Source organism: Hordeum vulgare, chromosome 3H (assembly GCF_904849725.1).
Source record: "Hordeum vulgare subsp. vulgare chromosome 3H, MorexV3_pseudomolecules_assembly, whole genome shotgun sequence".
NCBI classification, from domain to species: domain Eukaryota; kingdom Viridiplantae; phylum Streptophyta; class Magnoliopsida; order Poales; family Poaceae; genus Hordeum; species Hordeum vulgare.
The window spans coordinates 54,639,962-54,712,050 of NC_058520.1; the positions used below are offsets into that span (position 1 = coordinate 54,639,962).

At 44.0% G+C, this 72,089-nt stretch overlaps 1 protein-coding gene across 1 annotated transcript; it reads left to right on the forward strand.

Moving 5' to 3' along the window:
- Window positions 1-22,520: 22,520 nt before the first annotated feature.
- On the forward strand, window positions 22,521-26,367 carry LOC123442945 (probable galactinol--sucrose galactosyltransferase 2). Its single transcript, XM_045119139.1, has 8 exons — window positions 22,521-22,938; window positions 23,015-23,220; window positions 23,587-23,846; window positions 23,943-24,033; window positions 24,128-24,176; window positions 24,283-25,158; window positions 25,244-25,446; window positions 25,545-26,367. The coding sequence occupies exons 2-8, from the start codon at window positions 23,030-23,032 to the stop codon at window positions 26,146-26,148; spliced, it is 2,274 nt and encodes a 757-aa protein (XP_044975074.1). The 5' UTR covers window positions 22,521-22,938; window positions 23,015-23,029; the 3' UTR covers window positions 26,149-26,367.
- The last annotated feature ends 45,722 nt before the right edge of the window (window positions 26,368-72,089 follow it).

Consider the following 72,089-nt stretch of genomic DNA (forward strand, 5'->3'; position numbering starts at 1 on the left):
ATATAGAGAGTCCCAGGTTTTGTCACTTCCATATGCTAGTGGGATTCTTCAGTATAGAACTTGGCTTGTATATTCCGATCACGGGCTTCCTCAAATGCCCGAGGTCTTCATGAGAAAGCAAGTTGGATGCACACCCACTTAGCTTCAGTTGAGCTTTCATACACTTATAGCTCTAGTGCATTTGTTGCATGGCAAATCCTACTCCTTGCATTGATATCTATCAATTGGCATCTCTGTAGCCAGTTGGTACACCTAGTTGATGTGAGACTTTCTTCCTCACTTTCAGCCCTTTGAAACCTACCACCATATTATATTCCACCCTTATGCTATATCCATGGTTCACACTCATATATTGAGTAAGTAATAAAAAGTTGAAGCATGTTAAAGAGTACGATCCAATTTCCTGGATTGACACTGGTGTGCTTAACATTTGTATTTATGTGGTGAATACATAGCCATGCTATACTTATATGATAAAACTAATAGGGGGTGAACATTCTTTAAGGATCATCTATTTAGAAACTTGATGATTATGTTGCTTATGGTTATGAATATTGCTATGTTGATATTTATTAAGTCATCGTTTCTGAATGATCAAACCTGCAATAGATTACATGTTGGTTAGCATGTCGCATAATTTTTTTTGTTTCTATCATTTACCTACTCGAGGACAAGCAGGAATTAAGCTTGGGGATGCTGATACATCTCCAATGTATCTATAATTTTTATTGTTCCCTGTTATAATATTATCATTCTAGGATGATTTTTGGGTGTTTATATACCAATTAATATTATTTTTGAGCACTAACCTATTAACCCAGTGCCCAATGTGAGTTGTTGTTTTGTGCATGTTTTTGGCTTTTCAAGTTTACAGTACCAAACGAAGTCCAATTGCCCCGAAACTTTTTTATGTTTTGTTAGACCAAAATAAGACCTAGAAGCTTCAGAAGGAGATCCCAGGCCACACGAGGGAGTCACCACACAACAGGTCGCGTCCAAGGGGTGGTTGCGCCTTGATGTGTGGTGGGTCCCCCTGCACCTCCTGATGTGCCTCTTCATTCTATAAATCCTCAGTTACCCCCAAAACCCCGAGGAGCCACCTGAAACACCTTTTCCGCTGCCACAAGTCTCGGTTCTAACGTGTGACCATTTGGAGCCCTTTTCCGGTGTCATGTTGAAGGGGGGATGGATCATGGAGGACCCCTACATCAACTTTGCTACTCCCATGGTGATGTGTGAGTAGTTTACCACAGACCTACGGGTACATAGCTAGTACCTAGATGGATATCTCCCTCTCTCTAGATATTCAATACGATGATCATCGCATCTTCGCTTTGATCTATCTGATGTAATCCTTTTGTGCAGTGCGTTTGTTGGGATCTAATGAATTGTGGGTTTATGTTTAGATTATTCATGATAAAGATATGAGTCTTCTCTTAATTCTAACTATGATTCTTATTTGCATGATTAGCATAGCTTCATAAATTTCTCTGATCTATTGAAATAGTTTGTCCAACTAGATTAATATTTCTTCACTAAGAGGATTGCGTTGTAGTGGGTTCAATCTGATGGATTTCTATATCCCAGTGACATAGTAGGGGACAATATATGTCTTTGTATTGTTTCCACTAAGTATAAAACGATGGGGTTAGTTCATATTAAATGAGTTCTCTTTGTCTACATCATGTCATTATCCTCCAAGCATTACTTTGTTTTACTTAATACTCTAGTTGCATGATGGATAGCGGTTGATGGGTGGAGTAATAGTAATAGGTGTAGGCAGGAGTTGGCCTATTTTCTTATGGACATGATGCCTATATACGCATAATCATTGACTTGAATATCAGATAACTATGGCCTTTTCTATCAATTTCCCAATAGTAATTTGTTTACCTACCGTATGCCTACTACATGAGATTTGCCATTAGGGAAAATTACGGCCCCGGGGTCTATTCGCTTATAAGTTTACAAACGCTACAATACCTCACTCCCTTTATTTACTTTGCACTTTACAACTTTCATCTACACATTTTACTTGCTTGCAAATAACGAGTCCGACGGGATTGACAACCCTCTTACCCGCGTTGGGTGCAAGTATTTGCTTCTTTTGTGTGCAGTCGCTGAAGACGGGGGGTAGTTGTTACTCCTATAGGTTCGATAAACCATGGTTCTCTACTTAGGGAAATACTTACCTATATTGTGTTGCATCACCCGTTCCTCTTGCACGGAAAACCAAACACAGATCACAAGCATCACGTACTTGATAGGAAATTGATGATACTTCGTGGAAACGGCGCCAGAAATCCTTCCTGATACTTGCCATCTACGTTGTGTTTTTTCGAAGAGGAGGGGATGATGCAACACAACATAGATCAATATTTCCCTTAGTGAGAACCAAGGTTATAGAACCAATAGGAGAACCACACAATTTTTCGTCTTGAGCACCTACACATGAAAGAGCACACACTTGCACCCGCGGGGAAGAGGGTTGTCAATCCCCTTGAACTCGTTGCTTGCAAGAAATAAGTAGTGGTAGATATATTAAATATAAAAATTAAATACAAACAATAAAAGCAGCAAGGTATTTTTATTTTTGTAAATATATTTGTGAATAGACCCGGGGCCATAGTTTTCGCTAGAGGCTTCTCTCTCTAGAAAGCATACGGTGGGTAACAAATTACTATTGGGCAATTGATAGAAAAGTGCATGGTTATGCACTATCTATTTATGGCATTGATCATTACATATAGACATCACGTTCATAAGCAAGTAGATCAACTCCTTCTTGCATCTAATACTATTACTCCACCCATGGACCGCTATATAGCATGCATCTAGAGTATTAAGTTAAACAGAGTAATGCTTGGAGAACAATAACATTATGTAGACAAAGAAAATCCAATTAATATGAATCAACCCCATCATTTTATCCTTAGTGGCAGCAATACAAATATGTGTCTTGTCCCCTACTTTGTCACTTTGATGTAGAGCACCACAAGATTAAACCCACTACAACACACCCATCTCGCTAAAGATAGATCAATCTAGTTGGCCAAACCAAATCAATAGATTAGAGAGAATTACGAATCTATCACAATCATGCATATAAGAATTCAGAGAAGACTCAAATATATTTCGTAAATAATTTGAACATAAACCCACAATTCATCGGATCCCACCAGAGGCACAACACAAAGTGATTACATAAGACAAATCACCACAAGAATCGAGTGATCATGGCAACGAAGAACATATAGAGAGAGATATCCATCTAGGTATTAACTATGGACCCTTAGGTCTGAGGTGAACTACTCACACATCACCATGGGAGCAACAAGGTTGATGTAGAGGCCCTCCATGATCGATCCCCCCTCCGTCAGGGCACCTGAACAGGGCTCTAGATGAGCACACAGTGTAAAAAAGACTTGCGGCGGTGGAAAAAGTGTTTTGAGAGGCTCCTTAGGGTTTTGGGGATAATTGAGAATTTATAGGGCAGAGGGGGTATCGGAGGCCAAGGGAGGTGGCCCCAAGCCATGAGGGTGCGACCACCCCCTGAGCGTGCCATGTTGACTTGGCGCCACCACGTGGGCCTCCGTCCTCCTTCCAAAGCTTCGAGGTCCTTGTTTTGTCTAGAAAAAATCGCCGAAAATTTTCGGGGTATTTGGACTTCGTTTGGTACAGTATTCCTGAAAAGTCAAAAACATGCAGAAAACAGCTAGTGGCACTTGGAACTCGGTTAATACGTTAGTGCTCAAAAATAATATAAAACAACAAGTAAATGCCTAAAAAGCATCCTAGAATGATAATATAATAGCATGGAAGAATAAAAAATTATAGATACGTTGAAGACGTATCAAATGACCCTACATTATCGAGGAGGCTTATCGCTCCGGAGCCATCAAGATCAACAACACCGAGAGCACTAATACCAAGGTGGTTAATGGGCAAATAATTAAATATGAAATTTTAGGTACCCCCACCAACGAGGAAACCAATATTATCCAAATGATGACACCGAAAGAGCACATAAATGAGACCTTCCAGAACCTTGAAAAGGTATAGGTATGTGGTACGGTAAGTAAATCGTCTTCAAAATTTATTTAAAGGCAAGTTCGTTTTGTAATATTTAAAAATTTAGAAAAATAATAAACCGCCAGAAAAGTGCACGAGGAGGCCACAAGCTTGGGGGTGGACCCTTCGAACTTGTGGGTCCCTCGTGGACTTTCCCGACTCTCTTTTCTTCTCGAAGACTTGTCCTGCACGGGAAAAATCCATTCTCCAATAGCCGCTGCCACCAACGGAGAAGAAGGTCAAGCCACCAACCAATCCATAGATCGGCGGGAGACAAACGTCTCTCACGTGACGGCCCCAGCAGCACCGACATGGGAAAGGAGGGGCGATGGAATTATTCGTTCTAGCCGGCGGCGCTTCCATCACCACACTGGTGCTAGCTGCAACTAAACCTACCGTATCAACACACCGGAGACAAAGGAACATGATCCTCACAGTAGCAGGAGGAAGCAAGGATCAACATCCTTGTTGGCGGGAGGAGGGGAGTCTCGACGACTCCCCCTTTGACCAACTTCATCAAAATTGATATAGTGATGGCATGTTTTCATCTGTACACTAGGTTTTCCTTGGTCTGCACTTTTCAATAAAGCACTATACAGATCCCTACATCATATGACATTTTTAGTCAAATTTGTAAGTATAAGACAACATCTGTCCCAACGCAACGATAAATTGTATGACATTCATGTTTTTAATTATAATAATAATAAATGTCTAAGTACATGCTTTTGTAGCAACTCATGGATATTCAACTGCTAGTGATAGTATGATATTGAGAAAGAGAAACCCCAATGGGTTAACGAGATGAGCTAAGCACATTTAAAAGTTTGTTTGGAACCGTTTCACTCAAAATTTATCTTCGCTCTAAAAAAACACAAGCCAAACAGGGTAGCTTCATGGTATGCGGCTCCATTTAGGACAGTAAAACTGAACCAAATCCCTGCCCTCTCACGACATCATCATTTTCGGCCGTCTATTCTTGTGATCGGGTACTTTTGGCCGTCGGATCGCCTGTCCTAAAGGGCTGCTTCTCCACAGGTTTTTTCTAAGCTCTCTGGTTAACCGGGCCTTTTCATCCAGCCCAACCAGTTAGAAAGCCCGGGATCAATCTGTCGAGAGACCACCGATCGGTCGCTCTCCGTCCAAAAGAAAAAAATCACTCGACGGCGTGAGGGGTGAAGAGGATCCCCATTCCTCACTGTGAGAAAGAGGGTCATCGCGGGAGAGATGGGATCTGGAAAGCCGATGCAGATCGGACCTGCTAGAGAGAGAGAGTAGGGGATGCACGAGGGGGATAGGGGATCGTCTCGCTCCTCTACCCACTCGATTTCGATGGCGTCCGGTGCAGCGGAACCTGTACGGCGGCGATGATGGGGGATCCGGCACCACGGGATCTGTGTGGAGGCGATTATTACGGAAGCAGAAAGGGCGATGATTGGACCACCATCCTTGCCCTGTGCCTGTAGCAAGGCACCATGGAAACACTCAATCAGGCAAGAACAAAGGTGTGCCTCGTTTTCGCGTCCTCTGCTCCGGCCCTGCTGGTTCACCATTCGCGCTCACAACCAACCTTTCGTCCAGGCTCTCAGGTCGGGCGCTGACGGGGCACACGTGGAGTTGTCGCGGCAGGCGACAGGATGGTCGCCAAGGGGGTGGACGACGTGTTGGGGTTCCTGAAGCCGTTCGTGATGTTTGCCGTGGTGAGGAACAGGGATGTCGTATTCACAATGTATTTGATTGCTCGGCGAGAGCTTGCTCCATTTCGGCCGCATGAATGGGTAGCGGTGAGTATGTATTTTGTTCTTATTCCCTCATCTATGTTAGTACTCAGTTTTCTGGAATGTAATTATTGGCAATGTTGCGAGGAATCTAGGAGACATACAAACCATCTCAGTCATTATGCATTCTGTTTGGGTTCGAGCAATCCCGAAGAGGATGGTTTAATGATAATGTTTAGTCGGATCAGTTTACGCAACTCATTGTATCTTGTACTTGTCAATGCCTTAAATGGGAAATTAACTTACTCTTTGCGTGTTGTTCCCTGCATTTCTTTTTCTCCAGGAAGGGCGGCTCTGACTTAGGCCTGATCGATGCTTATATGATATTACGGAGGAAGTTAGCACATCTGAGAAGGTACATTCTTCCGCCTATTTAATTTGTGTAATTAATTGTATTCCTGCCTTATTGATATTTGAAAAGATGCAGTCATGCACCTGATTTTGTGTTGCACATATTATTGCAATGCAACCACCAGAAACATTTGTCCACCGATTGACATGTCGACCCAGTACTTGCGAACTATGAGCATCACACAATATCGCATCACTTAATATCGCATCGTATTCATCATGCAACCCAAATGAGAGCCACAAAATAACATGCAAATGGATATTGCAACCGGTGTCCACTCTTCATGACAATGCTTTTGCCTGTGGTGACAATGCGGTCCAAGATGCGAGCTGTGTGGGAAACTACCCAGATTCGACTGTGAGGACGACGGCGATAAACAGAGCTGCCTGCGTAGGAAAGACGAATGAAAATTGGCACCACCAGCGCTGACATAGTTGTCCATCTATCGGCCGTCTGCCATGGGAGTAGCAGGCAGAACAGTTACGAGCACATTCTCAACTTGCATTTGAAAATTAGATATGTTGCTTTGCTTCTCCTAGCCTACTGCTGCGATAATTTTTCTTGCTTGCTTCATCTTGTTATTTTTCTGTTTGCTGTTGGATCTTAGTCTAGATTGCGTTGGTTGGATTTCACCCGGTTTTGCTCATATGATTTAGCTCGTGGATTTGGGGCTAGGATTTAGATAACGAAAATTACAAATCTTGGACGGATTTACGGATCCATGAAAAAGATGGCATGGCAATATATTTAATTGAAGATGAGGATTCCTGACAACAAAAGATTGAAATTAATTTTGACTAAAGTACTACCAATGCACGGTCTTTGTTCTTGGAGATTTAACTTCGTATGTTGGACTATATGGTGGCATCTACAATATGATTTGTTAATCACTGATAGCAGGGATGTTTCTTCTGATGAAATACATTTTTGTTGGCTTTGATTGAATGGTTAATTTTGAGAGGCTATGGCTGCAAAATATGTCTACTAACTCCATATCGCACAATTGATTATGGTACATAGTTGGAACATAAAATTGTGCTACCATTTGCAATCTCAAGATTAGGTCTGCATAACTATCCACATACAGACAAATCTCCATAACTTGATACTACAATAATGATATGCCAAATTATTAGCATTGTGATTTGGAATAAAAACAGTTTAGGGATCATTTTCTTCTTCTTACATTAGTATTTGGAATAAACACTCCCTTCGTTCTTAATATCTTTAGATGAACGGTTGTTCAAACTGTATGGACCTTACATTTCTAGAGTTACTTTTCCTTACATTATACTTTATGTTTTCTTGGGATTCTTGACAAATGAATCATCCCACTTCATATGCTTTTCTTGTTTGGAACCTATTACAGTAGTCTGGCATGAGGATAGATCATTTGATGCATCTTATCTGCATGTGTACAGATTTATCATAATATTACCCTTTATGTTGCATCCTTAGTTTAGCCCAGTATTGCCCTCACATACGTTGATATGTGAGCTTAAGAAGCTGTGATTTTTGTATATGCACTGAACTAACGGAAGTTACCACTGATTCTATAGCTTTACCTGGGAAGAACTAAGAATAATGTACACTCATATTTCTATATTTTTAAATAGTTAAGTTTATTATGTACATGATCAAGTGCAACAACACGGCTCACTAAATAGTACTCCCTCCGTCCATAATATAAGATGCTATTACATCCAATATACTTGCAGTGTCTTTGGTTGTTTTTATTTATATTAAATTTTTATTTATATTCATCTGAACAGAAAGACCATGGTTTGGTTCTATATATATGTAGTACTTCCACTAATTTTTTTTCCTATACAAATATAGTGGACACAAGCATTGAGAGTATCAAATGCGGCAATTGAAGAGCTAATCCATCCACTCAGAGTGTTGTGAAACTTTCAACATGCCCGTTGGTTAATCTATTTGCTGCTTAGTAGCGTCAAATACTCCATCCTCTAATTGTATTGCTGATGTCATTTACATATATGTAACTGAGAGAAAATATGACTTTGTACTATTATTATTTTGACATGTGTTGCTGAATTTTTTTTGTTAAGATTAGCACACCAGTCAGTATCAAGGAATGCCATTTGATTTCACATTCTTTCTACGATCACCTTCTGGCACATTGGTGGTCATAAAATGTTGGGTTGTGAATTTATGATCCAATTTATGAGATACTACAGAAATCTTGGTAGACATGAAACTAGGAGAATGGATGATATAAGGTGGAAATTATAGAATATGAAAATTATTTAAAATGATAAATATTTGGTTCGTGTACATGATGGTTCAGAAGTTCTTCCATTGAAAATGGTAATCCAGTTCTTGCATCTCCATATATTTGTAAAAGTAACTACCATTTTATTGGAAAAATAGATGGACGCAGCAACGCGCGTCAATCATGATCTAGTAAAAGTTAAAATCTAGGATACAACTTTCAATTTTATGAAGCTCTTCACGGATGCTTAAAAAAACTCTAAAAGTTGGAGTCGGAGGAAAATTACCCACCATTACCACCGGTAAATGAATATCCCTTCGTTTTTCTCCTCTCATCCAATCAAGTAGATACTTTTTTTGATTAATTTGTTTGAAACTGAAGCTAGATGAAAGCTAAATATTTTCGTCACTGGTGCTACAACTTGTGTATGAAACTGCTTTAAAAACGAAGAGCAAACGGACGTGAAGTTTCTCAGCCCGAGCTCAAATGAGCTTGGATGGACAGTAAAATCAAAACTAATTCAAACAAGTTTAGAAAATTCTAAAAAGTTTGAGATAAACATCTACAAAAGTTCTAAGTTCCTGCAAAATTTTATCAAAAAATAACATTTGCGTGAGGCGTGGCAAAAACCAAAATTGATACTCTGAAAATGCTACTTTCAAAAGCATTTTGGAGTATCGATTTTGTTTTTTCCCACGGCTTTCACAAATGTGATTTCATAATGAAATTTTGCAGGCAGTTAGAACTTTGTCAATGTTTGTCATCATAAAATTTCAGATTTTTAAAAATTTATTTTGATTTTTTTTTTTGAATTTTACTGTTCATCCAAGCTCTCGGGCTGAGATGCACGTTTTCCGAATAAACGTGACTTTAACAGTTTAACATCAACCTAAAAAGGCTCCCCTAGTCGACGACATGCTGCGCCATCGCGCCCCGTCCTTGCAGGCTTCTGGCACGAATACGCTAGAGGACGACGGCCTGGGATGTGCAGATCACCAGATCATTCGGGGTTTCTCGAAGCGTCCTCTCCTTTCCTGTAGCTCCACGTTCTTGGTCTCGTAAAAAAAGAATCTGCAAAAAGAGATGTAGCCGCGCGACGGGATGAAATCCGTACATGCAATGCAGACAAAAGCAAAATGTGGGGGTTGATATTTTGACGGCGACTGATTTGCGAAGATCAAATCATAATTCACGGCCGTGGCATGGCACACCGCACACCTGGCCTCCACGACAATCAACCGGGACACGTCGCTTGGCCTATTTGCATCTGCCAAACCTCACTTGTGTTAGCGAACGTGTGAGTACGAGATGAGTAATACTCCTTTCATTTTCATATACAAGACCACAGATTCATATTATATGTATTAAAGTAAAAGTTAATGAAAAATGCTTGCAGCCGGAGCGCTGGCCGAATCGTTCGGCCGGTCGCTCGCTGCAACCATGTAAAGATTTGATATAAACGTTTGTCATTTTGCTACATTTTGTTCATTCAAAAAGCTACATCCACGTTTGGTTGCAACTCGAGTTCGTTCAATTTTTGCTACAACCAGCGTTTGATTTTTGCTACAACCGGCATCTTTTTTTCTGCAACTGTTCATTAAAAAGTTGTGTACACGTTCACGTAAATATTTGCTACAACCGGCATTTGACTTTTGCTACCACGCATCATCAGCTTCGTTTTTTAGTACGATCACGGAGATATTTTTTTGCTACAATTATTTTTTCGTTGCAACCGTTGACGAAAATTACTGCATCGAAAAAAATTTACTGCATGAATAGATCTAACGGTACGTCCCGCAGATCTGACGATCGCGCTACGACCGGCGCAAGCGTTCGTGCTGGCGCTCCGACGCGTAGTACTACCCAATGTTAATCACTTCTAAGTCAATGTTTTAAAATAATTTATCTCCTTATTTACCGTATAAATTAATACGTATCTTTCTCTTTCATGTATCTCAAGTCAATGATCTCAGAGGGTCCTTGGATCCAAGAGACTAAAACTAGTCTGACTAAAACTAGTCTGACTAAAACTAGTCTGACTAAAACTAGTCTTTTAAGAGGCTAAAGTTCCAAGCACCGCTGACTAAAGAGAGGCTAAAACTAGTCTTGAGGCTAAAATCTTTTAGTCAGGGGTACCCCTACTAAAATGTACATTAGTCCTCTCTCTCCTCATTTAATTCCTCATGCAAGTTCTGAATTGAAGGGTTTGGAGGATAATAAATGTTCATTAACTTGATTTTAGTCTCTTTAGAGCATCTCCAATAGTATGTTGGTTAGCTTGTTGGTAAAATATGCCATGTCATCAACCAACACCTTAACATACAACTACTCCAATGGGTAGTATCTAGTTTGCTCAATAAGATGTAAGGTAATAAATAAGGTGCTCTCTCATTCTACATTGGAGCTTGTGCAAAGGTGTTGGTTAATTTACATACAACATTCCTCTCTTTCCTCATTTATTGCTTGACACATCATCAAAAATCTTATGTGTCAAAATTACCAACAACTATCTTACAACCATTGAAGATGCCCTTAGTACTTGAATCCAATCATGGATGAGGCTAGCAAGTTTTAGTCTTATTACTTTTAGTCATGGGACTAAAACGTATTCAAGCACCCTCTCACTCTCGCATGCATGTAAAAAATAATTAATATGCTTATTCATTAGTATTACAAGGCAAACATCATTAATATTGAATCGATTAATGTTACTACTGACCTTATGTGTAAATTATAATTTTAATAATGTTCTTATATGTAAAAATGAAGGGAGTAAGTTGTATAACAACCGGCTGTTTTACCAGAACCAATATAGTTTTTTCTAATTAAATAAATAAATATTCGGAATCGTTCAAACGAAAATGTTCCAAATTCACACGTCGGAAAGAATGGATTCACGTGCGAAAACAGCTGCCGTGTTCAAATCAAATCCCAGTTACAGCGCCGGCCGCGTGCTCCTTCCACAAGCCAGGTGCATCGCATCATCGACCCGCCTGGTCACACTCATGGGAAATGACTCGTTCGGTCGATCCCTACGTCGTCTTGCCCAACTTGATCTGTCACCAAAACAGCAACTTGAGGACGGGGATCTGTTTCGAAGCTACGGCAATCCGCAAAGGCGCGACTCGATCGGTCGGACGTTTCCGCCCGGTCCGTCCGATCCGACACTGACCAGCCTCAGCCACGCAACATCCAGAGAGAGGGAGAGACGTGTCACGTACGTATCTCCTCTCGTATACTTGTAGTAGTACCTCATCAGCGGGACACGCTAGCTAGCCACCTACTAGTAGTAGTACTTGTTGGTTCTGACTTCTGAGAAGCAGTGAATCAGTCACAGGTGTTACCTGTTGCGTCCGTTGAAGGGTCACAACGCTAAAGGCTCACATACTCACATGCATGACGGCCGCATCGGTCGTGTGGCTAGAAAGCAACGACTGGTATTTCCGGCGCAGTCACGGGAAGATCACAGCCGCACGTGCCGTAAATAATGCGAATCCAGCAGACTCGAACAAGCGAAAATAGAAAAGACAGGCTGAGAGTCTGAGACAGTAGTAGACTATAGTAGATAGACAATTAATCATGCAGTGACAATCAATCAGCACACAATCATGGCCGCCTAGCTAGAGGAAAGTCCGACCGAGTGTAATTATTAGCTGCCACATCGAGCCGACGTGTTACCCCGTTGCTTGTCCTCTCCGCACATGTACGTACCGCCCATCATCACCCTTTTATTCGTCGCCTCACTGATCTTACGCACTCCAGTAATTGATCAATCAGTAGTGCGGTAGACTATTCATAATGAAAAATACTCCTCCTTCCGTTCCTAAATATAAGTCTTTTAAGCAATTTTACTAAGGGTCTACATACGAAGCAAAATGATTGAATCTACACTCTAAATTATGTCTATATACATCCATATGCAGTCTACTAGTGAAACATCTAGAAAGACTTATATTTAGAAACGGAGGGAGTAACATACAGTAGTAATATACATCTCTTATTAATTTAAATTATTATTTTCATAATAGATATTAACATTTTTTTAAAGGAGGATGTTTCCCTGGTCTGTGCATGTGGATAGCTAGTCATTTTATTAATTATTCATCAAGACCTTTTAAAATAATACATTAGTAAGTTTGAAGTCATCATCTTGATAACACATGTCGCTACTTCTATCCTTTTGATGAAGGGATACCGAATGTCCGGATCAAATACCAAACACACATCGCAACAAAGCTTAACATCTAAAGACGGATGCCCCATACAAGCCACAACGTCGGGACTGGGTGACACATCGGTCCGGTACACTCCTAGTGAGCATCAACATACATGCTACAAGGGTCGTCACCGTCGTCTTCCGTCAATCCATCCTCAAAGCATCTACCGACGCATCGACCTTGCCATGCCTCTCTGTTATCGACTCCACCATGACGCTAGACAACGTCATCCTCCTGCTCGAGCTCATCGCCACACACCGGACGCCAAGCCTCCACTGCTCCACGCCGTCGAGATCCACCGCCATCAATATGTAGGATGAAGCACCGCTCCACCAAAGATATCATCCACTTATTCCTCGAGCCCCAGTACACCTCCAAGAATGACACCCCAAGGGGGAAACGACACAAGAGTGTTGTCGTCATCCGATCTGCTGATCTAGGATTCCCCCTAAAGGTATTGGGTGGAGCTGGGAGCTTCACCTCGATGTTCCCTTCATGAAGGAAACGACGATAAGGGCATCGTCATCATCGGCTCCGGCCACCGGCCGAAGACCAGGTTTTCACCCGGATCCATCACAAAGAAATCCACGCGAAAACCTATGCATCGTCCCGACCGCTTTCAAAACCCCAGATCTAGCCTCTTAGATCTGGCGACCATCCATGACAGCACTGCCATCGTAGGAGCCCTGGCGCACCGGTCACTGCTTGAGTGTGCCACCACTGGTGCCTGGGAGAAGGGCTCCTACCCCACCTCGCCAAACTGCCAGAGCCGCCGAGATAGATCCCGTGCGCTCATCACCGTCTCTGATCTGAACCAATCTGTAGCAAAAAAACCACTAGATCGTCGGCACAGATCCGCCTTGGACAGGGGCTTCACCACGCCATGTCGTCACGGTAAGCCCGAGTTTCACATGCCGCCACCTTCCACGGTCGCCGCCTCGGGATCGAGGTCGAACATCGCCGCTGCTACCGTCCACCATGACCAATGTCGCCTTGACCACACGAACTCGCCGAGCGTCCATCACCACCCGATCTTCCACGACGCCCTGCAGCTCTGTCGCCTCCGCCCAACACCATGTTGCCATCTTGCACCGTCGCCGGAGGCGATCCATCGCGCCACGACTACGCGGATCGGGAAGAAGCGCCCCGGCGCCATGGGGTGATCACCTCACCCGATTCGACGTGGGAAGGAAGAGATCCTCCTCCACCGTCGCCGATCGTCCGGGGCTTTTCCCGACGGCTTCCTCCAGCGGCGACGGAGAGAAGGATAGGGATGGAGGCTCCCGACGGTGCGGTTTAGGGTTTCCACCTGAGCCGCCCTAGTGGGGGCCTCTCTCTCCTTTAGATGTCTCCAGATCAAGAGTCACCGTTCCAATGGGTACTAATATAGGGGTAGTAACATTGAGCCTTTCATATATTAACTTATAAACTTATCTTGTCTTGATGTATGTGATGTCACTCATAGTAAACTACAAATAACTAGCTATGTTATTCAATTCCTCTCTTTTTTTTATTAATTAGCTACCATAACATATTTTTCGTTTATGTGGCATCTATGTTTTCTTCGAGGCAGGCCCGCCTCTAAGCTAGGGCACACGGTCCGCCTCTAAACATCCTTCGAACAGCCGCGGTGTGTTGAATGCTTGCTGCCTCTATAATGGAGAACATCCCCAATTACAAAATACATTATTTTACCTTCCATATGGCGTGTAGAAGCTAGAAAAAGGCATCTTACATTGAGCATGGGCTATTCTTTATTGGTTAGAAAAAGTTAAGAGGCAACCTGTAAGTTTAGAGACGACGCTAGAAATTTTAGGTTAAACACAGTGCATGCAATGTATAGAGGCAACCTTTAAAAGCTTAGGGACGGCCTTAGAGCATCTATAGACAAGACTTGCAATTTCGGATCCTCCTATGCGAGTTGACGCGTCCGGTGAGTGACCGGGCGTGTCTTCTATTTGTCCCTCTACGCAACCACACTTTTTTTCCTCATATGTTCGGTCACTTGCATGTAAGTGATGGAGAAGAAGAGAGAGAAAGAAAATAATGAATAAAGAAAAGAAAAAGGTGGTCCGAAATGCAGTCGCGTCCTATGTGACGGACTGACCGGGCGCGTCCGGGCGCCTCTACGAGCCCTTGTATCCTTCCCATATCTGAGATGGATATGAGGGTTCGCGGACAGACCCGACATATAGGGACGATATAAGGGGTCCGGTTGGTTAATTTTTTTCCTTCTCTCTCATGTCCGCTCACTGACCGGATGCGTCCGCGGACATATGAGGGATCATTTGAGGGGTCTAGCTCTAGATGCTCTTAGAGGAAGCATATACTCACATTGTGGGTGCTCTCAAGTAGAGAAGTCGACCCGTATATTTGTTGTATCTGTCTCAACATGGTTCAAGGAGCAGGGCGGAGCAGGTCGAAATCGACTGGTGACGGCTTATCGAGCAGTCTAAGAGCAACTCTTGCAAACCCCTTATAAGGTTAGTCCTTATAAGGGGTTTACAGTTTGCGTGAGATGTCATATATGGGTTCAAAACCTGTGCGGCAGAACAGAAACCTTAATTGAAATGTAAATTTTGAAAAACTTGTTTCGCGTGAGAAATAAACGAGTCGGATGATCATTCATACATGCGGAAGTTTTATACATGCATAGCTTATGGGATGCCTACCCTACCCTACCCTAAGATGACCAAAATGGAGCTCATCGGAGCCCAACGGGTGCGGTAGGTGACCAAAACGGGCTACATCGGAGCCCAGCAACGGTGCTCAATCCTCGTCGAAGGTGAGGTCGATGTACATCTCCTCCTGCGCTATGGCCCCGCGGCGCCACTCCTCCTCCTCGTTGAACACGTGTGCCTTCACGAGCACCTACTTGTAGAGCATGGCATCGGTTTCGTCCACCCGTCGACGGCACTGCGCCTCCTCTTCCTTCTTCGATGCACAACGTGCGGAAATGGCAGACTCGATGGGATCCACCTCCGTCTGGGGGGGGGGAGTCCTCCGGCCCGACGATGTCATCGCCTTGCTGCTCTGGCTCCGCGTCCGCCTCCGACTCACTCTTGACTGTGTGGAGAGGAGGGAAAGGGGGAGCTCGTTCGGCTCACTCTTGACCACGTGGAGCACGCCGGGGGGGAGGGGAGCTCGTCCGACTCACTTTTCATCCGGGTGAGCGAAGAACGGGAGCTCAACGCCCGACGAAGTTGCCCACGACGGCGGAGCTGCCAACGTCAGAAAAGAATCGCGCCCACACGCGGTCCTATTTCACCGTCTTGCAACGGAGGAGCGACGGCGGCGACTCAAGCACGCGGTTGGTTTCGGCGGGAATGGTGAATCAAAACGGCGGGGGATAGGGTTTCGACCTGTATCAACCTCGCGGACCCAAATATATACTGCGCGGAGGGGTGCGTTTGCAGGCCGCTATAAAAAGTTTATGGGCGGACCGAGTATACGGGGTCTGATCTGACAAAAAACCGGGTCAAAGTCGTGTACTCGTCGGAATTTGATGAGTCGCGAGATTTTATGGGTCTGATAGAGTTGCTCTAAGAGTATCTACTGCGCTAATTCAGCTCCTCAAATGCCCACGGACGCGTCGGGCGTTTTCACGTCTTAAATTTCTCTCTCTACTTGTGTGTGTCTCATATCTGGCATCCTATATTCATGCTACATATGCAACGTAATGAGCTATTCTACGTGATCAAACCATAGACAAAGAAATCAGCATCAAACACATAACCAAATGCACATAATGAGCTATTCTACGTGATCAAACCATGGACAAAGAAATCAGCATCAAACAGATAACCAAATGCACATAAACAAACTGTACATCATCCAAAAGATCATCGGAGTTCGTTGCGAGACAAGTTCTTAACTTCAACAAGTAAAAACTATAATAAACGTAGAAGGAGGAGCGTCTTCACTACTCTCGTGTTGGGCCTTTGTCCTTTCGATCGTTGCTGCAGTTGTAGGCATCCGCGGCTGTTGTAGGATCTTGGTCGTCGTTGGAGGAGGCAGAGTTGTGTTTGTCGCCTTCGTCCGATGAGAAATCGGAGAGGACGATCAACCCTTCATCCCGCGGACAACCCTGTCTTGCCGCCGCTTCAACTTGGTGACTCGAATCGCCTCCCTCGCTTCATGCTCCGACTACTCAATAGGAAGCGAGAGCACCTTTGTGTTCTTTCGCCATAGGCGACGAGCTTCTGTCACCACCGTCGAAAACGAACGGTGGTACATCCAAACGAGGAGTCGCTCGTCCTTGTCGGGCTCCGTCGGCTACGTGCGGGGACGACGCACAGAATGCTCTGTCGCGTCCCTCTCCCTTGCCAGCTGCCTCTCGTGGTGGGCGGCACATGCACTAGCACCCAGTGCTGCCCGCACGGAGCAGCGTCCGACGGGGGAACGGGACGACGCGGGGTGGAATGGACTATGATGTCGTGGCGAAGCTGCGAGCGGGACGGGAGGGGCCATCTCCGACGTTCGCGTTGCACCAGCACGGGAGCGTCGAGGATGTAGATCTGGAGCTGCCCCCAATCTCTACCCTGGACCGCTCCAAGGCAATCCGAAGGGAAAACCCCTCGTAATAGTTGAGGTCGGAGCTGGAGTGGCTGTCGGATCTCGACATCTTGCCCGATTCAATAGGAATCAAAGAGGAAAGATGAACGAACATAGCAAGAGAGGAGAGCGAGAGTGAGCTAGGGCGCGTCCGGACGTGCCCTCGCCGTTCCATATCAACCCTACGTTTTGATTGGATATGAGGGCGCGTTGAACAGCCTAGGTGTTTGAGACGGGTTGAGGCATCCAAATGAATCATTTTTTCGTGTGAGACGGATTTGAGATGTTCGTTATAGATGCTCTAACTTTTAAAAAAAATGAAACGATCAATGAAAAATATTATACAGCGACAATTTCACAATTATTTGGATCAGATGGTGTATGTTCTTTTCTGACGATGTCCCGTCCGTCAGAAATATAAGAATGCTCATTTTACATTTCTACCGATCAGATTGATCGATCGTCCATGGCCTCCACGGACTGCCTATATGCGCACATAAAAACACAACAGCATTCAATCAGTCAGCACCGGCGCCTACGAGCCTCGGGAACGCAATAGCAGACTATTGTTGTGTGCCTGTGTCTCCTCCAACGTAAAGAATCCGTTGTTTGATCCATGGAATGTGGGCATTCATCTCGTAGTCACTTGCGCAACCAAACAATGTCCCGATTGGAATACCTGTGCATAGTACAAAAAACTGGTCTTGCGGACAGGACAGCCGGTTAAACCGTAGCCTGCGCAGCCGCCGCCTACCTAGGCCAATCTAGGTTTGTCCGGCCGTCACATCTCGTCATCGGCTTCCTCCTCCTCCGTCGGCTCCGTCGGTGAAGGACTACGAAGAGGCCTTGATCTGTCGGCGGGATATTTAGATTTTCTATGGTTCCGGGGTTCTTTTGTAGGTCTCGTTGCCCGTCTCTTCCACCCTTTCTGCGACAGTGGTGTTAATGCTTAGTAAGAGCATGTGTTTGGTAAATCCCGACCCTCAAATATCTGTGGATGTGTCGGGGCGTGTCCGCTGGTATTCATCGGATACGTCTTAAATTATGTCTATCATATCTGTATTTTTTATATTGAACATCCTATATCCATACAACCTATGTAACGTGAAGATAAACTGCATAGATCGTTAAACGAACTATGAAGCAGAGATAGATATGCAAATTTTGATCATTAAAAGATCACAGATGGATCTTCAAAAGCTACACAAAGGTTACATAATCCACATATTTCAGACATGTTCTAACTAGAGACACAAAAAAACAAGAAATTAACTAGAAGACGACGGAGATTCACCACATCCTCGTCGGCCTTTTCCCCTTGTAGTCGATGTCGTAGCTGTATGCGTCGATGGAGGATCGTACGAATCGTCGGACGACGCACCGTGCTCGCCGTCGGAGGAGGAGAGGATGATGAGCCCTTTGAGCCGTCGGAAGGCCTGATCTTGTTGCCGCTTGAGCTTCGCCAGCCGAGCCGCCTCTCTCGCTTTCTCCATGGTGTCACGCTTAGACTGTTCGATGACAAGCCGGAGCGCTTTGGCGTTCTTCTGACGGAGTCGTCGAGCGTCCGTATCCGTCGTCATAAGAGACCGGCGTTAGACCCAAGCGAGGAGCCGCTCGTCCTTGTCGGGCTTTGCCGGATATCCGCGACGCCGGCTATAGATGCTCTAATGGCTCCTTTGGCTTCTTCTATGGCTCTAACGACACATGAGACGCTATAACCCTAGATGAGATCGTATGGACAGGTAAGTCTCCGATGCCCATCGTTTCGGGGCCTTCTAGCAGTAGTGGTGACGATGTCACTTCACAATAAGTTCTTTTTCATCTTCTTCTTCGGCTTCGGCGGTGCGTGCAACATTGAATCTAGTGATAGGATTGGGTGGATAGGTTTGTGATACGTCTTCAACGTGTCAATAATTTAAGAAGTATTCATGTCAATATTTTACAATTTTCATATAATTTTGACAATGTTTTATATTATTTTTTGGGCTAACTTACTTATCCACTACCTAGTGTCGCTTCTTTTTTGTGTGTGTTTTGCGGAAAATCCTTATCAAACAGACTCCAAACGCAATAAAAATTTACGGAGATATTTTTTAGAATATATGTGAATATTGAGAAAAAGAATCAACGCCGCACGATGCCCGAGATTCTCACAAGCCAACAGGATGCGACCAGGGGGTGGGCATGCCCTAATGGCTTGTGGCCTGCCCTTAAGTCGGTTGAGGCTCTCCTTCCGCCACAAGAAAGATATTTTCGCGATAAAATTCACCTCAAAATTTCCGACCGATCGGAGTTATGGATCTCCGGGTATTTAAGAAACGATGAATGGTCAGAAAACAACAACGAAAATAGGAGTGAGAGAGAGAGAGAGAGACCCAATCTTGGAGTGTCTCTCGCCCCTTCGGGAGCCATAGCGGCCAAGGACGAGAGGGAGAACCTCTCCCTAGACGGGGAGAGGCCATGGAGGAGGAAGCCTAAGGGGAGAGACTCTCCCCCCTCTCTTCGGGTGGCACCAGCGTGCTGTCGAGGGAGCCATCGCCGTAGTGGCCGTCTTCATCAACACCGCCGTATTCATCACCTTCCTCATCTCTTTTCAGCAGTCTATTATCCCACACCCCACTATAATCCCCTCTTTGAACATGGTGTTTCATGCCATAAATTATTAATCAGTGGTGTGTTGCCATTCTATGATGTTTGAGTATATCTATGTTGTCTTTTGGATTGATTAATGATCTTGATTGATTTGAGTGTATGTTTTATTTTGGTGTTGTCTTAAGGTGCGTTCTGTGAGGCGCACATTTGAATGATTCACGCTGGATGGTGTTGCAATATGTCATGATTCGTTTATACTAGGTGGCTAGAGTGACAGAAGCTTACACCCAAGTAAGGAGGTTGTTCACGTATGGGAGTAAAGAGGACTTGATGTTTAATGCCATGGTTGGGTTTACCTTAGTAATTTATAGTAGTTGCGGATGCTTGTTAGAGATCCAATCATAAGTTCATATGATCCAAGTAAGGAAAGTATGTTACCTCATGCCTCCCCCTAATATAAAATTGCAAGAATTATTATCGATCTTGTTATCAATTGCCTAGGATAATTCCGCACACCTTACCATCATTACTCCACACTCCTATTTGTTCTCCAATATGTTCTTACTTTAGTTAGTGCATCAACTATTTTCATATTTTAGTTCTCCAATATCATGCAAAACTATTCTCTTTATACCCACAACGCAGTTTTATTTCTCGTTACTAGATAGAAGTAAACGTTTGGTGTATGTAGAGTTGTATCGGTGGCAGATATGACTTAAGAGAATATTAATATTACCTTTAGCTCCTTGTGGGTTCGACACTCTATACTTACCACTTCCATCTTTGGAAAGTGCTACGATGATTCCTTGCACTTGGGGATTATCAGTTTGCCATTCCCTCGGTGGTCCACGCAATCATGTGGAGAGAGTTGATTGCATTTTTGTCAAGCCAATGGTGATTTACCTCCAGCAGCCCTAATTTTGGTATTCCACTGACTCGGACGGGCGTATAGGTGTGATCAACTCAACATCATCTTCTTTCGGACGGTGGATCCTTCAGGGTCGATGTCGTAAGCGCTTCCAAGCAAAGATCATTGATTTGTTGGTGTCGTACATGGATACAAGTTCATTGTTTTGGTGATGGTGCAGAACTCCGAGGACAACAATGTTGATGCATCATCGGCATGTGCGGGGTGGAGAGGATGGGGGGCTTTCTTGAGGAGTGGATTGTATTTCCTATTCCTTTCGTGTATTTCTTGTAATGTTGATGTTTGGTTAATACAGAGCCGCGACTCATTCGCAACAAAATGTAGCGATTGCTTTTTTCAAAATGGTAAAACGAGTAAAGACCTCCTTTTTTAAGAAACAAAAAAACATCATTGTAGCAGGTGAGAACCTCTTTTAGGGTTTACCACATGAATTTTATTTTTTGGTAATTTTTTACTAACCTTTTCATGATATTTACCAAAACATCACAATGATAATTATTATTGCCTCCATCTGAAATTATTTCTCGCAAAAATGGATAAGAGTGGATGTTCTAGAACTAAAATATATCTACATACATCTATTCCTCCAACAAGTATTTTTGAACGGAGGGAGTATATACCATGGGACCATCATATAGTTTATTTATTCATGAAAATATGTCATACACATAGCTACACTGAAATGTAAGGAGAACGTCCAAAAATTAATATATAAATCTTACATTCTTAAGGTGTTAGTTTTAATTCTTTAACATACAAAGTGTCCATCTTATGTCCCACTAGGGGTATTTAAATCTTCTCCCCTACTAAGCCATGCAAAATCTGCCACATAAGCGTTCTCAACATGCAAAGTGTCCACCTCAATGGTCCACTAAGCAGTGCATTTAAGTCTTTTCTTTCACTAAGTCATGCAAAATCTGCCACATAAGCGAGTCATGCATTTAACTTGTAAATTGTAATTAATTTTGCATTAGTCTATGCATGTAATGCTGCAACATCATATATTTATGTTAGTCATCCTTCACATTTTTGTTCAAATGACATTTTTAACTGTAGCTCGTAAGTTTCTATTCTAGTTTTAGGCACTTTCTTTTATTGATTTTTAAGTTCATGCTTTTTTTTCATTACACATTTTTTAACAAAATTATAACTACTCATGTCCATTTTTTCCTCAATAAATAAAACACCCATGTGGACAAGTTCAAGGAATTTTAAACACACATTATGTTACTTTTGTTCCAAAACTATTTGCATCACTAAACTAGTCAAGTAATTAATAAATCTCATATATTTATATTTTCATACTCATATTGTTAATTACAATTTTTATATTTAACATAAGTAAGTATCATCTAAACATATTGCAAACGATTATCACAATAACTCGCGAGAAATTGTCTAGTATGTTAATATATGTGTCCCCACCAAAATGCACAGACGATGAAAAAAAGTTAAAGATAAACATAAACAGTCTCTCGTTTTCTGCTGAGGAAAAACATAAACATTTGTGGTGACCTTTTGTGCTCGCCGTGGGGCGTCCTCCGCCGTCGCATGATTGCACCAATCTTGGGTGAAAATTTTGGAACACGAAAAATGAAATGCTCGAGCAGCGCAAAAAATATATGGACGTCGGGAGCCAATAGAGGGATAATGTTCCGAGGCCAAGAGTTTTTCTAGACGAAATCCCAGACCAAGGCTGCATGTTGTCATTTGTCCCGCTCGGCCGGCAACAGGGAATACACAAGCAACAATCCAGGCGTAGCATAGTTTACCCAAGTGGTACTGTATTAACTTTCTTCCAAGAAAGGAATACATCGAACTGGGACGCATCAGATCCTCCACAGCAGCATAGCAGCTGGACACCATACCGTGCAGTCTTCCACACAAAGAAACCGAGTCGAAGAAACATGTGAATTCTCCAGCGATTGATCGGCTTCTTCCCGAATGAAAATGGGCCGCGTGTGTCGTGTCACCGGCCACGTCTCGCCCTCCCCACGACTATATAAACCCTTCCTCTCCCCATCGCCTCCCTCCCTCCCTTCATCCCCCTCTCCGGCGAGGGCACCGCACCATCTTATATCATTAGATTAGTACTGGTTCCAGTTACCGGCACGCAAAGCACTCTCTATCGATCACTCTATCATATACTACCATCGTCCGTTATCTATCAATCGCTCGCTACTTGCTAGCTCCGGCCGTATCGAAGCTAGGTACGCGTCCTCCGATTCATCTGAATTTTGTTCTGGTCCTTCGCCTGGATGCGCTAAGGCCGTTCTCGTGTTGCAGAAGGGGTGGTCGGAGATGACGGTGACGCCGCAGATCACGGTGGGCGACGGGAGGCTGGCGGTGCGCGGCCGGACGGTGCTGTCCGGCGTGCCGGACAACGTCACCGCGGCGCACGCTGCCGGGGCCGGGCTTGTCGACGGGGCCTTCGTCGGCGCCACGGCCGCCGAGGCCAAGAGCCACCACGTCTTCACCTTCGGGACTCTCCGGTACGTCGTGAGCTCTGTTTTTGAGGAAAAGAGATAGCGGTGGATAAATGTTGGGAAGGTGGATCAACACCTGGGCAAAGTCTAGAATGCACCATGGATTTCTGAGTTTTTTTCTCCTCTTCTCTTTTTTCCTATTGGTATCAGATTTTAGGAAGTTGGTTTCTGAATTGTTTCTCAATTTTCATCAGTATGAGTAGTAAATTATTTCTTTAAAAAGATCGCACTCCAGTTTTTTAGGAATTTTGTTACTAGTTTTTTTTTAAACTCACATTTGTGAAGGAGAGTACTGTAGTCGTTTACCCTGAAAAAAGGCATAACTTTTCGACTCGGCTTAATTACATTTCACCGGAATTGCTGTTGATGCAGAGATTGCCGATTCATGTGTCTGTTCCGGTTCAAGCTGTGGTGGATGACGCAGCGGATGGGCACCTCCGGCCGCGACGTCCCGCTGGAGACCCAGTTCATCCTCATCGAGGTCCCTGCCGCCGCCGGCAACGACGACGGCGACTCCTCGGACGGCGACAGCGAGCCCGTGTACCTGGTGATGCTGCCGCTGCTGGAGGGGCAGTTCCGCACGGTGCTCCAGGGCAACGACCAAGACGAGCTCCAGATCTGCATCGAGAGCGGTAATAAACGAGCTCTTTTTTACCAGATTAATGTGTGGTTGTGTTTTGCACTTGGATCAGTGCTGAATTCAGTTGTGTGCGCGCGTGTGAGAGCAGGGGACAAGGCGGTTGAGACGGAGCAGGGCATGAACAATGTGTACGTCCACGCCGGCACCAACCCCTTCGACACCATCACCCAGGCCGTCAAGTAAATCCACCTTCTCCTCTTCTTCTTCTTCTTCCATCTCTTGCTCGACCAAATTCGAAATCTCGACGCTGAATGTTGCTTGTGTGGAATGCAGGGCTGTCGAGAAGCACACGCAGACGTTTCACCACAGGGAGAAGAAAACGGTCGGTAGTAGTAGTACAATTTCTTTCTATCATGTTCGATGCGATTTTGGTTAGTACAAGTCTGATTGGTTCGTGTGCCGGTGAATTGGCGTATGTATTTATGCAGGTGCCGTCGTTTGTGGACTGGTTTGGGTGGTGCACGTGGGACGCCTTCTACACGGACGTGACGGCCGACGGCGTCAAGCAGGGGCTCCGCAGCCTGGCCGAGGGCGGCGCGCCGCCGCGGTTCCTCATCATCGACGACGGCTGGCAGCAGATCGGTAGCGAGAACAAGGATGACCCCGGCGTCGCCGTCCAGGAAGGCGCGCAGTTCGCGAGCCGGCTCACCGGCATCAGGGAGAACACCAAGTTCCAGAGCGAGCATAACCAGGAGGAGACCCCGGGGCTGAAGCGGCTGGTGGACGAGACCAAGAAGGAGCACGGCGTCAAGAGCGTCTACGTCTGGCACGCCATGGCCGGCTACTGGGGCGGCGTCAAGCCGTCGGCGGCCGGGATGGAGCACTACGAGCCGGCGCTGGCGTACCCGGTGCAGTCGCCGGGCGTCACGGGCAACCAGCCGGACATCGTCATGGACTCGCTCTCCGTGCTCGGCCTCGGCCTCGTGCACCCGCGCAGGGTCCACCGCTTCTACGACGAGCTCCACGCCTACCTGGCCGCCTGCGGCGTCGACGGCGTCAAGGTGGACGTGCAGAACATCGTGGAGACCCTCGGCGCCGGGCACGGCGGCCGCGTCGCGCTCACCCGCGCCTACCACCGCGCGCTCGAGGCCTCCGTCGCGCGCAACTTCCCGGACAACGGCTGCATCTCGTGCATGTGCCACAACACCGACATGCTCTACAGCGCCAAGCAGACCGCCGTCGTGCGCGCCTCCGACGACTTCTACCCGCGCGACCCGGCGTCGCACACCGTCCACATCTCCTCCGTCGCCTACAACACGCTCTTCCTCGGCGAGTTCATGCAGCCCGACTGGGACATGTTCCATGTAATTCTTCCTTTCATTCTTTCTCACGTTAATGTCAATTGTTTCTACTGTGTGTGTTCTGACTTCTGACTCTGCATTGACGCAGAGCCTGCACCCGGCGGCGGAGTACCACGGCGCGGCGAGGGCCATCGGCGGCTGCCCGATCTATGTCAGCGACAAGCCGGGGAACCACAACTTCGACCTTCTCAGGAAGCTCGTGCTCCCCGACGGCTCCGTGCTCCGCGCGCAGCTCCCCGGCAGGCCCACGCGCGACTGCCTCTTCTCCGACCCGGCGCGCGACGGTGCCAGGTGCAGTGCTCACAATCATCACGTGAATGAAACTCTCCCAGATTCTTTCTTTCCAAGTGCTGACATGAGATCCCCTGCTCTGCTCTTCTTTCTCTCAGCTTGCTCAAGATATGGAACATGAACAAGTGCGCCGGCGTGGTGGGCGTGTTCAACTGCCAGGGCGCCGGGTGGTGCCGCGTCGCCAAGAAGACGAGGATCCACGACGAGGCGCCCGGCACGCTCACCGGCTCGGTGCGCGCCGAGGACGTGGAGGCCATCGCCCAGGCCGCCGGCACCGGCGACTGGGGCGGCGAGGCCGTGGTGTACGCGCACCGGGCGGGGGAGCTCGTGCGGCTGCCCCGGGGCGCCACGCTGCCGGTGACGCTCAAGAGGCTGGAGTACGAGCTGTTCCACGTCTGCCCCGTCCGCGCCGTGGCGCCGGGCGTCTCGTTCGCGCCCATCGGGCTGCTCCACATGTTCAACGCCGGCGGCGCCGTCGAGGAATGCACCGTCGAGACGGGCGAGGACGGCAATGCCGTCGTGGGGCTCAGGGTGCGCGGCTGCGGCCGGTTCGGCGCCTACTGCTCGCGGAGGCCGGCGAAATGCTCCGTCGACTCGGCTGACGTGGAGTTCACCTACGACTCCGACACCGGGCTCGTCACCGCCGACGTGCCGGTCCCGGAGAAGGAGATGTACCGGTGTGCGCTCGAGATCCGGGTCTAGGCTGCCATGCTTGTGTTCACGATCACGGGGATGGTTGGGGCGGTCTCAGCCGTTGGATTATTTCCATTGTTCGTGCTTATTGGTTGAGAGAGATTGATTGAGAGATGAGCGATTGTCATGTAGAGAGATTGTGCTTTGCTCTATCACTGTCGCGTATGCAATAATGTTATCACTGTATTGTTGTCGATGAATGCAATAAAAGATGGTGCTCCTTGTAAATCAGTGGCATCGATGATCCTCATTAATTCTAATTATGTCAAAATACAACTATACCAACTATACCATCGATGGTGCTCCTTTTATCATCTGTATAGTTGTATGTCTACATGCACGTTGGTTTTTCAGTTAAATGATTTGCAGGCAGTGACGGCGTCAGGATCAGGCAAAGACCCAGGCAGCCTTGGTGCACCAAAAATGCTACATCTACGGCTTCATTATAAAGATTTTACGGACCTTTCAACCAACTAAACTCTTTTCGGGGTGGGACCCTCCCTCACTGTAGCTATAGTGATCGCTACAGTGAACAAAGGAAAGAAGCCTGTCTCCGCCGCTGTCTGCAGGTCAGACAAAACGCAAGGTCGATGATAAAATTGCAATTAAACAGAAAGTTACACTGAGATTGTGTCAAATCGTCGTGCCTAGTTTTCACATTTTGCATCTCCATTTTCCACCGTCCACTCAGATGATAAATGATTGTGCAAGCTGGGATAAGTCTTTGGCTTCAAGTGCAATCCCATCGATCCATAGTTTTTGCCGTGAGCGATCCTTGACCAATTAAAAAAAAGAAAGATGCGCATGAAAGATATACTATGTCCGTTTCAAAATAAATGATTTAAAAATAAATAAGTTTTATACTAACTCTAGTACAAAGTAAAGTCATTTATTTTAAAACGGAGAAAGTATCTGACAAGCCTTGTTTTTAGTTTCACCTTTCATCGAAAAAGTCTCACACCTCATTTTACAGATTAATCATGTAATCAACAACCATACAATATAATATAGCACATACAACTTGCTGCCACACACCACACACTAAAGACAAGATACAACGATATAGAAGAAAAACTACATCACTTCAAACAACACCAAACAACACCACTTCAAACAACACCAAACAACGACAAGTGTCGTGTTAGGAAGTCGGAGTCCTCCCCATGACATACATCATGAAGAGATGATGTCGTGCCCGACGGCCCGAAGACTCCAAGACGACACCTTCAACAGAGGAACACCAACGAAGTGTCGCTGTCGCCCGATCCAAGGATCGATGTCTTCATCCAAAGCCACTCAAAGGACGAAGAAAAGTCGAAGCATTCAAAATGAATACTCTTGGGGACATCCATAATATGTAGACCTATAAAGGGCTTATTATCCATTAAGTGAGGGGCCACAAAGCATATATAAAAACCTAAGAACATCCAGCTTACTTGGACAAAGCTTCAAGGCCTAGGTCTTTCGCACGCCATGCAAAACCTCATCCGCACGGACACATCAAGACCACTCGGACATGAATATACCTAACTCGGACGAAGCAAGACACACAGTAATTTTCCTGATTCTATTTATTGTCTTTTATTTCTGTTTTATTATGTTCTTATTTTTACGTGCATTAAACAAAATTTTATTGTTTAATACAAATGTTCGTAGTATACTAAGAAAATGTTTATGGTATATGATAAAAAGGTTCATCATACATTATAAAATGCTCATTGTGTATTGAGATTTTGTTCAACACAGACTACAAATGTTCACTGTTATTTTTCTTCAGCGTATATTACACAAAATGTCCAATGTGTATTCAAAAATTGTTCAATGTACAGTACACAAATGTTGAATCCGTATTCGAAAAAAATTCAACGTACATTACAAAATGTTCAATGCATATTTGAAAATTGTATAACCTAGATGAAAAAAATGTTCAATGTGTATTTGAATTTTCTTCAGCGTATATATTCAGATGTCCAAAATATTTGAAAATAAAAACCGAGCAAACGAACATGGCGCTACAGTAAACCGAATGGTACACTAAGTCCTCTTCTAGCATTACGTTTTTTTAAATACTGAAGATCAGCCGACCGAGTTGGATGGACCTTGTGCGAAGCTAGTGCTTCTTGACGCACACGGGCGTCTCACACGAACTCTCATTGAAGCAATCTGAGCAAAAACAAGTGATCTCAAATCCAATATTCAATCCGACATAACAAGATATCAAAGGAAAAGATTTAATTCATCACAACAAGGTAGTAAGGAAATAACATCATATGATCCAACTATATTAACAAAGCATGTGATACATTAAGATCATGACATCTCAAGAACACGAAAGAGAGGTCAAGCACATAGTTTTTGGTACATACCCTCAGTCTCGAGCGTGAACTACTACCCCCTCATCATGGCCACACCCGAGATGATGAAGATGACCACCGGAGATGATTTCCCCCTCCGATAGGGTATCGAAAAGTCTCGGGATGATTTTTTTCTTTGATACAAAGAGTTGCAGCGATGGAGCGGAGAGTCTCTATTTATTTATGAAGGTTTTGGTATATATAGGATTTTTTAGTGTTGGAATCATGCCAGCCAGAGCCATGTGGGCCCCACAAGCTATCAGGACGCGCCTAGAGGGGGTGGGAACGCCATGTTGGTTTATGGCCCACAAGTGGCTCCCCTCCGGTGGTTCTTCGCTTAGGTATTTCTTATTTTCTGCAGAATAAATTAAAAAAAAATTGGACGATTCCGAGAGCTTTTATTTCCTACACAAAAACAACACCATGATAATTCTACTGAAAACAACGTCAGTTCGGGTTAGTGTTGGAAATATGCCCTAGAGGCAATAATAAAATGGATATTATCATATTTCCCTCTTCATGATAATCGTTTATTATTCATGCTATAATTGTATTGATTGGAAACTCAGATACATGTGTGGATAGATAAACAACACCATGTCCCCAGTAAGCCTCTACTAGACTAGCTGGTTGATTAAAGATGGTTAAGGTTTTATAGCCATAGACATGAGTTGTCATTTGATAACGGGATCACATCATTAGGAGAATGACGTGATGGAGAAGACCCAACCGTAAGCATAGCATGTGATCATATCATTAAGTTTATTGCTATTGTTTTTTGAATGTCAAGTATGTGTTCCTAAGACCATGAAATCATGTAACTCCCTCACACTGGAGGAATGCCTTGTGTATATCAAACGTTACAACGTAACTGGGTGATTATAAATATGCTCTACGGGTATCTCCGAGGGTGTCTGTTGAGTTGGCATGGATCGAGACTCGGATTTGTCACTCCGTATGACGGAGAGGTATCTATGGGCCCACTCGATAATACTGTATCACAAGTAGCTTGCGAGCAATGTGACTAAGGAGTTAGAAACGGGATCTTGTATTATAGAATGAGTAAAGAGACTTGTCGGTAACGAGATTGAACTAGGTATGGTGATACCGACGATCGAATCTCGGGCAAGTAACATACCGTTGGACAAAGGGAACTGCATACGGGATAAAGATCTTCGTAGAATATGTAGGCACCAAAATGGGCATCCAGGTCCCGCTATTGGTTATTGACCTTAGAGGTGTATCAGTCATGTTTGCATAGTTCTCGAAGCCACAGGGTCCGCATGCTTAACTTTTGATGACGAGATAGTATTGTTAAGTTGCATATGTTAGGAGTCCTGGATGAGATCCCAGACATGAAGGGGAGATTCAGAATGGTCTGGGGGGGTAAAGATTGATATATGGGAAGTTGGTATTCAGGTTCCGGAAAAGTTTCACGGCTTACCGGAATTGTCGAAATTGCCCGTACGGCCCCATGGGCTATGAGAGGAGGCGCACGAGCCCTTGGTGGGCTGGCCACCCCTCCCACCTAAGGCCCATGTGGACAAGGTGTGGGATGGCCCAAGGGTGGCCGTCGTCCCCTCTCCTTGGGGACCAGGCAACCCCTTGGCCGTTGCCCCTAACCCTAGGGGAAGCCCTCGTGCGGCCACCTCTCCACCCTCCCCATATATATACGAGAGGAGAGGGAGGCAGCCAACACACAAGTTCTTGGCGATGCCCTCCCTTTATCTCTCTAGTATTTCTTATCCTCCGTCGCATCGTGGCAGTGCTTGGTGAAGCCCTCCCAAGATCGCACCACCACCACTGTCACCACACCGTCGTGCTGCCAGAGAACTCAGCTACTACTCCACCTACGCTCACCGGATCGAGGCAGTGGATGCGTCATGGAGCCGTACGTGTGCTGAACACGGAGGTGCCGCCTATTCGGCGCTACATCAGGACAGATCATGATTCGATCGCGAAGACGTTCAACTACATCAATCGCGTTTATAAACGCTTCCACTTAGCAATGTACAAGGGTATGTAGATGCACTCCCCCTCTCGTAGCTATAAATCTCCATAGATAGATCTTGGGTGCGTGTAGGAAGTTTTTTTGTTTCCCATGCAACGTTTGCCAAAAGTTAATTCTAAATAAATCATATAAAGTGCATCAAAACCATATAAAAGTATTGTAAACATAGGCAAATATGACATGGATACTTCATAAATAATTGATAAGTGAAGATGTATTAGCATCCCCAAGCTTAATTCCTACTCGTCCTCGTGTAGGTAAATGTTAAAAGAAGTAATTTATGAAGTGTGAATGCTAGCATAGTGAATAACTTTGATCATTGACAATTTCAGTCACTTTTCTAGCATCATAACCAACAACTTTTCCCCATAAAAATCATCATGATAGAGTAGCAATCAATTCACATGTCATGGTCCATACGATGCATTCTCTTGAAACTTAACAACATACGTTCTTAGGCATCAAACAATTTTAATGCATCATCAAGTCCAACTAAGAGCTCCACTTACTCAATTATCATATAGTCTTCTATGATTGCTAATACTCAAAGCATATTTTTAGAACAAACATCATCCATCGAACATAGATAAGGATAGGAGCTTAATGTTTCACCTCCCACCGTACTTACCATGAAGATAATTGCAAACAATAATGAATCATGATCAAATATATTTGACTCGATATATGTGTTTGGATCTTTCCTCACCACATGGTGCTTGCCAACTAATAGATTGAGGTTAGAATAAGAAGTTGACTCAACATGAAAAGTAAATAACATGAAAGTAAATAGATTGTCCCTTCGCAGAGGGAAGCGGCGATTTGCATATGTGCCAAAGCTCATTGTTAAAAAATAGAGAGATGAAAATATTTTGGGTGGTCTGCCTTTCCTGTCAACATTACAACAAGGGATTTCAATATCTTCCATGATAATCACATTATTGGCGGTTCCCAATCAAAATAGAAATTTGACTCTCCCTCAACCATTCAAACACTTTCCATGGCTAGCCGTATCCACAAGTGCCCTCTAAACAGTCAAGTTTCTAGGGGAAGTTCTTGTTTATTTATTTTTGTAATATGCAGGACTAGGAATCCCTTTTACCAGCCTCTCTCATGCAATGACAAGTGAATAAACACTCATCATGAGAATAACCCACTTAGCATGGAACATATTGACCGGCTCGATGGCTCCATGAGCGGTACGTGCACACAAAACAGATGTTTATTTGAAGGTTTTAGAGGTGGCACATGCAAATTTACTTGGAATGGCAATGAAATATCATTTATAGGTAGGTATATTGGACTCTCATGGAAGAAACTTGGCTTAAGGATTTGGATGCACAATTAGTGTCGCTACTTAGTATGAAATTTTGTCTAGCAAAAGGTTCTAAACAAGCACCACATGTTGGAGGATCCATAATAATATAACTTATATGCAAGTATACCCAAACATAACCATTATGTTGTCTTCATTGTCCAACATCAACTACTTGATAAAGTTTGAAAATAATTAATGGGTATTCACAATCATAAAATATGTCCTAGATAATATATTTTTATGTGAAAGTTGTCTTTCTTATATTATTTATTCATGAATTGCTTGTATGACCAATATTGTGATTCTCAAACTTCAAGAGATTTTACTTTCTCAACCAAATGTTAAACTACTATAAAGCATAAATAACATTGATAATTTCATATTTATTGTATTTCATTCATTCACAATTTACTCTTAGGAAATAAGTGTAGCACAAGAGTAAACATCAAACTACTCTTAAAAGATATAAGTGAAGATCAATGAGTAGTCAAACAATTAAGTAGCTATGTGAGGGCTCTTTCCCCATAAAGATTTTGAGATCTGAGATTTATTTAAAATAAAAATTAAAACTAAAATACATTCCAAGAATAGCACATATCGTGTGGACAAATAAAAATTTAGGCTCAACATAAGCTAACCTATATTTGTTAACGGGTGGAATGCGTAGCATCCCCAAGCTTAGATGCTTGAGACTTCTTGTAATATTGCCTTGGGGTTCCTTGGACATCCCCAAGCTTGATATTTCGTGTCTCGTTCAATCCTCTCATATCCCGGTGCTACTGCAACAAAAGACCTTCCAACGGCGTCATAAACAAGCGTGCTGACGGGAGACTATTATTGTCTTGATACTCCTCAGCAACGGCACCAGGAATCCTTCTGCTACGGCTACGCCTTTAGGGACTTCCTTGGCAAATATGCAAAGGATTCCCCGTGGCCTTGGAGCCTTCCGTTGGTGTTCCCTCGAAGCGGAAAGGGTGATGTAGCACAGCGGCGGTAAGTATTTCCCTCAGTTTTGAGAACCAAGGTATCGAACCAGTGAAGGAATATCAAAAGTACCTGCACAAACACAAAGAGCTTGCACCCAACACTATGAAGGGGTTGTCAATCCCTTATAGATTGTCTGCCAAGTGAGAACTGAAAGCAACAAAGTAACAAAGCAAAGTAAAAGAAAAAGTGGAAACGATAGGTGTGAATAGACCTCGGGGCCGTAGTGTTCACTAGTGGCTTCTCTCATAAAAGCAAGTAGACGGTGGGTGAACGAATTACTGTCGAGCAATTGATAGAACCGCGCAAAGTTGTGACGTTATCTATGGCAATGATTATATCTATAGGCATCACGTCCAAAACAAGTAGACCGATACTTTCTGCATCTACTACTATTACTCCACACGTCGACCGCTATCCAGCATGCATCTAGTGTATTAAGTTCATGAGAACAGAGTAACGCCTTAAGCAAGATGACATGATGTAGATGGACAATCTCATATCTACGATAAAAGCCCATCTTGTTACCCTTGATGGCAACAACACGATGCGTGCCTTGCTGCCCCTTCTGTCGCTGGGAAAGGTCACCACACGGTATGAACCCAAAACCAAGCACTTATCCCATTGCAAGAATCATAGATCTAGTTGGCCAAACAAAACCCAAGACTCGGAGAGACTTGCAAGGATATCAAATCATGCATATAATAAATCAGCAAAGACTCAAATATATATCATAGATAATCTGATCACAAATCCACAATTCACCGGATCTTGACAAACACACCGCCAAAGAGGATTACATCGGATAGATCTCCATGAAGATCATGGAGAACTTTGTATTGAAGATCCAAGAGAGAGAAGAAGCCATTTAGCTACTAACTACGGACCCGTAGGTCTGAAGTGAACTACTCACGAGTCATTGGAGGGGCGATGATGTTGATGAAGAAGCCCTCCAAGTCCAAAGTCCCCTCCGGCAGGGCACCGGGAAGGGTCTCCAGATAAGATCTCGTGGAAACGGAAGCTTGCGGCGGCGGAAAAGTGTTTTTGTGGATGCCCAGACTTTTTCTGGATTTTTAGGGAATTTATAGGCCAAAGACCTAGGACAGGGGAGCGCCAGGGGGGCCACAAGCTTGGTTGCCGCGGCCTCCCCCCTGGCCGCGACAACAGGGCTTGTGGGCCCCCTGTGGGCCCACTTGCTTGGCCCTCAAGCCTCCCGATCTTCTTCCGTTCTGGAAAAAAATATTTCGGGGATTTTATTCCGTTTGGACTCCGTTCCAAAATCAGATCTGAAAAGAGTCAAAAACACAGAAACAACAGGAACTGGCGCTTCGCACAGAATTAATAAGTTAGTCCCAAAAAAATATATAAAAGGTAAACAAAACATCCAAAGTTGACAAGATAACAACGTGAAACCATAAAAAATTATAGATACGTTTGAGACGTATCACCCGGTTTCACCTAAGTCTGAGAAACTTCATCCACACATAACTTGAAAAGAACTCATGAGTTCGGTAAGTACATACAACAATAAATCAATACTTTATGTTCTGCCAAGACAAGTTGCATAATAATTTTCAAACATTAAGTATTGTATACTATCATTTTCACAATTTTTATCTACTAATATAAGCCATGAAATCTCTAGGATAAGTAGATAACAAAACTATGACATCAATCTGTCTAAACAAGACAATGTGTAGAAATTAATTTAAAAAGTATACTCTATATCTTGAAAAATTATGAAAATTTACGACATGATAAAAATTTGTATGAAAGTATTTTGTAAAAATTTCGTAGACTTTCCATATTCCAGTAAAATCTGATAATTCAAATACTACATCAAAAGTTTCTGTTTTTGTACATCACACATCACACATGCAATTCAAGCACTCTAAAGGCAATTCATGGAAAATTTTATTGATAAACAAGATTATAAATAATATCTAACAGAGAACAACAAAATAAAATGTTGCTCCAAGCAAAATACATATTATGTGATAAATAAATATATATCTCGAAGTAAGATATATCGAAAGTGTTGAAGACGAAATAGGGGATGCCTTCCGGGGCATCCCTGATACGTCTCTATTGTATCTATAATTTCTTATTATTTCATGCCAATACTCTACAACTTTAATATACTTTTGGCAACATTTTATATTATTTTTGGGACTAACTTACTTATCCAGTGCCTAGTGCTAGTTCTTGTTTTTTGTGTGTTTTTGTTTCGAAGAAATTCCATATCAAAGGAAGTCCAAATACGATAATAATTTATGAAGATTATTTTGGAATATATGTGAATTTTAGGAAGAATCAACGCAATACGATGCCCAAGGGGACCAGCATGCAACAGGGTGCAGTGAGGGGGTGTTGGTCGTGCCGTGTTAGCTTGTGGTCACCCCTTAAGTCGGTTGGCGCCCTACTTTCGCCGCAAGAAAGGTAATTTCTCAATAAAAATCTCCTAAAAATTTCAGACTTATCAGAGTTACGGATCTCCAGGTATTTAAGAAACATTGAAGGGCCAGAAAACAGGAGTGAAAATAGGAGAGATACAAAGAGAGAGATCCAATCTCGAAGGGGCTCTTGCCCTCGGGTAGCCATGGCGACCATGTACCAGAGGGGAAACTGTCCTCCCACCTATGGGGAGACCAAGGAAGAAGGAGAGGGGCTCTCTCCCCCTCTCTCCCAGTGGCACCGGAGCGCCGCCAGGGCAACCATCGTGACGGTGATCTACACCAACAACTTCGGTGCCGTCATCACCACCACCATCAACTTCCGTCGTCTATTTACAGTAGACCACTCTTTCCCATCCCTATGTACCCCGTACTTTAACATGGTGCTTTATGCTTCATATTATTATCCAACGATTTGTTGCTATTCTATGATGTTTGAGTAGATTCCTTTTGTCCTATAGGTTGATTGATGATCTTTATTGGTTTGAGTTGTGTGGTTTATTTTGGTGCTATCCTAAGGTGGTTTCCATGCTAAGCACACGTGAGGTAACCCCGCTAGAGGGTGGTGCAATATTCTTATGATTCACTTATAGTGGGTGGCTAGAGTTACAGAAGCTTACACCCGAGTAAGGGGGTTGTTTGCGTATGGCACTAAAGGGGACTTGATGTTTAATGCTATGGTTGGATTTTCCCTTAATGATCTTTAGTAGTTGCGGATGCTTTCAAGAATTCCAATCATAAGTGCTTATGATCCAAGTATTGAAAGTATGTTAGCTTATGCCTCTCCCTCATATAAAACTGCAATAATGATTACCGAGCTTGTTATCAATTGCCTAGGACAATCTTGCAAATCCTACCACCACTTTTCCACACTTTATATATTTAATTTATTGTTATTTTTATTAAAAGAGCACCTAAATTTTATTTCCATGTTCTTTATTACCTTTCAAACCTATCCATTGCACCTACTAAGTACTCTTAGTTTACTTCCCGCAAAGTAGTTTCATTCTTGTTCCACGTAAAGTAAGCGTTAGCGTGCGTAGAGTTGTATCGGTGGTTGATAGAACTTGAGAGAATATTAATTCTATATTTAGATCCTCGTTGGGTTCGACACTCTTACTTATTAAAAAGGCTACAAATGAACCCCTACACTTGTGGGTTATCAAGACCTTTTTTTGGCTTAGTTGCCGGGGAGCAATAGCGTAGCGGTTGATATTCTCGTGTGTGCTTGTTTTCTTTATCACTAAGCATTTTATTTTCTGTTCTAAGTTATTATATATCTTTAGTTATGGATATGGAACACGAAACACCAAAAAAACAGTTGTGATTGCTACTCATGGAGATGGGGAACCTCCTAAAACTTCTGATGTTGGTTATGTGAAAAACATTAAATACTGTTTTGATAATCCCGAGAAATCCCCATTCAACTTGATAATGGGAGACACGCTGGATCAACGTTATTACTTTAGGGACTACCGCTTGTCTTAAAAAGGGAAACACTTATGGGATCAAATTAAAATGGTGTGTTGGTATGCTTGGAATTTATGCGTAAGATTTGATTATACTTGTTATTCTAAGATTAAGGGTCTACACCTTTCCTTTCAATGTGAATTTAATGATAATGAAACCTTGGCTTATTGTGCTGGTGGTATATATGATTACTATGATGTGTAACAAATGGTAGAATGTTTTGCTTTTAAGGGTGCTTATGAAATTGAAACGTTCTTTGAAAAGTATGATAACTATTATGATGTTGTTTACTTTAGCCATACCTAAATATTGATATGAGAATTATGAATAAAATGCCGATATTAATGGATTTGTTGAGAGAATGTCTGCTTCCTTGGAAGAGACTAATATTTTGCAGGAATCTATGGAAGAAGAAAGTGCTGAAACTGTGAGCTCGTCAGATGAAAAAGATGAGGCGGAGAGCAAAGAACAAAGGGAGGAAGAGAGTATTAGCTACGAGTGCCCACCTTCTAATGGGAGTAACTCTTCAAATCAAACATTGTTTAATTTCCCTTCGCACATATCGACGTATAAATGATATGATGATTGCTATGATACCTTGGATTCATTTGAAATATCCCTTTTTGATGAATTTGATGCTTGCTATGCTTGTGGTCATGATGCCAATATGAATTATAATGCTTATGAAGATGAACTTGCTATAGTTCCTTATGTTAAGAATAATTGAATTCTCCAAACTACACCATATCGGAGAAGTTTTCACTTATTAAGGATTATATTTGTCGTGGGAATGATCCTAACAATAATATGAGGGTATGAATGAGGGGCGGAGTCTATCTAGGGCATAGTGGATACACTCGGATGTACAAGTTCGAGCCCCACTCGGGAGCTGTAACAACCCTACGCCTCGAGCCCTGAGGATGATGTTTGCTTATGGGATGTGTGATAGTCCATGATGCTAAACCCTTGGTCAGGAGCTCGGGGGTGGCTTACGTAGAGTGCTCCATGATTGGATGGGCCTGATTACAAGGGTGAATTAATCCTAATAACTACAAAAGTTAGTAGAAACGGCAGCTCTAACTCCGTTGTTACTGGTAATGCACGTCTTCACTATACTTCATGTGATAGTTTAAGTCTGTAGTCATTGTAGCCCCTTCGTTTCCCATGCCTTGTTGTAGTGCGAGTGTCGGGGCACATCCGGCTCACACGAGACGATCCGAGTGACCTCGTGCGGGCCGAGTGAAGGTACGCTTGCCCGATAGAGGTCATGACTGCATCGGTGGATTTTGGGTCGCTGATGTCCACGTAGAGTCTTCGGAAGGCCTCGGGATGCAGGCCCGTAGGACTACCCCTAAAGTACAACCCCGTCAGTCGCCCCCGAATTAGTTGATGCTTTACTAGCCAAGTGGAAGGCACTCTTTTGTGACCTCGACGTCTCAGGGACGCTGAGGTTGTAGCTCGAGGCTACATCACTCAGGCTCTCAGTAAACCACTGCGGATTCAAGAGCGAAAGATTCTGAGTGCTGGAGCATGCTTGCACACTCCCAATCATTAATAATTGAATACCTTTCGGAAGATAAATTCAATGATTCGGATGATCGCGAGCCCTGAGCTCCGATTGTCCAATCGGCAAGGTAGGATGGGTCCTACTCACGCTATGGTACGTGCGATCTGGTCGCCTTCTTGTGTTGTCCGAATGCTTGTGGACCCATGGAAGGACGAGCTGCACGGTATTTGGATTCCCTCATTATGCGCCGTGGATATGAAATCCATTCGGGCTATGAGGGAGGCAGTTTCTCCATGATTTTTGAATTGACGGAGCGCCTAGAGGTAGCGAAATCAGCGGCGATGTTGGTAGTGAAGGTAGTGGAGATATGACTCGATTCCTGCACCTGAAACATCATTATTGTTCTACATGGGTGATGTCATTGGGATCGTGCAGATCTTCCTCGTGTCGACGAAGTGCTCAATGGGGTATCTTTCTGTAGCATATAAATTGGCCGAGGCAGCGAGGGGAGGGCACCACGCCACCAGATCTGAGTCATTATCATCCCCTCTCTTGAACCTTGCGGTTGCAGCTGAGAGCTCCTCACCACCTCCGACATCCTCCGAAATGATCCGCTCCACTGCACAGCATGGCGAAAGGCGCGACAGTGAAAGCCGAGAGGGCCAAGAAGGGTTCACACAGATCTTCTTCAAGTGCCGGGACGCTCTCACCGGGCTGGATTTAGGGCAATTGGATGTCGTCCCGAGTCTCCAAAGAGCTCATGCTGGACATGGAGAGTGAAGGCCAGGTGATTCTGGGTAGCTGGCGGCTTCCGGATGAAGGTGAGCTCAAGCCCGCATCGAGAGGTGATGAGCGGGTGCTCCTGGTCACCCATGTGGAAAGAGTTTTCCCCTTGCCCCCGCATCCATTCTTCCGTGCTTTCCTTGACTCTGTTGGCGCGCAACTTCATCATCTCCCCTAATGTCGTCTCGTACTTAGCCATTTTCATATCCTTGTGCGAGAACTTCCTCGGGTGCTATTCGCACTTGGGATTATTAAAGGATTAGTTCACATGCCTAGTGATGACAATGAAAAAGCTTTCTCAATCGGGGGGAAAGAACCATGTAGTGCAACTCTGCGGGGGTTTAGGAATACAACTCGGGGGCAAAGTAGTTTTTGTGAGATGTCCTTCCCCGACTCAGTGAAGGGTGATACGTCTCCATTGTATCTACTTTTCCAAACTCTTTTGCCCTTGTTTTGGACTCTATTTTGCATGATTTGAATGGAACTAACCTGGACTGACGCTGTTTTCAGCAGAATTGCCTTGGTGTTGTTTTTGTGCAGAAATGAAAGTTCTCAGAACGTCCTGAAAATTTACGGAGAATATTTTTGGAAAATATTAAAAAATACCCGCGCAAAGATCCACCGGAGGGGATGGGCCAGTGGGCCACAAGCCCTGTAGCCGCCACCCTGATACGTCTCCATCGTATCTACTTTTCCAAACTCTTTTGCCCTTGTTTTCGACTCTAATTTGCATGATTTGAATGGAACTAACCTGGACTGACGCTGGTTTCAGCAGAATTGCCTTGGTGTTATTTTTGTGCAGAAATTAAAGTTCTCAAACTTCCTGAAAATTTACAGGGAGCAGTTTTGGAAAATATCAAAAATATCTGCGCCAAGCTCCACCTCAGGGGGTGGGCGAGTGGGCCACAAGCCCCTGCTCCGCCACCACCCCCTGGTGGCGATGGGAAGGCTTGTGGGGCCCACACGGGCCTGCCGCCCCCAACTCCAGCTCAATAAGTTGCCTTTCGTCCTAGAAAAAATAAAAAGAGAAGTTTTCGTTGCGTTTTCGATAAGGAGGCGCCGCCACCACCTGTTCTTCATCTGGAGGGCAGATCTGGAGTCCGTCTTGGGCTCCGAAGAGGGGAAATCGTCGCCATCGTCATCATCAACCTTCTTCCCTCTCCAATTCCATGAAGCTCTTCGTCGTTCGTGAGTAATCTATTCGTAGGCTCGCTGGGCGGTGGTGAGTAGGATGAGATCTATCATGTAATCGAGTTAGTTTTGATGGGGATTGATCCCTAGTATCCACTATGTTCTGAGATTGATGTTGCTACTACTTTGCCATGCTTAATGCTTGTCACTAGGGCCCGAGTGCCATGATTTCAGATCTGAAATTATTATGTTGTCACCAATATATGTGTGTTTTAGATATAATCTTGCAAGTTGTAGTTACCTACTATGTGTTATGATCCGGCAACCCCGGAGTGACAATAACCCGAACCACTCCCGGTGAAGACCATAGTTTGAGGAGTTCATGTATTCACCAAGTGCTAATGCGTTGGTCCGGTTCTTTATTAAAAGGAGAACCTTAATATCCCGTAGTTTCCTTTTGGACCCCGCTGCCACGGGAGGGATGGACAATATATGTCATGCAAGTTCTTTTCCCTCAGCACGTATGAAGACACACAGAATGCATGCCTACATCACATTGACGAACGGGAGCTAGCCATATATCTCTCCGTGTTATAGCTATTGCATGATGAATATCATCCAAACAAATCACCGACCCATTGCCTACGAGTTTGTCCTACTGCTGTTACTTGTCTTGCTCTGCTGCTGCTGCTACTGTTGCTACTACTGTTACTTGTCTTGCTCTGCTGCTGCTGCTGCTACTGTTGCTACTACTATTACTTGTTTTGCTCTGCTGCTACTACTGTTGCTATTACCGTCGCTTGCTACTGTTGCTACTTGCTACTGCTGTCACTACTGCTATTCCTTGCCACTACTATTGCTCGTTACCCTGCTGCTACCTGCTACACTGTTGGTTCACCGGCCGTTGATGGGAACTGACAACTTCCGTCAACGCGCCAACGGAGGAGCCATTGATACAATCGTTAGGAATAGTGTGCCGTCAACAGGTCATTTCTGACACCATTCTTATCATATTAATTTGCTGTTACTACTGTGCTTGTAGATACAAATCTTTCAGGTGTGGTTGAATCTGACAAATTCAGGTGCTAATACTCGAGAGTATTCTCTCACCTCCCGACTGGCTTATCAACAAATTGGGTCGAATACTCTACCCTCGAAAACTGCTGCGAACCCACGCGCTGGTGGGCTGTCAACAACATTCTTCTAGTTTCATTACTCGGGAGTGCTATCAGCATTCTTCTGGTGCCGTTGCAGGATAATGTTTGTTGTCATAAGCATTCTTCTAGCTAACGCTAGAGATTGCAGATCAACATTTTTCTGGCGCCGTTGCCGGGGAGGTATTGCTATATTCTCTGATTTACTTGGGATTTATATCTGCTGATCACTATGAAGAATCTGAAGGATCCGAAGACCAAAGTCTTTCCCTCAACTACGAGGGGAGGTAAGGAATTGCCATCTAGCTCTGCACTTGATTCACCTTCAGTTATGAGTAAGTTTGCGACATCACCTCCTGCTAGAAATCTTGATATGTCGCCTGTGCTTGATGATGCTTATGATGCTACTGCTAGAGATGCTATGCTTGATACTATGCCTCATACTATGCTTGATGATACTATGCCTGATACTGCTAGAGATGCTATGCCTGATGATACTATGCCTGATACTACTAGAGATGCTATGCTTGATACTGCTTTGCCTGATGATGCTAGAGATGCTATTTTGCCTGATGATGCTATGCTTGATACTGCTAGAGATACTCCTTTGCCTGATGTCCCACTAGGAGTGTTCCTTGATGCTCATATTGCTAGAGTTACTGCCAATGCTCGTGATGCTTCTAAAACTACTGATACTATTGAGATAGAACCTGCTTTTGCTCCTGTTAGATCTAGCTCTCCTAGATATGAATTGCCTGATATACCTGAGGGTTACGTTATGGAGGGAGAGATAGCTGAGGATTTTCTTGCATGTAAGGATGCCTATGACACTAAGAAATTACTTCTCAAGTGGAAGGAAAAATCTTGGGAAGCTAGGATGAAAAATGACCCGAAGTTTGCCACTTCGCCTATCTTTGTCACCGATAAGGATTATGAATTCTCTGTCGACCATGAGATAATCTCTCTAGTCGAATCTGATCCTTTTCACGGTTATGAGTCTGAGACAGTCATAGCCCATCTTGCCAAACTATCCGAAATAGCCAACCTTTTCACTAATGAGGAGAAGATCCGCCACTACTATATCCTTAAGTTGTTTCCTTTCTCTCTAAAGGATGACGCGTAGTCCCCAGGAGATGGTCTATTACTTCTGTGAGAACTATTTCCCTGCCCATAAGAAGCAAGCTGCCTTGCAGGAAATATACAACTTTGCTCAAATCCAAGAAGAGAGTCTTCCGCAAGCTTGGGGGAGGCTCGTCCAGCTACATAATGCTTTGCCTGATCACCCTCTTAATAAAAATGAGATACTTGATATCCTCTATAACGGACTTACCGATGCCTATAGAGACCACCTAGATAGTTGTGTCGGTTGTGTTTTTAGGGAACGAACTGTAGAACAAGCTAAGACCCTACTGAATAACCTACAAGAAATCTATGCACGAGAAAGGCATTAGGTCTGAAGATGTCAAAAATGTACCACCTATCGAAGAGATACACGGTCTCGATAACCTGATACAGGTAGTAGAAGTGAATTCTCTGTGTAGGTTTGATGAGAGTGATATTCCTTTTGATAAACCTGTTAGCCTATGCTTTGACAAACCTGTCAACTTTGTTGCCAAACAACAGAGTTTCAATGATTATGTTAGCACACATTTGGAACAAAGTACTCGTATGCTTAGCCATTTAAGTGCTTGTGTAGACAGAAATGCCAATGATCTGAAGCTTCTGAGTAAACATGCCTCTATGATTACTACTCAGGTAGAACAAGTACTTAAAGCTCAGAATGATCTGCTCCATGAATTAAATGATAACTCTGTCAGAGTTATTACTAGAGGAGGCAAAATGACTCAGGAACCTTTGTATCCTGAAGGTCATCCTAAGAGAATTGATCAAGATTCTCAAGGAATCAGTGTTGATACACCAGTCATCCTAAGGAGAAGAAGAAGGATGATAAAAACCTGCACGCCAGTTCACCAAATACTGTCACACCTGAAGAATCTAATGATATATCCGCGTCTGATGCAGAAACACAATCTGGTGATGAACATGAACCTGGTGACAACATGGACAATGATGTTCATAATAATGCTCAACCTAGCCATGATGAGGATGTGGAGATTGAACCTACGGTTAATCCTGATAATCCACAACCTAAGAGATACGACAAGAATGACTTCACTGCTAGGAAGCATTGTAAAGAAAGGGAGCCATGGGTTCAGAGACCTATGCCCTTCCCTCCTAAGCCATCCAAGAAAAAGGATGATGAGGATTTTGAGCGCTTCGTTGAGATGATAAGACCCGTCTTTCTGCAGATGCGGTTAACTGATATGCTCAAGATGTCTCCGTATGCCAAGTACATTAAAGATATCGTGACTAATAAACAGAAGATACCAGATCTTGAGATCTCCACCATGCTTGCCAATTACACTTTCAAAGGTGGAACTCCTAAGAAACTTGGTGATCCCGGAGTGCCCACTATACCTTGCTCCATTAAAGGAAACTACATAAGAACTGCCTTATGTGACCTTGGAGCCAGTGTTAGTGTTATGCCACTCTCTCTTTATCGTAGACTTTAGTTGGATAAGTTGACACCCACTGAAATTTCTCTGCAAATGTCCGACAAATCAACTGCTTTCCCTATCGGCATTTGCGAGGATGTGCGTGTGGTGGTTGCTAATACCACTATCTTAACAGACTTTGTTATCTCGGATATTCCCGAGGACGATGCCATGGCTATCATCCTCGGAAGAACCTTTTTAAACACTGTAGGGGCTGTTATAGATTGCAACAAAGGCGATGTCACTTTCCATGTCAACGGTAATGAGCACACAATGCACTTTCCGAAGAAACGATATCCAGTACATTGCATCAATGCTATCGAAAAGACTTCGTCGATTCTCATTGGGGGCTTTGAATGCCCTATTCCTCATGTCAAGATGAAGTATGATTTGCTTGTTGGGGAGATACATATCCCCATTGAGGTTACTTAGTGGCTATTCGAAAATTCTCCATTCTCTCTTGCGATTCGAGAAGGTTTTTTCATAAGGACTTGATCAATCCCATTGACGGATTTCTTTCAATGACCAGGAGACGGATGAATCAAAGAGTCACATACCTCTGTTTTGAGTTTTCCTTTTCTGTTGCTTAGAAGAAAAATGATGGAATTAGTTTAGTTTTTCCTGTTTTCTGTTTTAGCGTCCCGGAGAAAAATACCTTGAAAATAAAAGTTCTCCGATGGTGCTGTAAATTTAGTATGATTTTTTCTGGAATTTTTTAAAATTTCTGGGCCTGAGAGCTGGCCTGGGGGCCTGACGAGTGGGCCACAAGCCCTTGCTCCGCTGACGTCAGCTGTGCTTCCGTGGCAATGGCTCCAAAAAAGTGCTGAACCTGCAATCTCTAGTGTTAGCTAGACAAATGCTTATAACAACTAACCTTCTCCTGCAACGGCACCAGAAGAATGCTGATAGCACTCCTCGGCAATGAAACTGGAAGAATGTTGTTGATGGACCACCATCGCGTGGGTTCGCAGGAGTTTTCGAGGGTACAATATTCAACCCAATTTGTTGGTTTGCACGAGGGAGGTGAGAGTATACTCTCAAGTATAAGCAGCTGAATTTGTCAGATTCAACCACACCTCAAAGATTAGTATCTGCAAGCACAGTAGTAACAACAAAGTAGCGAGTAACGGCAGTGGAACGAGCAATAGCAGTGGCAAGGAACAGCAGTAGTGACAGCAGTAGCAAGTAGCAACAGTAGCAAGCGACAATAGTAGCAACAGTAGTGGCAGCAGCAGAGCAAGACAAGTAACATCAGTAGCAACAGTAGTAGCAGTAGAGCAAGACAAGTAACAACAGTAGTAACAGTAGTAGCAAACTCGTAGGCAATGGGTCGGTGATTTGTTTGGATGATATTCATCATGCAACAGCTATAACACGGAGAGATATGTGGCTAGCTCCGTTCGTCAATGTGATGTAGGCATGCATTCCGTGTGTCGTCATACGTGCTTAGGGAAAAGAACTTGCATGACATCTATTGTCCATCCCTCCCGTGGCAGCGGGGTCCAAAAGGAAACTACGGGATATTAAGGTTCTCCTTTTAATAAAGAACCAAACCAATGCATTAGCACTTGGTGAACACATGAACTCCTCAAACTATGATCATCACCGGGAGTGGTTCCGGTTATTGTCACTCCGGGGTTGCCGGATCATAACACATAGTAGGTAACTACAACTTGCAAGATCGGATCTAAAACACACATATATTGGTGGCAACAAAATAATTTCAGATCTGAAATCATGGCACTTGGGCCCTAGTGACAAGCATTAAGCATGGCAAAGTAGTAGCAACATCAATCTCAGAACATAGTGGATACTAGGGATCAATCCCCATCAAAACTAACTCGATTACATGATAGATCTCATCCTACTCATCACCGCCCAGCGAGCCTACGAATAGATTACTCACGAACGACGAAGAGCTTCATGGAATTGGAGAGGGAAGAAGGTTGATGATGATGATGGCGATGATTTCCCCTCTCCTGAGCCCAAGACGGACTCCAGATCTGCCCTCCAGATGAAGAACAGGAGGTGGCGGCGCCTCCGTATCGAAAACACGACGAAAACTTCTCTTTTTATTTTTTCTCGGATGAAAGACAACTTATAGAGCTGGAGTTGGGGCGGCAGGTGCCTGTGGGCCCCACAAGCCTGCCCACCGGCACCAGGGGGTGGTGGCGAAGCAGGGGCTTGTGGCCCACTGGCCCACCCCCTCTGGTGGAACTTGGCGCAGGTATTTTTGATATTTTCCAAAACTACTGCCCGTAAATTTTCAGGACGTTTGGAGAACTTTGATTTCTGCACAAAAATAACACCAAGGCAATTCTACTGAAAACAGTGTCAGTCCAGGTTAGTTCCATTCAAATCATGCAAGTTATAGTCCAAAACAAGGGCAAAAGAGTTTGGAAAAGTAGATGCGTTGGAGACGTATCAACTCCCCCAAGCTTAAAACCTTGCTTGTCCTCAAGCAACTCAGTTGACAAACTGAGAGAGAAAGAAAAACTTTGACAAACTCTGTTTGATCTTGTTGTTGCAACTATGTATAACTCATAACCAGAATTTCAGCAAGATCACAAGTTAACCGCATAAGCAAATGACACAAAGGTCTCACGGTAAACTAATATCAATGGCATAATCAGCTAACGAGCAAATAATAATGAGTTTCAAATACCAACACTTCAATCAAAGCAATCATGAAGCAATATGAATAGGTGGTATCTCGCTAGCTCTTTCTGAGACCGCAAAACATAAATGCAGAGCACTTTCAAAGATCAAGGGCTGACTAAACATTTTAATTCATAGCAACAAAGATACAGTCATAGTCATACTCAATATCAATCAAAAGCATAGCATCAAAATGACACACGTGCTCTCTAATTGGTGCTTACATAAGAGGAGGATGACTCGACAAGAAAATAAATAGACATGCCCTTCGCAGAGGGAAGCATTGATTTGCAGAGGTGCCAGAGCTCAAGCTTTTGAAAACAGAGATAATAATTTTGGGTGGCATGCTTTCATTGTCAATGCAATGACCAAGAGTTCTCAATATCTTCCATGCTACTCATGCTATAGGCGGTTCCCAAACAGAAAAGTAAAGTTTTAACTCCCCCACCACCAATCAATCACACTCCACGGCTAGCCGAATCCTCGGGTACCGTCCATACTAACATCAATCCGGGGGGAGTCTTGTTTTACAATTATGTTTTCGATTTAAGCATGGAACTGGGCATCCCAAATACCGACCCCTTTCTCGTGAAGGACTGTGAATAAACACATGTCGAGGATAACACTCCTAGCATGGAAGATACCAATAGCCCTCTGTCACCACATGAGCGGTCCAGGCATGCATAATAGATTTATTTCTTGAAGGTTTAGAGAATGGCACATGCAAATTTACTTGGAACGGCATGTAGATACCGCAAATAGGTAGGTATGGAGGACTCTCATGGAAAAACTTTTGGGTTCATGGAAGTGGATGCACAAGCAGCATTCCCGCTTAGTACAAGCGAAGGCTAGGAAAAGACTGGTGAGCGACCAACTAGAGAGCGACAACAGTAATCAAAATGCAACGAGTTTGACTAACATTAAATGCAAGCATGAACATGATATAAATCACCATGAACACGAACATCATAGAGGCTATGCTGATTTTGTTTCAACTACATGCATGAACATGCGCCAAGTCAAGCCACTTGAAACATTCAAAGGAGAATACCATCCTATCATACTACATCATAGTCATCTCAAAATCTATGTTGGCATTCAAGACAAACAATTATAAACTCTCAGCTAAATAAGCATGGCATCAGAAACTATGATCTCTAAGTTGCCATTGCAAACATGGTTCTCTCACAACAAAGCTAAATCTGGGTCGACAAGCTAGTCATATTCACAAAAACAAAATAGATAGAGTTCATACCAGCTTTTCAATCTCAGCCACTTCATCATATATCATCGTTGTTGCCTTTCATTTGCATGATCGAACGATGAAAACGATAATAAGCGCATTGGACTAAGCTGAATCTGTAGGCAAACACAAAGGAAAAGACAAAATAATATGGCTCTTTGAAAGCTAAACAGGTAAGCATGTAAGAACCACTAAGCATTGTAACCAATATCTTCTACCTTGACACAAAGAAAAGGAAAACTATTTACACGGGAAAGCTCCCAACAAGCAAAAGAAGAAAGAAAAATCTCTTTGGGTTTTCTCAGAAGGACACAAAACAAGAAAACAAGAAAACAAAAAGAAACTAGCATGGATAATACAATGGCAAAGTGTAAACACCGGCTAACAAAGTGAAAGCATAAGCATGAATGTAAAGTCGGTGAGAACACGTACTCCCCCAAGCTTAGGCTTTTGGCCTAGCTTGGTCTACTCCCAAGGTGGGAAATAACCAGCTCCAGGATACTCCGGAGCAGACTGTGGATGCCACTGCTGTGTTAGCTCCTCTGGCTCCCACTGATAAACTGGCGTCTGGTACTCGACTGGCGGCTCGGGCACGGGCGCCTGTGGTTGGGCCAAGCCCCAATATGCATAGATGTCTGCGGGCATAATAGTGTACCTGCCTGCATGAAGATCAAACAAAGAAGGAGCAGGCAAAGTAATAGTCTCCCGAGTACCCTGACTAAATACCAGGTTATAAATCATCCGTCTACTAGCATCTCTATCCAGAAAATCATGGCGAACCATGTTGTCATAATCCAGATATCTCTCAGGGAGAAGCATCTCTCCTTCCTCTCCCAGTCTAATCGGTCTCTCAAAGTGTCTGGCAAGACGGGTAGCATAGATACCTCCATAGACAACACCCTTGGAAAGGTTCAGGTTCAACCGTTGAGCGACTATAGCGCCCAAGCTATAAGTCTTATCGTTATAAAGGCCTTCGCGCAGAACCGCAAGGTCTGGAGAACTAAGTGATCCAGCCTCCCCATGGCCAATCAATCATTTTCCCACAAATAATGAGAAGTACCGAAGCACATGAAAATGTATGCTAGCAATTCTAGCGCGAGAAACTCCTCTCTCCTCTCCAACAGCAATAGAACCAATGAAATCCTCCAAGTCCCGTGGACGAGGGTCACAGATATCCCCAACATAAGGTAATTTGCATACATTGCAAAAGTCCTGCAGCGTCATGCACTGGGGAACATCGTATATCATGAACTCAACCATGGAAGGATTCTTCCTCGGATAAAAGTTGAAGCTTTGAACGAAAATATTGGTGAGGAGGAGATACTGTGGGCACTTATCTTCAACGAACGCAGTAAGACCTGCATTCTCCACCAAGTAATAAAAGTCTTCATAAAGTCCGGCGGCGCGCAAAAATTCATCACTTGGCCACTCGCACGCTCGAACTTCTGTGACTCGAGCGGCTGCGTACTTGGGGTGATTCTTCTCGTCCTCCTTGGGGTTACGGCTTGAAGAGCCTCTCAAGAACCTCCTCATCTCTTGCTTTTTCTAGCTCTGAAAAATTCTGAAATTTTTAGAGACTTCGAAAGAAAAGTGAATAAGGATTAACCCAACTTGTAGCAACTACTCCTACTAGTGCCTAGAGACCGTATCACGCGCTAAAACCACTTTGGACCAGCTAAAATCAACTTTTATAGCTCAAGAACAGGGTCACCAAGGTAGCAAGAATTCGTGAAGGATAAACCACTAGAGCAAAAACTAATTGGACCAATGGAGGAGTCACTTACCAAGGAGTAATTTCGCCAAAACAGTTCGTAGAATGGTGCTGTGAGCAAGGAGATCGAAAATCACAGCCAAATGAGCAAGAACACGGGTTTGAGCTGCGAAACAATTTTTTCTCGAGGTGGAAGAAGAGGCTGAGAGCTGGAGTGAGTAGAGGGGGTGCTTGTGGGCCCCACAAGCTTAAACCCCGCCACCAGGGGGGTAGATGGTGGTGGTGGGGGGGGGGTAGGCTTGTGGCCCACTGGTCAGGCCCCCTGTCCAGCTCTGAGGCCCAGAAATTTTCAAAAATTCCAGAAAAAATCATACTAAATTTTGAAGACCATCAGAGAACTTTTATTTTCGAGGTATTTTTCTCCGGGACGCTAAAACAGAAAACAGAAAAGCTAAACTAATTCCATCATTTTTCTTCTAAGCAACAGAAAATGAAGACTCAAATCAAAGGTATGTGACTCTCTGATTCATCCGTTTCATGCTCATCGGAAGAAATTCGTCAATGGGGTTGATCAAGTCCTTATGACAAAACCTTCTCAAATTGCAAGAGAGAATGGAGAATTTTCGAATAGCCACTAAGTCACCTCAATGGGGATATGGATCTCCCCAAGAAGCAAATCATACTTCATATTGACACGAGGAATAGGGCATTCAAAGCTCCCAATAAGAATCGATGAAGTCTTTTCGATAGCATTGATGCAATGTATTGGATATCGTTTCTTCGGGAAGTGCACGGTGTGCTCGTTGCCGTTGACATCGAAAGTGACATTGCCTTTGTTGCAATCTATAACAGCCCCTGCAGTGTTTAAAAAGGGTCTTCCGAGGATGATAGCCATGGCATCGTCCTCGGGAATATCCAAGATAACAAAGTCTGTTAAGATAGTGGTGTTAGCAACCACAACAGGAACATCCTCGCAAACGCCGATAGGAAAAGCAGTTGATTTGTCGGCCATTTGCAGAGAAATTTCAGTGGGTGTCAACTTATCCAACTCAAGTTTACGATAAAGAGAGAGTGACATAACACTAACACCGGCTCCAAGGTCACATAAGGCAGCTCTTACGTAGTTTCGTTTAATGGAGCAAGGTATAGTGGGCACTCCGGGATCACCAAGTTTCTTAGGAGTTCCACCTTTGAAAGTGTAATTGGCAAGCATGGTGGAGATCTCAAGATCTGGTATCTTCCGTTTATTAGTCACGGTATCTTTCATGTACTTGGCATACGGAGACATCTTGAGCATATGAGTTAACTGCATCTGCAGAAAGATGGGTCTTATCATCTCAACGAAGCGCTCAAAATCCTCATCATCCTTTTTCTTGGATGGCTTAGGAGGAATGGGCATAGGTCTCGGAACCCATGGCTCTCTTTCTTTACCATGCTTCCTAGTAGTGAAGTCATTCTTGTCGTATCTCTTAGGTTGTGGATTATTAGGATTAACCGTAGGTTCAATCTCCATATCCTCATCATGGCTACGTTGAGCATTATTATGAACATCACTGTCCATATTGTCAGCAGGTTCACGTTCATCACCAGATTGTGTTTCTGCATCAGACGCAGAAATATCATTAGGTTCTTCAGGTGTGATAGTATTCGGTGAACTGGCGTGCATGTTTCTATCATCCTTCTTCTTCTCCTTAGGATGACTAGGTGTATCAGCATTGATTCCTTGAGAATCTTGATCAATTCTCTTAGGATGACCTTCCGGATACAAAGGTTCCTGAGTCATTTTGCCTCCTCTAGTAATGACTCTGACAGAGTTGTTATTCAATTCATTGAGCAGGTCATTCTGAGCTTTAAGTACTTGTTCTACCTGAGTAGTAATCATAGAGGCATGTTTACTCAGAAGCTTCAGAGCATTGACATTTCTGTCTACACAAGCACTTAAATGGCTAAGCATACGACCACTTTGTTCCAAATGTCTACTAACGTATTCATTGAAACTCTGTTGTTTGGCAAAAAAGTTGTCAAATTCATCAAAGCATAGGCTAGCAGGTTTATCAAAAGGAATATCACTCTCGTCAAACCTACTCAGAGAATTCACTTCCACTACTTGTATCGGGTTATCGAGACCGTGGATCTCTTTGATAGGTGGTAGATTTTTGACATCTTCAGATTTAATGCCTTTCTCTTGCATAGATTTCTTGGCTTCTTGCATATCTTCGGAACTGAGGGATAGAATACCTCTTTTCTTAGGAGTTGGCTTAGGAGGTGGTTCGGGAATAGTCCAAGCATTATCGTTGATCAAGAGGTTAGTCAGTAGAGTCTTAGCTTGTTCTATAGTTCGTTCCCTAAAAACACAACCGACACAACTATCTAGGTGGTCTCTAGAGGCAACGGTAAGTCCGTTATAGAGGATATCAAGTATCTCGTTCTTCTTAAGAGGGTGATCAGGCAAAGTATTCTGTAGCTGGACGAGCCTCCCCCAAGCTTGTGGAAGACCCTCTTCTTGGAGTTGAGAAAAGTTGTATATTTCCTGCAAGGTAGCTTGCTTCTTATGGGCAGGGAAATATTTCTCACAGAAGTACTAGACCATCTCCTGGGGACTAAGCACACATCCAGGAGCAAGAGAGGTGAACCAGGCTTTAGCATCATCCTTTAGAGAGAAAGGAAACAACTTAAGGATATAGTAGTGGCGGATCTTCTCCTCATTAGTGAAAAGGTTGGCTATTTCGGATAGTTTGCCAAGATGGGCTATGACCGTCTCAGACTCATAACCGTGAAAAGGATCAGATTCGACTAGAGATTATCTCAGGGTCGATAGATAATTCAAAATCCTTATCAGTGACAAAGATAGGTGAAGTGGCAAACTTCGGGTGATTTGGAGAACTTTGATTTCTGCACAAAAATAACACCAAGGCAGTTCTGCTGAAAACAGCGTGTGTCCAGGTTAGTTCCATTCAAATCATGCAAATTATAGTCCAAAACAAGGGCAAAAGAGTTTGGAAAAGTAGATACGTTGGAGACGTATCATCCGCCACCACCCCCCTGGTGGCGTGGTGCAAGCTTGTGGGGCCCACAAGCACCCCCTCCACTCATTCCAGCTCTCAGCCTCTTCTTCCACCTCCAGAAAGAATTGTTTCGCAGCTCAAACCCGTGTTCTTGCTCATTTGGCTGTGATTTTCGATCTCCTTGCTCAAAGCACCATTATCCGAACCGTTTTGGGGAAATTACTCCTTGGTAAGTGACTCCTCCGTTGGTCCAATTATTTTTTGCTCTAGTGCTTTATCTTTCGCGTATTCTTGCTACCTTGGTAACCCTGTTCTTGAGCTAGAAAGGTTGATTTTAGCCAGTCCGAAGTAGTTTTAGCGCGTGATACGGTCTCTAGGCACTAGCAGGAGTAGTTGCTACAAGTTGGGTTAATCCTTATTTACTTTTCTTTCGAAGTCTCTAAAATTTTTAGAATTTTTCAGAGCTAGAAAAAGGAAAAGATGAGGAGGTTCTTGAGAGGCTCTTCAAGCCGTAACCACAAGGAGGATGAGCAGAATCACCCCAAGTACGTAGTCCCTCGAGTCACAGAAGTTCGAGCGTGCGAGTGGTCAAGTGAGGAATTTTTGCGCGCCACCGGACTTTATGAAGACTTTTATTACTTGATGGAGAACGTAGGTCTTACTGCGTTCGTTGAACATAAGTGCCCACAATATCTCCTTCTCACCAATATTTGCGTTCAAAGCTTCAACTTTTATCCGAGGAAGAATCCTCCCATGGTTGAGTTCATGATATACGATGTTCCCAGTGCATGACGCTACAGGATTTTTGCAATGTATGCAAATTACCTTATGTTGGGGATATCCGTGACCCTCGTCCACGGGACTTGGAGGATTTCATTGGTTCTATTGCTGTTGGAGAGGAGAGAGGAGTGTCTCGCGCTAGAATTGCTAGCATACATTTTCCTGTTCTTCGGTACTTCTCACTATTTGTGGGAAAATGTTTGATTGGCCGTGGGGAGGCTGGATCACTTAGTTCTCCAGACCTTGCGGTTCTACGTGAAGGCCTTTATAACGATAAGACTTATAGCTTGGGCGCTATAGTAGCTCAACGGTTGAACCTGAACCGTTCTAAAGGTGTTGTCTATGGAGGTATCTATGCTACCCGTCTTGCGAGACACTTTGAGATACCGATTAGACTAGGAGAGGAAGGAGAGATGCTTCTCCCTGAGAGATATCTGGATTATGGCAGCATGGTTCACCATGATTTTCTGGATAGAGATGATAGTAAACAGATGATTTATAACCTGGTGTTTAGTCAGGGTACTCGAGAGAATATTACTTTGCCTGCTCCTTCTTTGTTTGATCTTCATGCAGGCATGTACACTATTATGCCCGCGGACATCTACGCATATTGGGGCTTGGCCCAACCACATGCGCCCGTGCCCGAGCCGCCAGTCGAGTACCAGACGCCAGTTTATCAGTGGGAGCCAGAGGAGCTCACACAGCAGTCACATCCACAGTCTGCTCCGAAGTACCCTAGAGCTGGTTATTTGCCACCATGGGAGTAGACCAAGCTAGGCGAAAAGCCTAAGCTTGGGGGAGTATGTGTTCTCACCGACTTTACATTCATGCTTATGCTTTCACTTTGTTAGCCGGTGTCTACACTTTGCCACTGTATTATCCATGCTAGTTTATTTTCGTTTTCTTGTTTTGTGTCCTTTTGAGAAAACCCAAAAAGATTTTTCTTTCTTCTTTTGCTTGTTGGGAGTTTTCCCGTGTAAATAGTTTACTTTTTCTTTGGGTCAAGGTAGAAGATATTGGTTACAATGCTTATTGGTTCTTGCATGCTTACCTGTTTAGCTTTCAAAGAGCCAGAATATTTTGTCTTCTCCTTTGTGTTTGCCTACAGATTCAGGTTAGTCCAATGCGCTTATTATGATTTTCTTCATTTGATCGTGCAAATGAAAGGCAACAGTGATGATATATGATGAAGTGACTGAGATTGAAAAGCTGGTATGAACTCTATCTATTTTGTTTTTGTAAATATGATTAGCTTGTCGACCCAGATTTAGCTTTGTTGTGAGAGAACCATGTTTGCAATGACAACTTAGAGATCATAGTTTCTGGTGCCATGCTTATTTAGCTGAGAACTTATAATGGTTTGTCTTGAATGCCAACATAGATTTTGAGATGACTATGATGTAGTATGATAGGATGGTATTCTCCTTTGAATGTTTCAAGTGGCTTGACTTGGCGCATGTTCATGCATGTAGTTGAAACAAAATCAACATAGCCTGCATGATGTTCGTATTCATGGTGATTTATATCCTGTTCATGCTTGCATTCAATGTTAGTCAAACTCATTGCATCTTGATGGCCGTTGTCGCTCTCTAGTTGGTCGCTTCCCAGTCTTTTGCTAGCCTTCACTTGTACTAAGCGGGAATACTGCTTGTGCATCCACTTCCATAAACTCAAAAGTTTTTCCATGAGAGTCCACCATACCTACCTATTTGCGGTATCTACCTGCCGTTCCAAGTAAATTTGCATGTGCGACTCTCTAAACCTTCAAGAAATAAATCTGTTTTGCATGCTCGAACTGCTCATGTGGTGACAGAGGGCTATTGGTATCTTCCATGCTGGGAGTGTTATCCTTGACATGTGTTTATTCACACTCATTCATGAGAAAGGGGCCGGTATTTGGGATGCCCAGTTCCACGCTTAAATCGAAAACGTAACTGTAAAACAAGACTCCCCCCGGATTGATGTTAGTATGGACGGTACCCGAGGATTCGGCTAGCCGTGGAGTGTGATTGATTGGTGGTGGGGGAGTTAAAACTTTACTTTTCTGTTTGGGAACCGCCTATAGCATGAGTAGCATGGAAGATATTGAGAACTCTTGGTCATTGCGTTGACAATGAAAGCATGCCACCCAAAATTATTATCTCTGTTTTCAAAGCTTGAGCTCTGGCACCTCTGCAAATCAATGCTTCCCTCTGTGAAGGGCCTGCCTATTTATTTTCCTGTTGAGTCATCCTCCTCTTATATAAGCACCAATTAGAGAGCACCTCTATCATTTTGATGCTATGCTTTTGATTGATATTGAGTATGACTATGACTGGATCTTCGTTGCTATGAATTACAATGTTTAGTCAGCCCTTGATCTTTGAAGGTGCTCTGCATTTATGTTTTGCGGTCTCAGAAAGAGCTAGCAAGATACCACCTATTCATATTGCTTCATGCTTGTTTTGATTGAAGTGTTGGTATTTGAAACTCATTATTATTTGCTCGTTATCTGATTATGCCATTGATATTAGTTTACCATGAGACTTTGTGTCATTTGCTTATGCGGTTAACTTGTGATCTTGCGGAAATTCTGGTTATGAGTTAGACATAGTTGCAACAGCAAGATCAAACAGAGTTTGTCAAAGTTTTTCTTTCTCTCTTAGTTTGTCAACTGAGTTGCTTGAGGACAATCAAAGTTTTAAGCTTGGGGGAGTTGATACGTCTCCATCGTATCTACTTTTCCAAACTCTTTTGCCCTTGTTTTGGACTCTAATTTGCATGACTTGAATGGAACTAACCTGGACTGACGCTATTTTCAGCAGAATTGCCTTGGTGTTATTTTTGTGCAGAAATCAAAGTTCTCCAAACGTCCTGGAAAATTACGGGGAGCAGTTTTGGAAAATATCAAAAATATCTGCGCCAAGCTCCACCTCAGGGGGTGGGCAGTGGGCCACAAGCCCCTGCTCCGCCACCACCCCCCTGGTGGCGGTGGGCAGGCTTGTGGGGCCCACACGGCCCTGCCGCCCCCAACTCCAGCTCTATAAGTTGCCTTTCATCCCAGAAAAAATAAAAAGAGAAGTTTTCGTCGCGTTTTCGATACGGAGGAGCCGCCACCACCTGTTCTTCATCTGGAGGGCAGATCTCGAGTCCGTCTTGGGCTCCGGAGAGGGGAAATCGTCGCCATCGTCATCATCAACCTTCTTCCCTCTCCAATTCCATGAAGTTCTTCGTCGTTCGTGAGTAATCTATTCGTAGGCTCGCTGGGCGGTGATGAGTAGGATGAGATCTATCATGTAATCGAGTTAGTTTTGACGGGGATTGATCCCTAGTATCCACTATGTTCTGAGATTGATGTTGCTACTACTTTGCCATGCTTAATGCTTGTCACTAGGGCCCGAGTGCCATGATTTCAGATCTGAATTTATTATGTTGTCACCAATATATGTGTGTTTTAAATCCGATCTTGCAAGTTGTAGTTTCCTACTATGTGTTATGATCCGGCAACCCCGGAGTGACAATAACCGGAACCACTCCCGGTGATGACCATAGTTTGAGGAGTTCATGTGTTCACCAAGTGCTAATGCGTTGGTCCGGTTCTTTATTAAAAGGAGAACCTTAATATCTCGTAGTTTCCTTTTGGACCCCGCTGCGACGGGAGGGATGGACAATAGATGTCATGCAAGTTCTTTTCCCTAAGCACGTATGACGACACACGGAATGCGTGCCTACATCACATTGATGAACGGGAGCTAGCCATATATCTCTCCGTGTTATAGCTGTTGCATGATGAATATCATCCAAACAAATCACCGACCCATTTCCTGCGAGTTTGTCCTACTACTGTTACTTGTCTCGCTCTGCTGCTGCTGCTACTGTTGTTACTGCTGTTACTTGTCTTGCTCTGCTACTGCTGCTGCTACTGCTGTTACTTGTTTTGCTCTGCTGCTACTACTGTTGTTATTACTATTGCTTGCTACTGTTGCTACTTGCTACTCTTGTCACTACTGTTGTTCCTTGCCACTACTATTGCTCGTTACCCTGCTGCTACCTGCTACACTGTTGGTTCACCGGCCGTTGTTGGGAACTGACAACTTCCGTCAACGCGGCAACAGAGGCGCCATTGATACAATCGTTAGGAATAGTCTGCCGTCAACAGATCGTTTCTGACACTGTTGTTATCATATTACTTTACTGTTACTACTGTGCTTGCAGATACTAATCTTTCAGGTGTGGTTGAATCTGACAAATTCAGCTGCTAATAATCGAGAGTATTCTCTCACCTCCCGACTGGCTTATCAACAAATTGGGTCGAATACTCTACCCTCGAAAACTGCTGCGAACCCACGCGCTGGTGAGCCGTCAACAACATTCTTCTAGTTTCATTACTGGGGAGTGCTATCAGCATTCTTCTGTTGCTGTTGCAGGAGAAGGTTTGTTGTCATAAGCATTCATCTAGCTAACACCAAAGATTGCAGATCACACCCCCCTGGTGGTGGCTAGCAAGCTTGTGGGGCCCACGTGGCTCTACCGCCCCCAATCTCAGCTCTATAAATTCACTTTCGCCCAGAAAAAAAATAAAGAGAGAAGATTTCGTCGCGTTTGCGATACGGAGGCGCCACCACATCCTGTTCTTCATATGAAAGGCAGGTCTTGTCGGGACCCCGATCCTAAGTCATAAGAACCCAGCCTGTAACACATCACATCACTTTGCGGCCTCACGCACGGTAAACTCCATGGCTGCCACCTTAGCTTGGCCGGGACCGTTTGCGTCTTTTGGCTCACGTATATGAATATGTTGCTAGCGTTCAAACGACAAAGAACCCGGGTCGACATGACTAGTTATAAACCCAAGCGGTACATCCGTACAGGGACAGACATATATAACCCAGCAAGGCAGGTGTCGATCAACATCGTGTGTAGACGAGTCGTAGCAAGCTACAAGGACTCCATTACACCGCGTGACATTTCCCCGAGGGGACAGACACAACAGCAAAGAAGGATACACGCTGGTCAATCAATGTGTCTAGAGCAGTAGCAAGCTATCAAGACTCGATAGAAGCACAAAGAGGCATTTCCCTGTAAAGAGTACTACTAAAGGCACACAACTAGGTGCCGAATCCCACACATATAATGCATTTCATAACATACACACAATATGCACGATATGTGTAGATACAACATGGCATCAAAACATAACTCTATGACTCAAGCTTTTATTAAGGACTCATAAGAATCAACATAGTGTGATATTACAAACAGGGGTCTCGTGAACCGACACTCAAGTCATACAAACAACAAGCGGAAGCAAATCATGTCTGGGTACAGACATCTACTAAAAGTGGCTGGAAGAGCCTGAAAAGCTACTATGACCCTACCAAATGAGCCAGACCTCTATCTGGGATTCCCAAGCTATTCCGGTCAACATCGAACACATTGCATAAAACCTTTTAATGAGACTAAATCTTCTCTGCAAAACATAAATAAAGCAACCGTGAGTACAAAGGTACTCAGCAAGTCTTACATCAGAACTATCTACATATGCATCATGTTTCGATGAAAGGATTGTGTGGTTTGATTGCAGCAAGCCAACTTTGACTCTTGGCTAACCTGTACTACGACTACAAGTTCTTTCTTTGAGGTGGGATAGCGCACACGAGTCCACATATTCACCAATCCAATACACCACTATGGATCCACTCTCGTCTCCCTACGAGAAGGCCTTCCATAGCACTCTCACTTATCTTGCATGTTTTAGAGTATCCATTTAACTTGTCTATGTATCACGTAATGTTTCCAAGTAGTCCATATCCGAGGACGCGGCTATTCGAACAGATTGAAACACCCTGTAGGGGTATACTTCTTCACACATGCTCCCACCACTTAGCACCATATGCAAGTCATGCATCTCGGCAACCTTTAAGCGGAAGAACTGGCGTGGGTGTCGGCCACGACCGTTAACCACACAAGACCCTAGTCCAGGTTTATCGCCTATTTGAGACTGAACCCGCAAGGAAGTCCGGCCGAGGTTTCCTCTATGGCCCCAAACGATGTGCGCAGGGTTCCCAAGCCCACCATCCGGGTGCCACTTGGTACACCGTGCCACTGTGTATCTACCGCAGAGAAGCCTACCCCATCGGGCAGAGCTAAACACGGCCACCAACACTTTTCCTACAAACATCAGAAACTATTTGCAACTCCTGGACAGGGATCTAGGCAATTAATAAGCCGAGCGGGGTCATATTTCAGGGCCCAATGCATGGTAGTATCTTGTCTTGGATAACATACACATAACTCAGTTCTTAAGGACGGTCCCAATGAGACAACCCACCATGTACTCCTACATGGCCTCTCATCGCTACCTTTACCAAATCGAATTCACACTTTTACTCGCACACTGTAGGACATGAACACAACCATTCCGATTCATCATCCAGATGGATCAGACCTGACACGACTCTAAGCATAGCAGGCATTGTAAGCAAGCATGGATGAGTAAGCACAACAAGGCTCAAGCAGTTACTACTCATGCTAAGTGGTTTCAACTATTTACTGTGACAAAATCAGGTCATGCAGAGGAATGGGTTCAACTACCGATAACATGTACGGTTGAATCGTGTTTGTCCTAATGCAGTAAAAGAGAGATGGAGCGAGAGAGTGGGTTTATATCAATATGCTCAAGAGGGGTTTGCTTGCCTGACACGTCTGAAGATAGCAATGAGTCTTCATCAATGTCAACGATCACATCGTCGGAACCATCGTCTACCGAGAGGGAACAACACCGGCAAACAAGAAAGGAACAACAATTACTTCACGGAAATGCAACACTATGATGCATGATCAAGAAATGGAGATGAAATGTGACAGGGCCAATATAGCTACCATTTCTTAGGTTGAAGCTGGGTTTCAATCAGGATTCAAACATCACTTCAACAAGGTATTTTCCGGATACCCTTTTAATTGATTCGACCTGATGCTCATGCATAATTTGTTTTATCATGCAAGAGGATGGTATTTTGAGGTACTGGTTTCCCTTGATCAATGTTTGGTCATAACAATTGAAGTGGAATTCAAATAGGAATCAAATTCCAACTCCAAACTAATTATTAAATTTATCCTATTCATCATTTTGCCTATTTGGTGTTGTTAACTTTTTCAAACATGCATGAAAATGCCATAATCAGATTCTTTGGATTTTTCTGATCATTTTTCATATATAAATTATTTTCATTGGACTTACAGATTATTTTCTATGTTTTTTAGAAGTTTTAGGCATTTTCTGGAATTAAATTAAATCGGAAAAGCTATTACTGCGTTAGCACTGCGTCAGCATTGTGTCAGCAGTCAACTACCTGGGTGAGGTCAAACCTGACAGCCAGGGCCCACCAGTCAGTTTCACATTAGGTTAACTGACTTAGTTAATTAGTTTTGTTATTAACTTAAGCTAAACAGGGGCTAGTCCCACCTGTCTGTGACTCAGGGGAGTCAACCCGTGGTCAAAAGGGCCGAAGCCACCGGCGGCTCATCGCCGGCGACTCCAGACACGGCGGAACTCATAGGAAAACTGCTACGGCCGTCCATTTGAGACGCGGGGAGGTGCTACAGGTAGCTGAGGCTCGCCCGCATCGAGAGGGGGAGGAGCTTGACCAAATGGTCGCCGGAATCCACGCCGGCGACGAGGTCAGCGGTGGCTGCGGCTCGGGCGTCGTCGGGAGTGGGGTTGCGGGACACTAGCGAGCTGGGAGAGGGGCTTTACGGCATATACAAAGCTCCAGGAGCTCATTTTTGAGCTCGAACTCGCGAGTGGGGTACCACAGCGATGGCATCCACATGGCCGGCGACGAGGAGCTTCGGGCTCCAGCGGCTAACGGGGTTAGAGGAGGGGAATGGCATCGGGAAGAGGGGGAATGGGTTCAGAAGCTCACGATGGATCCCTTTGAAGAGACGGGGTGGTCGGAGGGGCTCGGTGGCCGCAGATCAACGGCGGCGACCGACGGTCGGAGATGGGGAAGATGGTGACGATGGCGATGTCACGGGGCCTCCGGGCTTGATTCCGTTGACGAGGAGGAGCAGGGCGTCAAGGCGGTTCTTCTGAGCTTCTCGAGGAGGCGAGGGGAGGCCGGAGAGGTGCCGGTGAGCTCGAGCCGAGCTCGGCCATGGCGGGAGGAAGAAGAACAGAGGGGGAGAGATAAGGGAGAGAGAGAGGGAGGGGCTCGATGGAGACGGCTCTCCCGACCTTATCCCACTCACCAGGGCGGCGGGTAGCCAGGCAGGCAGGTGGCGTGGAGCCCCTAGCCATGCGCCGTGGCGAGCTTCTCCTCTGCCTTCTGGCAGGAGGAAGAAGACGCCTGAGCCCCTGGTGGGCTGGGCCAGGCGATAGGTAAGCTCTTTTTTTTTCTTTTCTTCTTTCTGTTTTATTATTTCTAACATCTGTTTTATTTGTTTTGGCTCCAACTAATTCAAAGAAAAATAGCTAAACAACTCTAGGGCGTTATTTGGAATATTTCCAACCCCATGTGAAGTTTTCAACATTTCATAAAACTAGGAAGTATTTGAAATCAATTAATTAATTGATTTCAGTGGCTTTTGAGTTTAAAATAAAATGCCAAAAGTATTTTTAAAAAGAAAACCAATCCTGAATTGTGTTTTCCAAGATTTATCAAAAATGATGGACTTTTATGGAAGCCATTTTGGGTTTATTGATTTGTCGCAACTTTGGATTGATTTTGAATATAGACTATGTTGGAGTTTTGCTTTGATTTCACTTCTTTCTTGAGTTCAATTCATTTTCTTAGAATGCAAAGAAAAAAAACATGAGCTCAAACTTGCTAAGCTCTACTAGGGATTTCAGGGATGTGACACGTCTGGAGTCCGTTTTGGGCTCCGGAGAGGGGAAATCGTCGCCATCGTCATCATCAACCTTATTCCCTCTCCAATTCCATGAAGCTCTTCATCGTTCGTGAGTAATCTATTCATAGGCTCGCTAGGCGGTGATGAGTAGGATGAGATCTATCATGTAATCGAGTTAGTTTTGATGGGGATTGATCCCTAGTATCCACTATGTTTTGAGATTGATGTTGCTACTACTTTGCCATGCTTAATGCTTGTCACTAGGGCCCGAGTGCCATGATTTCAGATATGAAATTATTATGTTGTCACCAATATATGTGTGTTTTAGATCCGATCTTGCAAGTTGTAGTTACCTACTATGTGTTATGATCCGGCAACCCCGGAGTGACAATAACCGGAACCACTCCCGGTGATGACCATAGTTTGAGGAGTTCATGTGTTCACCAAGTGCTAATGCATTGGTCCGATTCTTTATTAAAAGGAGAACCTTAATATCCCGAAGTTTCCTTTTGGACCCCGCTACCATGGGAGGGATGGAAAATAGATGTCATGCAAGTTCTTTTCCCTAAGCACGTATGACGACACACGGAATGCATGCCTACATCACATTGACGAACGGGAGCTAGCCACATATCTATCCGTGTTATAACTGTTGCATGATGAATACCATCCAAACAAATCACCGACCCATTGCCTACGAGTTTGTCCCACTGCTGCTGTTACTTGTTTTGCTCTGCTGCTGTTACTGCTGTTGCTGCTGCTGTTACTTGCTCTGGTGTCACTTGCTACTATTGCTACTTGCTCTGTTGATGTCACTACTGCTGTTCCTTGCCACTGCTGCTACCTGCTACAATTCTGGTGCGCTCGACGTTGACGGGAAAAGACAATTTCCGTCAACGGGCAACTTCTGGCGCCATTGATACAACTGTTAGGAATAGTCTGCCGTCAAGACATTATTTCTGACACTGTTGTTATCATACTACTTTGCTGTTGATACTTTGCTTGCAGATATTAATCTTTCAAGTGTGGTTGAATCTGACACATTCAGCTGCTAATACTTGAGAGTATCCTCTCGCTTCCTACCGGCGCACCAACAAATTTGGGTTGAATACTCTACCCTGGAAAACTGCCTCGATCCCACGCGCTGGTGGGTTATTGCAAGACAATTTCTAATTGTTGAGCAATCGAGAATAGCATTCATCCAGCCATTGCTAGAGTTCTGCTAGACATAATTTTTCTAGCACTGTTGTTGGAGATTGCAATCAGCATTTTTCTGACGCCGTTGCTGGGGAGGCAATTGCTATATTCTCTGAGTCACTTGGGATTTGTATTTGCTGATCTCTATGAAGAATCTGAAGGATCCAAAAACCAGAGTTTTGCCCTCAACTACAAGGGGAGGTAAGGAATTGCCATCTAGCTCTGCACTTGATTCACCTTCAGTTATGAGTAAGTTTGCGACATCACCTCCTGCTAGAAATCTTGATATGTCGCCTATGCTTGATGATGCTTATGATACTGCTAGAGATGCTATGCCTGATACTGCTTTGCCTGATACTGCTAGAGATGCTATGCCTGATACTGCTAGAGATGCTATGCCTGATGATGCTAGAGATACTATTTTGCCTGATGATGCTATGCTTTATACTGCTAGAGATGCTACTTTTCCTGATGTTCCACTAGGGGTGTTCCTTGATGCTCATATTGCTAGATTTACTGCCAATGCTCGTGATACTTCTGAAACTACCGATACTATTGAGATAGAACCTACTTTTGCTCCTGCTAGATTTAGCTCTCCTAGATATGAATTGCCTGATATACCTGAGGGTGACGTTATGGAGGGAGAGATAGCTGAGGATTTTCTTGCGTGTAAGGATGCCTATGACGCAGAGAAATTACTTCTCAAGTGGAAGGAAAAATCTCTGAAAGCTAGGATGAAATACGACCCGAAGTTTGCCACTTCACCTATCTTTATCACTGATAAGGATTATGAATTCTCTGTCGATCCTGAGATAATCTCTCTAGTCGAATCTGATCCTTTTCACGGTTATGATTCTCAGACGGTCATAGCCCATCTTACCAAACTACACGATATATCCACCCTTTTCACTAGTGAGGAGAAGATCTGCCACTACTACATCCTTAAGCTATTTCCTTTCTGTTTAAAGGATGAAGCTAAAGCCTGGTTCACCTCTCTTGCTCCTGGATGTGTGAGTAGTCCCCAGGATATGGTCTATTACTTCTGTGAGAAATATTTCCCTGCCCATAAGAAGCAAGCTGCCTTGTAGGAAATATAAAACTTTGCTCAACTCCAAGAACAGAGTCTCCCACAAGCTTGGGGGAGGCTGATCCAGCTACAAAATGCTTTGCCTGATCACCCTCTCAAGAAGAACAAGATACTTGATATCTTCTATAACGGACTTACCGATGCCTCTATAGACCACCTAGATAGTTGTGTCGGTTGTGTTTTTAGGGAACGAACTGTAGAACAAGCTGAAACTCTGCTGAATAACATCTTTATCAACGATAATGCTTGGACTATTCCTGAACGACCACCTAAGCCAACTCCTAATAAAAGAGGTATTCTATTCCTCAGTCCTGAAGATATGCAAGAAGCCAAGAAATCTGTGCAAGAGAAAGGCATTAGATCTGAAGATGTCAAAAATCTACCACCTATCGAAGAGATCCATGGTCTCGATAACCCGATGCAGGTAGTAGAAGTGAATTCTCTGCGTAGGTTTGATGAGAGTGATATTCCTTTTGACAAACCTGCTAGCCTATGCATTGATGAATTTGACAACTTTGTTGCCAAACAATCGAGTTTCCATGATTATGTTAGCAGACATTTGGAACAAAGTACTCGTATGCTTAGCCATTTAACTGCTTGTGTAGACAGAAATGTCAATGATCTGAAGCTTCTGAGTAAACATGCCTCTATGATTAATACTCAGGTAGAACAAGTACTTAAGGCTCAGAATGACTTGCTCAATGAATTAAATGACAACTCTGTCAAAGTCATTACTAGAGGAGTCAAAATGACTCAGGAACCCTTGTATCCTAAAGGCCATCCTAAGAGAATTGATCAAGATTCTCAAGGATTTAATGCTGATACACCCAGTCATCCTAAGGAGAAGAAGAAGGATGATAGAAACCTACATGCCAGTTCACCAAATACTGTCACACCTGAAGAACCTAATGATATTTCTGCGTCTGATGCTGAAACACAATCTGGTGATGAACATGAACCTGGTGACAATATGGACAGTGATGTTCAAAATAATGCTGAACCTAGCAATGATGAGGATGTGGAGATTGAACCTATGGTTAATCCTGATAACCCACAACCTAAGAGATACGATAAGAATGACTTCGCTGCTAGGAAGCATGGTAAAGAAAGGGAGCCATGGGTTCAGAGACCTATGCTCTTTCCTCCTAAGCCATCCAAGAAAAAGGATGATGAGGATTTTGAGCGCTTCGTTGAGATGATAAGACCCATCTTTCTGCAGATGCGGTTAACTGATATGCTCAAAATGTCTCCGTATGCCAAGTACATGAAAGATATCGTGACCAATAAACGAAAGATACCAGATCTTGAGATCTCCACCATGCTTGCCAATTACAATTTCAAGGGTGGAACTCCTAAGAAACTTGGTGATCCCAGAGTGCCCACTATACCTTGCTCCATTAAAGGAAACTACGTAAGAACTGCCTTCTGTGACCTTGGAGCCGGTGTTAGTGTCATGCCGCTCTCTCTTTATCGTAGACTTGAATTGGATAAGTTGACACCCACTGAAATTTCTCTGCAAATGGCCGACAAATCAACTGCTTTCCCTATCGGCATTTGCGAGGATGTGCCTGTTGTGGTTGCTAACACCACTATCTTAACAGACTTTGTTATCTTGAATATTCCCGAGGACGATGCCATGGCTGTCATCCTCGGAAGACCCTTTTTAAACATTGCAGGGGCTGTTATAGATTGCAACAAAGGCAATGTCACCTTCCATGTAAACGGTAATGAGCACACAGTGCACTTTCCGAAGAAACGATATCAAGTACATTGCATCAATGCTATCGAGAAGACTTCATCGATTCTTATTGGGAGCTTTGAATGCCCTATTCCTCGTGTCAAGATGAAGTATGATTTGCTTGTTGGGGAGATTCATATCCCCATTGAGGTGACTTAGTGGATATTCGAGAATTCTCCGTTCTCTCTTGCGATTCGGGAAGGTTTTGTCATGAGGACTTGATCGACCCCATTGACGGATTTCTTTCGATGACCATGGAATGGATGAATCAAAGAGTCACATACCTCTATTTTGAGCTTTCACCTTCTGTTGCTTAGAAGAAAAATGATAGATTTAGTTTAGCTTTTCCTGTTTTCTGTTTTAGCGTCCCGGAGAAAAATACCTCAAAAATAAAAGTTCTCCGATGGCCCTGAAAATCTAGTATGATTTTTTTGGGAATATTTGAAAATTACTGGGCCTGAGAGCTGGCCTGGGGGCTAGACCAGTGGGCCACAAGCCCTGCAGCCGCCGCCCCCTGGTGGCGGCTAGCAAGCTTGTGGGGCCCACAGGGACCCCCTCCACTCATTCCAGCTCCCATCCTCTTCTTCCACCTCCAGAAAAAAATTGTTTGGTAGCTCATACCCGTGTTCTTGCTCTTTTGGCTGTGATTTTCGATCTCCTTGCTCAAAGCACCATTCTCCGAACTGTTTTGGGGAAATTACTCCTTGGTAAGTGACTCCTCCATTGGTCCAATTAGTTTTTGCTCTAGTGCTTTATCCTTCGCGTATTCTTGCTACCTTGGTGACCCTGTTCTTGAGCTAGAAATGTTGATTTAGCTGGTTCCAAGTAGTTTTAGCGCCTGATACGGTCTCTAGGCACTAGTAGGAGTAGTTGCTACAAGGTGTGGTTGGTCTTCATTCACTTTTCTCTTGAACTTCAAAAATTTCAGCAAAAGAAAATTATGTTCAGGAGGAAGGTTTATGGTGGTTCCTCAAGTAAGAAGGGTCCCCGTCTTTCTTTTCGGGAGCCCGAACCTTATCAACTAAGGGACGCACTGGTACAACCATGTGAATGGCCTTCTGATGAGTTCATGATCGAAGCAGGCTTCAAGGATGAGTTTGATACACTTGTCCGCAATGCCGGGTTAGAAGAATTCCTCTCAGATAAATGTGAGCAGTATGCTATGCTCACCACCACTTTCGTGCGTAGATTTAAATTTTCAGTTGGCCGTGACTCATCCATACTGTTTGATCTGTATGATAAATCCTACGCCATGGATTTGGAGGATTTCAATAGGATTTGCAAGATACCCGATGGGGGTGGTATTAATGATCCTTCTAAGTCTTCGGTCAGAGACTTTGTCTCTAGTATAACTGTTGGAGAAACCAGAGATATCACGCAAGCCACCATAGGAAGCATCCATTTCCCTGCCTTGCACTACTTTGCCGTCTTCATAGGTAGGTGCATTAACGGCAAGGGTTCACATTGTCACCTATGCGCTTCCGACCTTAGTATCCTTAAGAGCGCAGTAACATGTGACATGAGCTTTAATATGGGAGCTATAATAGCAAGGAGGCTGAATAATAATGCCATTGAGGGGGATTTCTTTGGTGGGATCTATGCTACACGCTTAGCTAATTTTCTTGGAGTATCCGTCCGTTCAGAAGACCCTCCTCTCCGTACAGCCTACCTTGATCGTGTCGCTCTAACACGCTACCAGTTCCTTGAGAGGGACCATGGATCCCTCCTATACCGCTTGATATTTAACCGGCAGTGTGTTTTCCATATTACCCTTCCTGCTCCTGCTTTCTTTGACTTTCAGGTAAAACAAAGATACTACATAACCATAGGAGAGGCAGAGGAGTATGAGAGGGAGGCGACAGCTGCTCGACTTCGTGAGGCAGCTATTCAGGCACTGGCTGCAGCACTCCCGTTTAACACCCATTATGATTTTGGGTTCCGCCAGGACCATCCTTGGGAGTAGACCAAGCTAGGCCAAAAGTCTAAGCTTGGGGGAGTACGTGTTCTCACCGACGTTACATTCATGCTTAGGCTTTCACTTTGTTAGCCGGTGTTTACACTTTGCCACTGTATTATCCATGCTAGTTTATTTTTGTTTTCTTGTTTTGTGTCCTTTTGAGAAAACCCAAAAATAATTTTCTTTCTTCTTTTGCTTGTTGGGAGCTTTCCCGTGTAAATAGTTTTCTTTTTCTTTGGGTCAAGGTAGAAGATAATTGTTACAATGTTTAGTGGCTTTTGCGTGCATACCTGTTTAGCTTTCAAAGAGCCATATTACTTTTTCTTCTCCTTTGTGTTTGCCTGTAGATTCAGCTTAGTCCAATGCACGAGCACTCTTATTATTGTTCACATCGTTCGATCATGCAAATGAAAGGCAATAATGATGATATATGATGAAGTGACTTAGACTAGAAAAGCTGGCATGAACTCTATCTATTTTGTTTTTGTAAATATGACTAGCTTGTCGCCCCAGATTCAGGTTTGTTGTGAGAAAACAATGTTTATAATGACAACTTAGAGATCATAGTTTCTGATGCCATGCTTAACTAGCTGAGAGCTTATAATGGTTTGTCTTGAATGCCAACATAGATTTTGAGATGAATGTGATGTAGTATGATAGGATGGTATTCTCCTTTGAATGATTCAAGTGGCTTGACTTGGCGCATGTTCATGCATGTAGTTGAAACAAAATCAACATAGCCTCTATGATGTTCGTGTTCATGGTGATTTATATCTTGTTCATGCTCGCACTCAATGTTAGTCAAACTCATTGCATCTTGATGACTGTTGTCGCTCTCTAGTTGGTCGCTTCCCAGTCTTTTGCTAGCCTTCACTTGTACTAAGCGGAATACTGCTTGTGCATCCACTTCCATAAACCCAAAAGTTTTTCCATGAGAGTCCACGATACCTACCTATTTGCGGTATCTACCTACCGTTCCAAGTAAATTTGCATGTGCCACTCTCTAAACCTTCAAGAAATAATCTGTTTTGCATGCCCGAACTGCTAATGTGGTGACATGGGGCTATTGGTATCTTCCATGCTAGGAGTGTTATCCTCGACATGTGTTTATTCACTGTCATTCACGAGAAAGGGGCCGGTAATTGGAATGCCCAGTTCCACGCTTAAATCGAAAACATAAGTTTAAAACAAGATTCCCCCCGGATTGATGTTAGTATGGATGGTACCCGAGGATTCGGCTAGCCGTGGAGTGTGATTGATTGGTGGTGGGGGAGTTAAAACTTTACTTTTCTGTTTGGGAACCGCCTATAGCATGAGTAGCATGGAAGATATTGAGAACTCTTTGTCATTGCGTTGACAATGAAAGCATGCCACCCAAAATTATTATCTCTGTTTTCAAAGCTTGAGCTCTGGCACCTCTGCAAATCAATGCTTCCCTCTGCGAAGGGCCTGTCTATTTATTTTCCTGTGGAGTCATCCTCTTATTATATAAGCACCAATTAGAGAGCACGTCTGTCATTTTTATGCTTTTCTTTTGATTAATATTGAGTATGACTATGACTTGATCTTCGTTTCCATGAACTACAATGTTTAGCCAGCCCTTGATCTTTGAAAGTGCTCTCCATTTATGTTTTGCGGTCTCAGAAAGAGCTAGCGAGATACCACCTAATCATATTGCTTCGTGCTTGTTTTGATTGAAGTGTTCGTATTTGAAACTCATTATTATTTGCTCGTTAGCTGATTATTCTATTGATATTAGTTACCGTGAGACCTTTGAGTCACTTTCTTATGTGGTTTAGTTGTGATCTTGCTGAAATTCTGGTTATGAGTTAGACATAGTTGGAACAACAAAATCAAATAGAGTTTGTCAAAGTTTTTCTTTCTCTCTCATTTTGTCAACGGAGTTGCTTGAGGACAAGCAAGGTTTTAAGCTTGGGGGAGTTGATACGTCTCCATCGTATCTACTTTTCCAAACTCTTTTGCCCTTGTTTTGGACTCTATTTTGCATGATTTGAATGGAACTAACCTGGACTAACGCCGTTTTCAGCAGAATTGCCTTGGTGTAGTTTTTGTGCAGAAATGAAAGTTCTCAGAACGTCCTGAAAATTTACGGAGAATATTTCTGGAAAATATGAAATATACGTGCGCAAAGATCCACCGGAGGGGATGGGCCAGTGGGCCACAAGCCCTATAGCCGCCACCCCCTGGTGGCGGCTAGCAAGCTTGTGGGTCCCACGTGGCTCTGCCGCCCCCAATCTCAGCTCTATAAATTCACTTTCGCCCAAAAAAAAATCAGAAGAGAAGATTTCGTCGCATTTGCGATATGGAGGCGCCGCCACATCCTGTTCTTCATCTGGAGGGCAGATCTGGAGTCCGTTTTGGGTTCCGAAGAGGGGAAATCGTCACCATCGTCATCATCAATCTTCTTCCCTCTCCAATTCCATGAAGCTCTTCATCGTTCATGATTAATCTATTCGTAGGCTCGCTGGGCGGTGATGAGTAGGATGAGATCTATCATGTAATCGAGTTAGTTTTGATGGGGATTGATCCCTAGTATCCACTATGTTCTGAGATTGATGTAGCTACTACTTTGCCATGCTTACTGTTTGTCACTAGGGCCCGAGTGCCTTGATTTCAGATCTGAAATTATTATGTTGTCACCAATATATGTGTGTTTTAGATCCGATCTTGCAAGTTGTAGTTACCTACTATGTGTTATGATCCGGCAACCCCGGAGTGACAATAACCGGAACCACTCCCGGTGATGACCATAGTTTGAGGAGTCCATGTGTTCACCAAGTGCTAATGCATTGGTCCGATTCTTTATTAAAAGGAGAACCTTAATATCCCATAGTCTCCTTTTGGACCCCGCTGCCACGGGAGGGATGGACAATAGATGTCATGCAAGTTCTTTTCCCTAAGCACGTATGACGACACACGGAATGCATGCCTACATCACATTGACGAACGGGAGCTAGCCACATATCTCTTTGTGTTATAACTGTTGCATCATGAATACCATCCAAACAAATCACCGACCCATTTCCTACGAGTTTGTCCCACTGCTGCTGTTACTTGCTTTGCTCTGCTGCTGTTACTACTGTTGCTGCTGCTCTTACTTGTTCTGCTGTCACTTGCTACTATTGCTACTTGCTCTGCTGCTATCACTACTGCCGTTCCTTGCCACCGCTGCTACCTGCTACCATTCTGGTGCGCTTGACGTTAATGGGAAAAGATAATTTTCGTCAACGGGCAACTTCTGGCGCCATTGATACAATCGTTAGGAATAGTCTGTCGTCAACAGATCGTTTCTGACACCGTTGTTATCACACTACTTTGTTGTTGATAGTTTGCTTGCAGATATTAATCTTTCAGGTGTGGTTGAATCTGACACATTCAGCTCCTAATACTTGAGAGTATCCTCTCGCTTCCTACTGGCGCACCAACAAATTTGGGTTGAATACTCTACCCTCAAAAACTGCCTCGATCCCACGCGCTGGTGGGTTATTGCAAGACAATTCTAATTGTTGAGCAATCAAGAATAGCATTCGTCCAGCCATAGCTAGAGATCTGCTAAACAACATTTTTCTAGCACTGTTGTTGGAGATTGCAATCAGCATTTATCTGCTACTGCAACAAAAGATCTTCCAACGGCACCAGAAACACGTGCTGACGGGAGACTATCCTTGTCTCGATACTCCTCAGCAACGGCACCAGGAATCCTTCTGCTACGGCTACGCCTTTAGGGACTTCCTTGGCAAATATGCAAAGGATTCCCCCGTGGCCTTGGAGCCTTGCGTTGGTGTTCCCTCGAAGCGGAAAGGGTGATGTAGCACAGCGGCGGTAAGTATTTCCCTCAGTTTTGAGAACCAAGGTATCGATCCAGTGAAGGAATATCACAAGTACCTGCACAAACACAAAGAGCTTGCTCCCAACGCTATAAAAGGGCTGTCAATCCCTTATAGATTGTTTGCCAAGTGAGAACTGAAAGCAACAAAGTAACAAAGCAAAGTAAAGTGAAAGTGGAA

Excerpts from the sequence above, each read along its gene's own strand:
- LOC123442945 (XM_045119139.1), top strand. The coding sequence starts at position 23,030 with ATGACGGTGACGCCGCAGATCACGGTGGGCGACGGGAGGCTGGCGGTG. Across the intron at positions 23,847-23,942 it reads CCAGATCTGCATCGAGAGCG|GGGACAAGGCGGTTGAGACG; the intron begins GTAATAAACGAG and ends GTGTGAGAGCAG. Across the intron at positions 25,159-25,243 it reads CCGACTGGGACATGTTCCAT|AGCCTGCACCCGGCGGCGGA; the intron begins GTAATTCTTCCT and ends GCATTGACGCAG.